Source organism: Oreochromis niloticus, linkage group LG7 (assembly GCF_001858045.2).
Source record: "Oreochromis niloticus isolate F11D_XX linkage group LG7, O_niloticus_UMD_NMBU, whole genome shotgun sequence".
Lineage (NCBI taxonomy): Eukaryota > Metazoa > Chordata > Actinopteri > Cichliformes > Cichlidae > Oreochromis > Oreochromis niloticus.
In genome coordinates, this window is record NC_031972.2 from 64,621,828 (window position 1) to 64,693,671 (window position 71,844).

Genomic DNA, 71,844 nt, shown 5'->3' on the forward strand with positions numbered 1-71,844 from the left:
ACGGTCTCTGTAAAAGATCAAGGAGAGACTTAGTGACTTATACGCAAACACTCAATAAACGGTGAGACGCGCTAACCAATTCTACCATTTGGTGTTGAAATGCTGAGCTCCACATGAGCCTTCTGGGTCTCTGTAGCAGCTTTCACTGACAGTGCAGTCTGGAGCTGAGTGTTGGCTGGTATGACTCCCATCCCACTGTGTGTCTCTGACACACCCTGAAATAAGACCAGAGTTTATGAATCCTCGGACAGGCTGAGCAGCACCCAGAAATTCTTCATGAACACACAGTTGTGATTCAATCGGAAATGTTGCTTCCAAAGATCAGATTTTTTATTAACATGGATAAATCATTAACAAAAACTGTTTAACACAATTACAAACAGCTGCCTCAACGGTACATGTTAAACTGTAATGGCGCCTGTCTGTAAAGCAGTGTGCTCCATGCTGTTTGGGACAGCAAACATTGGACATGTGATGGCCGTGAACACTTTGAGCATGAGTTCAAGGGGTTTGATAAAGATCTTTCATTAACGTTTAAGAAGAGCTTTTTAAATTATTGGGATAAAGTACCATGAATGTAAAGCCACCGTGTGCCTGCTGAAATGTAGAACACACAAACATCACCAGACGCCTGCCTCTTAAATCCCCGTCAGTTTATTGTGACCGAATAAATCACCTTGGCATTCTCCTCGTAGTTGCGTAGCTCAAGCAGTAGATTCTGTCTGCGCTGGCTGAGTTCTCGAACGAGGTCCTGCTCGGCACTCGTGTCCATGAGATTCCCTTTTAGGTCTTTACTGGCTGGCAGATAACCACGAACTATAACCACATTGAGAAATATAGAAACATCCTCTTATGAGCTCACAGTGTCAGTCTTTGAAATTATATCTGGCTTGTCCGTGAACAGAAAAAACAAAAGGAAATGCACAAATGTCCATTTTCAACCAGTTCTCACACACACAGACTTACCTTCTCCTTCTGTAGAGGTGCAGATGAGTTGTTTCTGTCCATCCAGCCTGTAGTCTCCCTCCACTACTCCAGCCACAGAAGAAGAGAAGTTGTCTTTGAAAATGACCTCACCGGTGCGATCGCTGCGAGCATCAATCTGACATAAAAAGCACACAGAAATCCTTGCCAGTTGTTGTCCCACAAAATCGATTTGAAAAAATCCCACGTTAAAACAGTAAGAAGTAGTTTGTGGATAACAGTTGTGTACTCACCTTTCCATTGGACCAACCAGTGATGAGCTCCACAACCCCATCGGCATTCAAGTCAAATGCAAAGATGCTCATTGCATGATTCTTGGACTAAGTGAGGAGAAAAGGGCACATTACACAGTAGAAAACTGAATTATTTACATTTAATCCCAGCCGAAGAAGAGACAGAAAAACTGTGTTTACTCATCAGGTTCAAATGCACAAACTGCAGGTGAGCAACGCACTACTGTCCCTAAATCTTCATACTGTGAAAGGTAACACTGTGTGGGTTCCATCGTTCATGAACGTCCTACAAATGAGTATTAGTCATGTTACAAGTAGTATTTGTTTCTAACTGGCACTACACTAATCCCCGTCAGAGACATTTATACTGGCAGACTTGAGCGGAGAGTCAGTATCATCATGGCACCCTGGACACCCCCCCCCCCCCCCCCCCCCCCCCCCAGTAAACACTACAGGTCGGTCAGGTCAAAGACAAACAAACTCAATAAAGGTTTTTACCCACAGGCTGTCAAACATGCCCCACCTCCACCCCGATTGAAGGTTAACTGTGCTGCTAACATTTATTTACATTTTCACTGTAGTTATAAATAACATTCCTACCTGTATTTATAAAGCCGATTTATTATAGTGTCATGCAACCAACATTCCTACCTCTTACTCAATGTGCACTACCACTGATTCCACCTTACAGCATATATAACTTGGATACAACTGTATATATCTTGTTAGGTAATAAATGTATCATCTTAAATGTTTATTTTGCTGATTATATTGTTTTAGGTATAAAAGAAGGCCAGCTTTGAGACAAGGTCACAGGCTGACAGGAAACTGCAGGTTTTTGCAGAAGTATGGGCAACAGACAGAGTGAAACTAAGTTCAGACAGGTTGCCCTGGCAACAGACCTTAAAAAGGGGAAGGTATTGCAAGCTGCACAGGAAGTTTTAGTGCACAGGCATATTAATAAACCAGACACAGAAAAGAGGAACTGAGTAGAAGGAGTTTGTTTGTAATGAGACTGTGTGTGACGTGTGTAACGTCAAGATGGAGTATATAAATATAACTAGGCTTCCTCTTTGTTTTTTAGACCTGGGGTTTTGTGTGTGTGTTCAGGTCTCCATATCCGGATATGTAAAATAAAGATCATTTTTTAGAGTTAAAAGACCACTTTGAGCCCTGTGTCTTTCTTGGCCCTAAGAATCCAAAGAACCGGAATTTAATAATCTGTGTATCTTTTATTCTAAAGTAACTTTAATGTAAAAAATCTACATACTGCTAATGGAGAGATGCCAAACTGCCGTTCATTGTTCTTGTAATAGTGACAATAAAGATCTATCTTATCTAAACCACAACCATTCACAGAACGGATACAGTTTGACATTATCTGGTTATAAATTAACTGAAAATAAATACATTTGGATTAATTAAATATGTTTATTGCAGAAAAATCTCAAAGTTGTGAACTTTTAGGAAACATAAAAAGTACAAAAACAAAGTGAAAAGAAGGAGAGACACCAAAGAAATGAAGAACATGTGAAGGATTACAGTACCTTGATTCTCCAGTAGCGGGCAGCGCGGTCATACACACCGACAGTGCCATTAGCCAGAGCATAACCAAACCTGCTGCCGTGCATATGGCACAAAGATGTTACTGTCTGTTGGAGGAAGACACACAGATAAGAAACTGTACAACACATTAGTGCTACAAGTGCAAAGTGTTTTATTATTGCTTCTTGTGCACAAAGCACATTTAAAAAAATGTAACACAACATAATCAAGCTAGCAGTTACAAGCTACATATTTCACCCTCATTTTACCTCATTCTCAGTCATCTCTGACACAAGTTCATCCTCTTTGAACACTCTGATGTCAAAATCCTCAGACCCCACCAGGAGCTGTGAGTACAACAGCAACAACAGCCAGTTTTATTTATATGGCACCAAATGACAACAACAGTCACCTCAAGGCTCTTTGTATTGTAAGTTAAAGACCCTCCGGTCATATTTGTATGAATTAATTTCATACCTATATTTATAACAGAACTGTAAGCTGCTCTGTTACAGAAATACTGTTAATGAAATTGTAGCCTGATAAGTGGAAGGCTCCCCGACTACTAGGCAGTCAAGACTTACCTCGTTTTTTCCATCTCCAGTGAAGTCACAGAGCACCAGAGACCTGACATTATCTCCAGTGACCTAAGAAAATGTAGTTTAAGATCAAGTGGAGCACAACTGTTTTATAAATATGTGAAAAATATGGAAACATTCATGTTTTTAGACCAAGAAAATGAGTTTGATGAGATCTGTTACTAGTTAACACATAAAAACTAAAAACACTAGATACTGGGGGAAAAAAATCTTGTTTTTTTCTTACCGTCCAAAAGTGGTCATTGCCCTCATAGTCAAAGCCTTGCAAGGCACAGTTCCCTCCAATGATAGCAAGAGGAGAGGGGATGTCCCCAAGTTTCCCCAACACGATGGCATTAGCTCCATCTGTCACCTGCACACAGAGAAGAAACACGTTTAAATACAACCCAGCTTCGCATCGTTTTGGGCAAAGCATTTATAATTGAGCCACTTTTCATTTTGTGATTTGAACTGTGAAGCAGAGATTTTTGCTTGTCTCAACTGCATAATTAGCTGAGTCAGTCAGGTTGTGACATCAGCTGGATTAATCAGTAATTCTGTCACTTTTTAAATCAAACTACATATAAAAAAAGCTCAAATCAACAGAACTAATTAAGAATTGTTTGAATCCTGATTTAAATATGGAATAACACAAGTCACAACACCCAGTTCCAATATTTGTCCTGGCTTTACTCACCTCTCTGTAAAATATGTCAGCATTGTCATGGACATCATAAGCCAACAGGTTTGTCTGGGATCCCACCAACAGTGTGTCCCCGGTAGTATTTGGTCCCAGTCTTCCTGCAGTCAAACAGGTGACTGCCTGATTGATGTTGAGCAGAGAAATGTCAGAGTCTTGGGCACTCTGGCTCAGTCGGTGGGCCACAGGTCTCTGGCCACGAGTGTGGGGGTTGTGGATGAAAACCTTTTAATGAGAAAGACAACGAGAGAGTTGGGAACTGCCAAATGCTCCAGAGAGTCAGTAGTTCTTTTCCACACAGAACCAGATAAGTTTGGGTAAAAAAAATCATCATTTGAAAACTGCATTTTGTATTTACTGAGGTTCTAATTGTCTAACATTAAAATTAGCTATTAATGTGAAACATGTAAGTGTGACAAGTATGATCAAAAAAGAAATCAGGAAGAGGGCAAATACTTGGTTGTTTTCACTCTCATCGTGTCACAAAAACATGATAGTAATTTTCCTACAGCATGGATGATATTTATCACATAACTGTGAGGATTTTGCAAACATTTATTTCCCTCACCTTTCCAGCCTGCGTGGCGGCAGTAAGGCATGGATGAACCCCATCAAACTGTCCAATAGTCACCATGCGAGGGTTAATCTTGTGGTTCAGCTTCAGAGTGAATATGGGGACCAGCATGATGCTTACTCTGGTCTTAATATAGAGATGAGAATTTACCGAGAATCAAATATCTCACACACAAGACGAGAAGGTTGCCTAAAAATAAGCAAAAGGTGATGAGTAACTTTGCCACACTAATGTAATTACAGGCTTTGGCTCAGCCAGCCACAGGCGAGTTCCGTTGCCTAGCAACAAGGAGTCGCAAGCTAAAGCTTTTCATCTGGCTAATCTCCCCGTCGTTTGCTCCAGAAGAATGCCATTTAAACAACCAAAAGACACCACACCCGACACCTTCACACATCGTAAGCCCTGCATAAACACCAAGTCCGGCATGGAGCTTTCTGCTGAAAGAAATATTGGACTTAAATGTATGGAAAGCTAGCACGACTAGCTGACATTAACGTCGATGTCTTGAAACTCGCAGGAAACAAGTCCAAACTACTGACGGCCCAACAACAAAAGACATCACTAATTTGTGACAAACGTACCAGGCCCCACGTTAGCAGCAAAACTTCGATTTTTGTTCCAAAGAATCCAGTCGCTAATGAGCTACCTGGATAAAATGATAACACGGCCACAGGAAGTCGATTAGCTGCCAACATCCGGTCTGCTGTTTTCAAAATAAATTACACAACTCTGAGAGGCAGTGGACTAATGTTGCTATACATGAAAGAAAAATGCATTTCTTCTTCTTCTTTCAACAGATCACCTTCCTTCATCTTAACCTATTCCTAATATTGTGTCACCCCAACCCACTGCATGTCCTCCTTCAATATATCCACGAACCCGCTTTGCTATCTCTTCCTGTTCCTTCAGCTTGGGAGCTCCATCTTCAACATCCTTGTACAGAGGCGGGACTGTGGATGTATTGGACCTCTAATATACTCATTTTTAATCTTGTCTTGTCACTCCCAGTCAAAATCTTATTATCTCAACTCTGCCACCTCCAGCTCTTCTGCCTCTTTTTTCATATTTCTACTGCCACATCTATCACAACAAGTCTCACTACCATCTTGCAAACCGTCTATTTCACTACTGTTACCAATTACTCCTGGTGCTCATCTTAACACACTCTACCCGCCTTACACACGTGTGTGTTCTGTTTTGTTTCCACTGACTTTGATTCCACAGCACATCTCTACCCCCCCAGGCTCTCACTACAGATAACAATGTTGTCTGTGAACATCATAGTCCACAGAGACTGACAGGCTGGTTGAAGAGGTCAGGCAGAAACCTGACCTCTTCAACCAGCCTGTCAGTCACCGCTATCTCTCACCTTCTTTTACCTGTCCGAATGGGGATCAGATCAGAATTCTGTGCTCCTAAGGACTGCCACATGATCGGCCCACGGTGTCTACATTTATTTTATTAGTAGTTTTCAAAAACAACAACAACAACAACAACAGGAGTTTTAGTAAATAAATAAATAAATTCTGACAACTAAGGATTCAATTCAGTGGGAAAATCTCAGATTTTTCATTGAAAAGGTGTAGGCGGAAACTTATGTTTGTTAGATCTACACTTTTTACTTGCATGATATCATAAATGAATTACACTAACACACACACACACACACAAAACAAAACACAACCATAAAAAATGTCAATAATAACTTTTTTGAACTTTAAAAATTGAAGAAAAACTTAATAACTTAACTCCTCATCAAAATTTCCCCTCAAAATTTGTAAGCAATATACATATTTTTTAACCCCTTACTTCTAAATTTCTAATTTCTAAATTTCTAATTTAGAAGCACTGATAAGTTCTGTGTGGTTAGAGAGTAATTAAATATAAGATAAGATAACCTTTATTAGTCCCACACGTGGGAAATTTGTTTTGTTACAGCAGAAAGTGCAAAGTTATATAGCAAAAATTAGAGAACAGTGGAATACAGAACAAGAATAAGATACTGGACACAACTGTACAGAATAGAATAGAATAGAATAGAATAAAATAAAATACTATATACAATAGGATAAAAATAGAATACAGATGCTATATACAACTGAGTAAAAATACAACTTTGTCAGAAAAAGAGTATTGCACTTGGTCTTATTGCACATGTGTGGATGTGTGTGTTTGATCAGTTAAAGTCTTTATTGTGGAGTCTGACAGCAGTGGGGAGGAAAGACCTGCGGAATCTCTCCGTCCCACACCGTGGGTGCCGCAGCCACTGAAGGAGCTGCTCAGTGCTGTCAGAGTCTCCTGCATGGGGTGGGAGATGTTGTCCATCAGGGATGACAGCTTAGCCACCATTCTCCTGTCACTCATCACCTCCACTGGGTCCAGAGGGCATCCTAGAACAGAGCTGGCCCTTCGGATCAGCCTGTTCAGTCTCTTCCTGTCCCCGGCAGAGATGCTGCCGCCCCAGCAGACCACATGTATTTAACAAATATGTTAAATAACTGTCTTCACAGTCACAAAAGTCAAGTCCAACTGCATGAGAAAAGTAATGATTTCTGTTGTTGTGTTTTCTAAAGTGATTATCAACAGTCTATCTTTGTAAAAAAAAAAAAAAAAAAAAAAAGAAAGAAAGAAAGAAAAAAGAAAAGACAAACACAAAAGAAAGGAAGGGCTCGTCCGGGATTTGAACCCGGGACCTCTCGCACCCAAAGCGAGAATCATACCCCTAGACCAACGAGCCAACTGAGAACCACACCTGCATCTGCGATTGTTAACTATAAACTCTTCAAAACTTGTGATGTGGCACTTTGGCCTCGTCATTTCAATCTGGCCAAACACCACCCTCTGGTGGTGGACAACAGTATAGCTTCAACTTGTTCAAGTCCCGTCCAACCATCCAGTTCGGGGAGGGGGGGGGCACGTGAAACAGTGTCAGAGTAACAGGTAACAATTTAGAAACACCAGCTGACCTAACACTACAAATTTAAATTTAATAGCATTTTAATATATTTGCAAAAGATGCTCACCGCAACTGTATTCTAGTTAAACTGTTGCACCAACACAAATGGTCTATTATATCAGTAATCATATCAATAGTCCAACGAATCACAACAGAAAAGCTTTGACCTCTGAACTTTGGCTTCATAGAGACCCACTGTTGGACTTCTAAATTTGTGATATATGGTACTCTGGCCTCAGCACTTCATCCAGTGCCCTACCACCCTCTGGTGGTGGACAGCATTATAGCTTCAACTTCTCCAAAGGTTCTATACCACAGAATTATAAACATTCTTAATAAATCAATCAATAAATAAATAGAAACAAAACTTAGTTTTTTGTAGATTTGTCACAAATTTTTCCAGTTTTGAACAGTTGCTATTTGAAATAGCCTGTTCTCCCCCTGCACTGTGCACAATAATATACAGGGCTCCAAAATACAGTAAAGACTTCATAAAGGAATTTGCTGCATTTCTGACTGAAGTCACGATTAAATATGACTCCTTTATTATTGTCGGGGATTTTAATATTCACGTGTGCTGTCCAGAAAAGCCCATGGTTAAAGACTTTTTGAAACTTACTGATTCTTTTCATTTAGTTCAATGTGTGTCTGGACCCACACAACAGTGTGGCCACACTCTCGATCTGGTTTTAGCGCACGCATTGCCTGTTTTTAATCTGAAAGTCTCTGACCCTGTTTTCTCTGATCATATGCCAGTTCTGTTTGACATCTCTTTATCTAGAAATGAATTCAGGGGGCATGTCCCTGCTCAGCCATCTCGCTTGTTAAATTCTTTCACTGCAGCTCGGTTCTCCACCTACTATAATCAGTTCTCCATTCCCGAGACACTCCAATACGTAGAGGAACTCAGTTTTTGGTTTCATACCACTTGTCAGACTGCCTTGGATAGTGTTGCCACTCTAAAAATCAGGCACCCTAAGACTAAGTTTGAACCCTGGTTGAACTATGAAACCCGTGCTGTGAGGTGTGAATTTCGTAGGGCTGAGCGGAGATGGAAAAAAGATAACTTACAGGTCTCTTTACAAAATTTAAGAGAGCGCTGGGCCTTATATCAGCTTACAGTAAAAGAAGCAAAGTGGTTATGGACAAATCAAGTGTGTGATCATGTATAAGTTGTATAGTTTTAATGTTTTACTTGGGAATAGAATGGTATGTATGTGTGAGTTTGGTGATGGAGTTCAATTCAATTCAATTCAATTCAATTCAATTCAATTTTATTTATATAGCGCCAAATCACAACAAAAGTTGCTTCAAGGCGCTTTATATTGTACAGTAGATAGCACAATAATAAATACAGAGAAAAACCCAACAATCATATGACCCCCTATGAGCAAGCACTTTGGTGACAGTGGGAAGGAAAAACTCCCTTTTAACAGGAAGAAACCTCCGGCAGAACCAGGCTCAGGGAGGGGCGGGGCCATCTGCTGTGATTGGTTGGGGTGAGAGAAGGAAAACAGGATGAAAGACGTGCTGTGGAAGAGAGACAGAAGCTGTGTCCCAAAACGTCGGCTGCATCCTTCGGAGGACCCGGCCTTCGCGGTCTACGTGGGCCGGGTCCTTCGAAGACTGAGAAGGCCGGAAGTGCGAGGCTGTGAAATGGGACGGTCTAGCCTTCAGATTTGCGTCACCGCTGTGTCGGTGGAGTTTAATAAACTCGGCCGTCTGCTCCTTGCTATGTAAAATATAACAGGACACTGGCGTAAATTCTCGACCGTCTCACACTTCTGTTTAATCAGTTTTTTGTTTAACGTTTATTCAGCTGTGTGAAAATCCTGGAGGAACCCACCTGATGGATTAATAAAGTTATATTTAATCTAACAATCTAATAACTTTGATCTCAGCTAAACCGATTTACTCCGGAACAAATAAAACACCGAAAAAAGGCAAACAATTACATTTTTAAGTTATCCGAGTGACTTATATATCATGTTTAACCTGAGTAGCGAAAGAGTGGGGGTCTAAAAACGATGAAGCCGGGAGTCTGCTGCTCTCGCCGGCTGGAGTGACCATTGAACCCCCCGGCTTGCTATCGAGCGGGTGGGTAACAAACGTCTCCGAAAACCTCGGCACAATTTTGCAAATATACGATGTCTTGATAAACCAAGCAGATATTTGTAATTTACACAGCTACTTTCTCGCCTGAAAATATGTTAAAAGTTTATTTTGTGACCCAGAAAGATTAATAAGACTAATTTTAAAACTTAGTAGCGGCCGCCATTGTTGGCAGCTGAAATTTGGCTGGGCCGCGCTATGAATTCTGGGATATGGTGGGCCACGAAGGACACACCCGACCCATCCTTCAAATTCGGGGAAATGAAGGACGCATTTGTCAGCCGCATTTGAAGGAGTCGACGAATTGGGACAGGCTTCGTCGCCTGGCTGTGACGTAATCGGCCTTCAAATGCGGCCTCCAGAGGATGCAGCCGACGTTTTGGGACACAGCTAGAGATTAATAACAGATATGATTCGATGCAGAGAGGTCTATTAACACATAGTGAGTGAGAAAGGTGACTGGAAAGGAAAAACTCAATGCATCATGGGAATCCCCGGCAGCCTACGTCTATTGCGAGAGCGAAGTGCTCTAATAGGGTGATATGGTACTACAAGGTCATTAAGATAAGATGGGGCCTGATTATTTAAGACCTTGTATGTGAGGAGCAGGATTTTGAATTCAATTCTGGATTTAACAGGAAGCCAATGAAGGGAAGCCAAACCAGGAGAAATCTGCTCTCTCTTTCTAGTCCCTGTCAGGACTCTTGCTGCAGCATTTTGGATCAGCTGAAGGCTTTTCAGGGAGTTTTTAGGACATCCTGATAATAAAGAATTACAGTAGTCCAGCCTGGAAGTAATAAATGCATGAACTAGTTTTTCAGCGTCACTCTGAGACAGGATATTTCTAATTTTAGAGATGTTGCACAAATGGAAGAAAGCAGTCTTACATATTTGTTTAATATGTGCATTGAAGGACATGTCCTGGTCAAAAATGACTCCAAGGTTCCTCACAGCATTACTGGAGGCCAAGGTAATGCCATCCAGAGTAAGAATCTGGTTAGATACCATATTTCTAAGATTTTCAGGGCCGAGCACAATAACCTCAGTTTGATCTGAATTAAGAAGCAGAAAGTTAGCGGTCATCCAGGTCTTTATGTCTTTAAGGCATTCCTGCAGTTTAACTAATTGGTGTGTGTTACCTGGCTTCATGGATAGATAGAGCTGCGTGTCATCTGCATAGCAGTGAAAATTTATGCTATGTCTTCTAATGATGCTGCCTAAGGGAAGTATGTATAATGTAAATAGCACTGAACCCTGTGGAACACCATAACTGACCTTAGTGTTCAATTCTGTTCAGTTCTGTTCAGTTCAGTTCTTATTATGTATGAATTATGAACTTTTTTATGAATTATTTGTCCATTTTTAACATGTTTTTTTTGACAACAGATGGAAATTAGCCTTTGGCTATAATCTGGTGTGTTTACATTCATGTAATTTCTTTTTGTACATGTATCTTTATTAACATGCACTGTCCTAAATATTAAAAAAAAAAATACTTTGCAAACATTATTATGGTGAATTATCAGAAACCACATATATTGTTTAAGTCAGTTGAGACTATTTTAAGCCCTCGTTCTGCTCTCAGTTTTGAGCCTTCACATGAAATGTGTGAAAAGTTTCTGCACTTCTTTATAAACAAGGTAGCCTCGACTAGGGCGCGGATTATTTTGCCCACATCTGACCCCTCCGATCCTGCAATTTGCTCGGCTGTCCTTCAACAGTTTGAGTCGGTTACTCTTGCTCAGCTACAGGAGGTGGTGGATCATTTCAAGCCTGTAGGCTAACCCTACGATGCTATCCCTCCCCGTTTTCTGAAAGAAGTTTTTTCTACCATAGGTTCAACTATTTTAACCATAGCAGCCTTACCTCAGGTGTGGTTCCAAAGAATTTCAAAGATGCAATTGTGCAACCACTTCTTAAGAAACCTAGGCTAGATACAAACGCTGTTGAAAACTTTAGACCAATATCTAAGCTGCCATTTTTATCTAAAGTCTTGGAAAAAGTAGTATATAACCAATTGATCCCGTACTTGAATGCACAAAATGTTCAGGAGATTTTCCAATCTGGTTTTAAAGCAATGCATAGCACTGAATCAGCACTTTTAAGAATTTTTGATGATATATTTTTATCATGTGATTCTGGTGAAAGTGTCATTCTTATTTTACTCGATTTAACTGCTGCATTTGACACGGTAGACCATGAAATTTTAATCTCACGTTTGGAGCAGTGTGTCGGTATTACAGGTGTGGCTCTGAAATGGCTCAGGTCCTACTTAACAAATCGAACCTTTTCAGTTTGCTTAGGAAACTGTGAGTCCTCCCGTGCTCCGTTGTCTCATGGAGTACCACAGGGTTCCATTCTGGGCCCTATCCTGTTTTCACTTTATTTACTTCCCCTGGGCTCAATTTTTAGGAGACACGGACTCTCTTTCTTATTAATTATATTATTTTTCAATTTTGAGTTATTCTATGTGTAATTTAAACTGTTTTCTCTTTGTTTTATATTTGTAGTACGTTGGCCAAAATTGTTGGATGTAAAGTTTATTATAAATAAAGATGCTACGCTATGCTAAGGAATAAATATGATCATGAAAATGTAATGTGATAAATAAAAATGAATAAAAATAAGACCGCAAGTTTTTTTTAAGTTAATAGGCAGCAGCCTTTTATGTGTCTCCGTGTGTGTGTTTTCAAACCCAGTGTTACGTCCCCACAATGAAGGTCTAGGGGTGTGAGTGTGGGGACTGGTAACACATGGGTCCAGAACAGAATGAAAGGAAAACAGACAGAGGTGTTTAGTGAATAAAATAGTTTTTGTTATAGATAATCTTAACATAAAGAGCCGGCAATGCCGTTTTTCCAATAACACTAGAAAAAAAAAAAGTTGCAACAACAAAGAACACAACAACCAAACAAAAAACTCCACACCACGAGGAGGCACTTCCAGGGGCCCACAGGCCCACCCTGTCACTAGCAGCAGCTAGCTTTATTGCTGCTGAGGCCCACAAGCTCACACTACTCACATGAAGCAGCTATACTCCCCACTGCTTCTACAGCTCCACACCACAGGATCTCTTCCGACACCTAGGACACAATCTGGAGACACCAGAGAAAACCACCCTCCCACATCCAGTTCATCCCCAGCTTATATGACCTCAGAGAGGTGATTGCTGACTGGGCCCAGGTGGTAAATGAGGCCAATGAACAGCAGCTGTGTCCTGGGGAGAGAGAAGAGCGAGAGAGAGACAGAGGGGTGGAGCAAGAGAGGAGGAGGCGGAGAGAGAACACCACACCCACACAAGAGTAGTTTCAGGAGGCCCTGCTAGGGCCGTAACAGAAATTTATTACACATATTTTATAATATTGTGTTCATTGTCTTAATGTAACCATTTCATGGTAACATTTTTTTCCCATTGTCTGTCACTAGAAAACAGACTTTTAATCACATAGCCTCTGTTCTGTAGCGTGTGCTTTTGCATTAGCTTGTTTTCGTGTTCAGCTGGATGAAGATTTCAAGAGGAAGTTTTTCTCTTAACTTCTTCTCTCTCTCTTTTTGTTTGTTTGTTTGTTTTTTACAAGCTCTTCTTGTCACACATGTAAAGAAATTCATTTTGGATTGACCATTAGAGGTTAAATGACGGAAAAATATTCCTGCAGTTGTAACAGTGGGATATGCTTGCTGTCTACAGCCAAGAAAAATCATTTAAATTGTTGTGTTAATAAGCTGTAGCCAAAGGTAGCAAAGGTACAGACACTCTATAGTAGAAGTACAGATACTAGTGTTGAAAAATACACTAGTAAAGGTTGAAGTACTGATTTAACTTCTTTACTCACGTAATAGTAAAAACATACAGACTCTGAAATGTACTCTCAGTAAGAAAGTAAATATAAACTCTTTGGAGGAGGTTTCTGCCAGCTACTTTTGTGCAAAGTTAACTGACCGTTGTGCTATACTATTACTAATAAATGAGAATACAAACTTTAGTTTAAATTTGAATCCTAATAAATATACACAACTTAAGTAGAAGATGGGCAGAGAAAAAGAAGGAAAATAAAAAACAAATAGCTCGATTTTCTGTTGCCTACATTGTTGAGGGTGATTTTGCCTTTAAACAGAAAATGAGTAGAGTCAGGAGTTTGAGTGGGATTCAGCAGCTGGTGGAAAGATAAAAACAGGTTGTAGTGGCTCAGCGCGGGGAAAGAATCACTATTTATATCGTGGGCTCCACGAGATTTTCTTTGTGTACACGCTGTGATCAGCTGATGGCTACTGCTGCTCTGAGGTTTACTTCTCTTGGTGAATTTACACAATGACTCAACAAGATGTCAGCAGATGTTTCATGAGTCGTTCTGTTAAATCCTCTACACAGACAGTACGCTCTTTGTGCTGTTTTTATAGTAAACTGCATGAAGGTGGGATTCAGTCAATGAATGTAAGCATCATCAGCTTAACTTCAAATCCATGTCTGCCTCCTGCTTTGAGATCCTGCTTGTGTTGAAAAATGTAATCTCATTTTACAATAAATAAATGTGATAAATGAAAAATGAATAAAAACATGAGTGGAAGTTTTTCACAGGAGTTTAGTTCGCAGGCAGCAGCCTCCTTTGTGTCTTTTGCCACATGAGAAATGTAAGAAAGTCACATTTCCAATCTACCATGTCCCATTCCAAATGAACTGAGTAAAAGCAAGGGCTCGTCCGGGATTTGAACCCGGGACCTCTCGCACCCTAAGCGAGAATCATACCCCTAGACCAACGAGCCACAGAAAGCAGCTGCTCACAGCTGCAATTCTGACATATACTTGTGTGTGAACCCTGCAAAGTTGTGATGTGGCATTTGGTCCTCACTGCTTCATCCCGTACAACACCACCCTCTGCTGGTGGAAAACGTTATAAGTCTTCATCTCGTAAACAGACGCCCCCACTATATGCTATAGCATTTTTTTTATATCTCTAATATGGCATCTAGGTACCTTTTTCACTGGAGATGTGGAAAAACAATATGAAACTATGACCACTGTGATGCAGGAGAATCGTATTATTATATCTCCAAACAGCAGTAGTGAAAAAAAACACACCATGTTATTCAAGTGAAACCTTTTAATCCATTTCGCATGCATGTAACTTATTTACCAAGTAAAGAGAAATTTATAAATGAAAATGATGAAAAATGAAAAAATGCATTTGAAAAATCTGAATACAGCAAAGGGAACTTGTCATTTGGAATGTAATTACAAATAAAATCATTTACTCCAAAAAATTATGTTGCAAACATAATTTCAGTCTTTGCTTAGCACCATATAGAAAGCATAAAGACAAAGTTAAAGCTACTTGTGGGCGGGTCTTAAGGGTGGATGTAGAAGTGAGATCATAATTCGGTCCTCCTTTTCTCTGCCCTGTCGCTAAGCTGCTTACCTCATGCCGTGCCATGTGATTTCGTATCGTCTATGTTGTTGATTAATGCACTGTCACAAGACAAGCTGTCAGTCTGATAGTAATTTAGAATTTATACAACTAATATTCTTGACTTGACAGTTCATGCGCAAAAGTCACTTACTATACTTGCTTTGACAGGGTCTGTCTTCAGACACCTCATTTTGAGTACAGTTTTTTACAGGAGTTCAGTTCACAGGCAGCAGCCTCTTTTGTGTCTTTTGCCATTTGAAAAGTTGCAAGAAAGTCATGTTTCCAATCTCACATAATCCATCTTAACTGAATTGATTAAAATTGCGGGCTCGTCCGGGATTTGAACCCGGGACCTCTCGCACCCTAAGCGAGAATCATACCCCTAGACCAACGAGCCACAGAAAGCAGATCTGACATATACCGTGTGCAAAGTTGTGGCATTTGGTCTTCACTGCTTCATCCAGTGCAGCACCACCCTCTGGTGGTGAAAAATGTGATATCTTGAGAAGGCTGTCCAATTTCACAGCCCCTCACTAAGTTCCTACCTGGCCGTCGAAGGATTCTACCTACCTGACACAGGTAGGAAGGATCCTTCGAAGCATCCGCTGAATTTGGACACAGCCATAGATGGTACATAAGCTGGTGTCACAGATCACATTGAAGGGTTTGGCAAACAACATATGTACAATGACCCAAAAGGAATTAAACTTGCCAAAAGTTTCCATGTTTCCACGTCTGGAACTCTGAAATTATAGACTTAAATCGGCCTTCAAATTCAAGCAGGAATGTTTTTGAGCCCTCTTCAGTATCCATTATTGTATTTTCAGGCCTTAGCTACTAACAAGCTCCAACAGGTATGACTCCAGAGGGAGTGCACACAATGGATGAGAAAAAAAGGGTTCTCAGTCATCCAGGTCATGGTAGTCTGATGAGCTTTGAAAGAAAGCAGCTGGAATTCTCTAAGTTTCTTGAAGACCTTTCACCTCTCATCTGAGAACCTTTGTTAGTTCTAAAACTAAATGGTGGAGAGTCCCAGGTATTTAAACCCCAGAGGGGGTTGTCCTTACCAGGGTCGTTGACCAACTATGAAACATCACATGAGCCAAGGTATGAAAAAAGGCCTGGGTAATTATCAGCAGAGGTTTCAGGTGAAACCATTATGAGACCTTGACATATGTAGTTTAGACAGCCAAGACCAAGGAGATGGTAATCGACTTCAGAAGAACAAAGCGATCTGAGCACTCTACCCTCTACATCGATGGGGAGGAGGTAGAAAGGGTAGAAAGCTTTAAGTTCCTCGGAGTCCACATCTCGGCCGACCTTACCTGGTCCACAAACATCTCCCACCAGGTAGGGAAAGCACAACAAAGGCTGTACTTACTCAGGAAACTACGTCAGGCCCAATTACCCCAAAGACTGGGGTTTAAGATAACTGGTTTAAAGATGGCGCCGGTAAGGATGGCTGCCGTCGCTCGGTGTCCTCCTCAACTCTGCATTTTTCTTATGTTAGTTATGTTATTTCTTAGTTTCTTTGCAACCTGTGATGCTTTTATCACCTATGACAGACAAACTCTCCTGGACATTCGACAAAACGCACAATCCGGACCTTCACAAACCAACTTTTTTGTGAATGGTGGTGACTCACCTTGGCTACCTGGGCAGAAGAAATGCTGGAGAAAAAGGGGGAAAAGAACCAGGATTCTGGTCAGGCTGAGGAAAAGACAACATCGCACCCCACTTCCCAGCATTCTTCTAGCGAACGTCCAGTCCAGTTGGAAAACAAGGTGGAAGAACTAAGGGCCAGGATAACTTTCCAAAGGGACATTAAGAACTGCAACGTCTTTGTTTTCACAGAGACATGGCTAGACACTTCCATCCCTGACGCGGCCATTGTCCCTGAGGAGCTCTCCATTAACCGCCGGGACAGAACAAAGGACTCGGGTAAATGTAGGGGAGGTGGCGTGTGCGTAATGACCAGCAAACGGTGGTGTACTGATGTACAGACAGTTTCGTCAGGGTGCTCTCCTGATCTTGAACACCTTATGATCAGATGCAGACCCTTTTATCTGCCCAGGGAGTTTACAGCGGTATTCTGTACCACTGTTTACATTCCTCCCCACGCTGAAACCACACGGGCACTAGACGAACTGTTTTACATTATCGACTGGCAGGAAACATTACACCCGGAGGCTGCTTTTATCGTGGCTGGTGACTTTAATAAAGCCAACATGAAGAAAGTTCTGCCGAAGTTTTACCAGCACATAAACTTTCCAACGCGTGGTGATAACATCTTGGACCATGTTTACACTCCGTACGCACATGTCTACAAAGCCCGCCCCTGACCGGCCTTCTGCAAATCAGATCACTCCTTGGTTCTGCTGCTGCCAGCCTATAGGCAGAAGCTGAAAAGCGACCAGCCCATGACGCGTTCAGTTCAACGCTGGACCGACCAATCAGACAGTGCCCTGCGTCACTGCTTCAGCACCACAGACTGGGAAGTCTTCCGGACTTCTGACAGCAACATCGACAGTTACGCTGAGTACGAAACAGCGGCAGAGTGAGGGAGGTAACTGCTTCTCTACCTGATGAGCTTAACACCTTCTACGCATTCGATAAACATATATCTCAGGAGCTTTTGCTGGAAGAGGACAGCTGCCCTCTTCAGATATCTCAGGCAGTCGTGTGTAAATACTTCAGAAAAGTAAACACTCGGAAAGCTCCTGGACCAGACAACATTCCAGGTCGTGTTTTCAAAGCGTGTACCCACGAGCTGGCAGATGTCTTCACAGACATTTTTAACCTTTCCCTGCTCCAGTCTGTTGTCCCAAAATGTTTTAAGAGGACCACCATCATCCCTGTCCCTAAGAAAACTAATGTGAGCTGCCTAAATGACTATCGCCCAGTAGCACTCACCTCCATTGCCATGAAGTGCTTTGAGCGCATAGTCAAAGCTCACATCACATCCTTATTCCCTGCTTCACTTGATCCGCTCCAGTTTGTCTACAGGCCCAACAGATCTACAGACGATGCAATAGCAGTTGCACTTCACACTGCCCTCTCTCACCTGGACCAGAAAAACCTGAACATCAACTCCTCCCTGTGCAGCTGGATCCTGGACTTCCTGACAGACAGACCTCAGGTGGTTCGGATTGGCAGCAACACCTCATCCACACTCACACTCAGCACAGGTGTCCCCCAGGGATGTGTGCTCAGCCCCCTGCTGTACACCCTGTTCACCCACGACTGTACAGCAACACACAGCTCCAACACCATCATCAAATTTGCAAATGACACCACCATCATCGGGTGCATTTCTGATGGAGATGAGACGGCATACAGGGCAGAGGTGAGAGCCCTGACATCATGGTGGCGCGACAACAACCTGCTGCTTAACGTCAGCAAAACCAAGGAGCTCATCGTGGATTACAGGAGACTGCAGAGAGGAGGCCACACCCCCATCTACATCGAAGGAGCAGAGGTGGAGCGAGTCAGCTGCTTCAGATTCCTGGGAATCAACATCAGCGAGGATCTGAGCTGGTCACACCATGTTGTTGTTATCACAAAAGCAGCAAGACAGTGGCTCTTCTTCCTGCGGTGCCTGAGAAGATTCGGCATGAACCCCAGAATACTTACAAACTTCTATCGATGCACCATTGAGAGTATTCTGACAGGCTGCATCACCACTTGGTACAGCAGCTGTAATGCTCTGGACCGCAAAGTTCTGCAGAGGGTGGTGAGATCAGCACAGCACATCACCAGGACTGAACTGCCAGCCATGCAGGATCTCTACAGACAGCGCTGCATGAGGAAGACACAGAGGATCCTCTCTGATCCCAGCCACCCCAGCCACAGGGGGATGGCTTTTCACACTCCTGCCGTCCGGCAGGCTGTTCAGAAGCATCCAGACCCGCACTACCAGACACAGGGACAGCTTTTACCCACAAGCCATCAGACTTTTGAACTGCTGACATTCCATACACACCACTACACACTCTGCACACTGTCACTTCAACAAATGCTACTTAAATGCTCACTGCACAACTCTGTACAACCTGCAAATACTCTTGCACAAACTTGTAAATACCAACTTGTCTTAAATGTAAATACTAAAATTCTCTAATATTTAATACTTTTTTCCTCTCCTTTTTTATTGTTATTATTATTATTATTTATTATTATTATTATTACTACCACTGCTAATTTCTGTTATTTTCTGTTATTTTCGTCTGTATATAACTGCACAGTCTCTATATGCTCATGTAAAGCTGAGGAGCACGAGCCAAAGAATTTCATTATGGATAAATGTCGCAACACTGTTTATCTGTACATGACAATAAAACTTGAAACTTGAAACTTGAGACTGCTAGTAAACTTCTACTGCTCCACCATCGAGAGCCTTCTGACCTACTGCTGCACACTCTGGTTCAACTGCTGCACCGCAGAGGACAAGAGGAAACTGCAGCAGGTGGTGAGGGCAGCAGAGCGGGCAATCGGCACCTCACTAACCCCCCTCAGAGACATCTATACTGGCAGACTTCAGCAGAAAGCCAGCATCACCATCAAAGACCCCTCGCACCCTGGACACTCACTTTTTCCCCCCTTCCCTCTGGTAAACGCTACAGGTCCATCAGGTCGAAGACAAACAGACTCAACAGAAGTTTTTACCCACAGGCTGTCAAACATGCCCTACCTCCACCCTGATTGGAGGATAACTGCACTGCCAACACTCATGGACATTACACCTTATTTATAAACTGTATTTGTATTTATACTTAAATGTAGCCAACATCCCTACCTCTTTAAACTGTATTTATTATAACCTTATTTAGTATAGTTGCAACAGCACCCCCCCCCCCCCCCCCCACACACACACACACACACACACAAACACACACACTCAATCTGCAATATCACTGATCACACTGCACCTGCTCCTCAGATGGCATGTGTGTTTACGTGTATATATATGTAAGCGTGTATGTGGAACTATGTGTGTGTATGTATGTACGCATGCATATATGTATATATACATATATGTGCGTGTATGTTTGTATGGGTGTATCCAGATGTTTGCAGGTGTATCTATAACTTGTACATATCTTTCTTGTGTAAATGTAAATTTGTCTGTTATTGTGTAAATACTTACGCTATTGTGTACTTCACACACATGGAGAGATGCCAAACTGTCTTTCACTGTTCTTATAACAGTGACAATTAAAAGCTATTCTATTCTATTCTATTAACTTGTTTACACTGAAATTGAATGGCCCCAATTTCAATCAGACCTTGAGAGCTCTAATAGCCCTTTTCCACTAGCACCTACCTGGCTTGGCTTAACTTGACTCAGCTCGGTCTTCAGGGTTTTCCATTAGGTGGTAGTACCTGGTACAAGCTATTTTTAGTACCTGCTCAGTAAGGTTTCCAAGTCAATCTCAAAATGTGACATATACAGATAGCATGCCAGGGACTGTGCAATCAATGGCATCACTCAATGAGTCAAGAGAGTGACTCCTTCACAAAATTAAAACCACCATTTTTGAAAGTGAAATGTGGATTATTAAATATTAGGTCTCTCTCCTCCAAGTCTCTGTTAGTACATGACTTAATAATTGATCAACAAATCGATTTACTCTGCCTTACAGAAACCTGGTTGCAGCAGGATGAGTATGTTAGTTTAAATGAATCAACACCCCCGAGTCATTCTAACTACCAGAAACCTCGAAGCACAGGCCGAGGGGGCGGTGTGGCAGCAATTTTTCACACCAGCCTATTAATTAACGAAAGACCAAGACAGACTTTTAATTCATTTGAAAGCCTGATGCTTAGCCTCGTCCACCCCAGCTGTAAAACTCAGAAACCAGTCTTACTTGTTATCATCTATCGTCCACCTGGGCCTTACACAGAGTTTCTCTCTGATTTCTCAGACTTTTTATCTGATTTAGTGCTCAGCTCAGATAAAATAATTATTGTGGGTGATTTTAACATCCATGTAGATGCTAAAAATGACAGCCTCAACATCGCATTTAATCTGTTATTAGACTCAATTGGCTTCTCTCAAAATGTAAAAGAACCCACCCACCACTTTAATCACACTCTAGATCTTGTTTTAACATATGGCATAGAAACTGAACATTTAACAGTGTTTCCTGAAAACCCTCTGCTGTCTGATCATTTCCTGATAACATTTACATTTACAATAATTGATTACACAGCAGTGGAGAGTAGACTTTATCACAGTAGATGTCTTTCTGAAAGTGCTGTAACTAAGTTTAAGAATATAATCCACCCACTGTTATCATCTTCAATGCCCTGTACCAACATAGAGCAGAGCAGCTATCTGAACACTACTCCAACAGAGGTCGATTATCTTGTTAATAATTTTACCTCCTCACTACGTACGACTCTGGATACTGTAGCTCCTGTGAAAACTAAGGCCTCAAATCAGAAGTCCCTGACTCCGTGGTATAATTCTCAAACACGTAGCCTAAAGCAGATAACTCGTAAGCTGGAGAGGAAATGGCGTGTCACAAATTTAGAGGATCATCATTTAGTCTGGAGAAATAGTTTGCTGCTTTATAAGAAAGCCCTCCGCAAAGCCAGAACATCTTACTATTCGTCACTGATTGAAGAAAATAAGAACAACCCCAGGTTTCTCTTCAGCACTGTAGCCAGGCTGACAAAAAGTCAGAGCTCTACTGAGCCAACAATCCCTTTAACGTTAACTAGTAATGACTTCATGAACTTCTTCACAAATAAAATTTTAATCATTAGAGAAAAAATTACCAATAATCATCCCACAGATGTAATATTATCTACAGCTACTTTTAGTACCATCGATGTTAAGTTAGACTCTTTTTCTCCAATTGATCTTTCTGAGTTAACTTCAATAATTACTTCCTCCAAACCATCAACGTGTCTTTTAGACCCCATTCCTACAAAACTGCTCAAAGAAGTCCTGCCATTAATTAATTCTTCGATCTTAAGTATGATCAACCTATCTCTAATAATCGGCTATGTACCACAGGCCTTCAAGGTGGCTGTAGTTAAACCTTTACTCAAAAAGCCATCTCTAGACCCAGCAGTCTTAGCTAATTATAGGCCAATCTCCAACCTTCCTTTCATATCAAACATCCTTGAAAGAGTAGTTGTCAAACAGCTAACAGATCATCTGCAGAGGAATGGCTTATTTGAAGAGTTTCAGTCAGGTTTCAGAGCTCATCACAGCACAGAAACAGCTTTAGTGAAGGTTACAAATGATCTTCTTATGGCCTCTGACAGTGGACTCATCTCTGTGCTTGTCCTGCTAGACCTAGTCCTTATAGTGCGGCTCCGCCTGGTTTGGGCAAATAAATTAGAAGTATTTAGCTGAAGTGTATTTTATTTATGTTAGTTCTTTTTAACTCGTAGTTCTAAATTGGAAGATTATTGTGATATTGAAATATAAAAATAAAATTATATTCTATTATTTTTTCATCGCTCAAAATAAGCGTCACACTCGCGGAAGCCGGTGTACCCGCCGAAACGCCGTGCATTTATCGAGACTTTCAACCCCAGGTAGGCCAATTATGGATCTTCGGATCCACATTATGTCAGCAGCTGTTCTCCACCGTGAACTATGTTAAAGACAAACACCGCTCACGCCTGACAGATGACAGCTTACAGTCCTGCGTAAACTGACTTCGTATAGCCCCGATTTGCGGACTCTGTGCGCAGAGGTTCAGGAGCAGAAGTCCCATTGTAAACAAATCACGGCAGACCCGACGATGTTTCCATGAGCATGCTTTTGAGCATCTCTTTATTGAGCACTTTTCACACACGGTTGCTGTACGCATACAGCCGGCTGTAGCTTTTCAGCTCACAGCCCGACATACACCACCAACAACACAACAGCACAGATAGCGCAGACGTAAAGGCAGCGAGGCGTGATTGCGGGTGTCGCTCAGGTGCGTCCGCCTCCCCTGCAGCGGCGCTGCAAACCACGCCCCGCCGGAAGCATTAATCAGGTAAAATACATATTTAGGCAGAATTTTGCAAATACCTATTTTTCATCTTTTAGCAGCATAGTGCTTTTTTCCAATTATTTTTTAAGAGTCAGGTCAAGGCTCCAAAAGCCCAAAGGCGATATAAGGGTGGCGGCTGACAACAGTTTTTGTTTGCTACACGCAGTGGCGTGTCTAGAAAATTTTTGTTGGGGGGGCCAGGTAGGGGCACAGATTTGGAGAAGGGTGGCAGATGTAATTGGCAGATAATGTTAAAAAAAAAAAATCTACCAACCGTTAACCATCATTCAATAACCCTGTAAACCTAATAACTGAATTTGCTTTTGACTCTTATTAGAATGAGGTTTTAACCACTACGGTGCAAAGTTTTTAGATACTGCGTTGATGAAGTACAAGAGATACAATCAGTGCTTTGTCAGTGTTTAGTCAGCATTCAAGGACAGCAATATTTGCATAGTATTTTTACTGACATATAGTGCACATATGTTTTGGGCAAAAACATTTTTGAATATTAAAATACAAACATTTTTAACATATAATTGCCAAATTAGCCAATGCAAAACTTTATCTGCCTATTAAAAAAAGAAGATAATCTTCTCACAAACTGGTGTTTGATTTTGAAACAGGAAAAAAGTGGGGAAACAAATGAAAAGACTAACATTTGAATGAAACCTGAAAGCAAGTAAATACTTTCTATGCTGCCTTATGGTAAACTTTGGTAATACTGATGTATAAAGACAACACTGGCTGATGATGAAATACAGTCAGCTGGCATGGTGACACTGCCAGTATTAACCTGTAGGGTTGGACTGGGACAAAAAATCGGGCATTTTGACTACAGACCGGCCCACCAGGTATTAAAGCCATAAAGCCTTTGAATGAAAACAAACACTGTTGTGACAGTGATGTACAGTCTTGTTGGTATATGTATGATTTCTATACATTTTACGTCAGATAAAAACTTTGTTCGCAAGATTCAGATAATTGTTTAATAAAAGCCAGATATTTTAAATGAGAATAAGAAAGAAAAGTATTTCTTTGTGCCCCCCTTTCCCTGTTAATGCCCTACCTGGCCCCCTGGCATAACTTTGCTAGACCCGCCCCTGCACAGTTACCAGCTGTCAGCTACGTAGAAAAGGATCCTGGTGTTATTTGTCTCTCAGAAACAGTTCATAACTTCCCTTCAACTCATCCATGTCACCTAAAAGGTAAACCTGTTTCTCCATCACCTGTTCAGCTCTGATGATTCAGTAAGGACATCTCCTGGTTTCATCTTCATGTTTCCCTCTCACCACATATCCAAACCGATATCATGACCAGCAGCTTTTACACCTGTGGCTCCAGCAAACATCAGCTGATACTAGAAAGTAATATTAAATAAATTCTAACAACAGCTGATCAAGCTTAAAGGTGCTGCTGTTGTTTAGCGCGACATCCGCTGGTTTCCTCTTTCTGGCGCAAAGTGGGAGATAAACAAACAAGAGAGAAAAGCCGATCAGCTGATCATTGATCAGTTTTATGATTGAAGTAGCAACAGGAGAGGGAGGGGGAGAGAATGAGAGAAAAGGAGGCAGCTGTGCAGCAAAGACACAGAATAACTCCAGCTTTGTGTCTTTTTCATTCTAGCTGAAGTCCGGGACAAACTGCGTCTCTTCTCAGCTCAATACGAAACGTGTAATATTGTCTCTGAATGAGGGACCATTCCATTTTTAAGGAGCCGTTGGCAACTCTACTAACTAACCTTATGAATAAAATAAAGTTCACCATCAGTAACATCACAGCACCCACCCAGCTGTATAGAAACTCCATCATGCTAGCTAGTACGCAGTAAGAGTTATTGTAACTGACTGTAAAAAGTCAGCACAACGAAAATAAACTCCACCTAAACTTGGTTTATATCTGACCCAGATAGACTGCAGGTCATAACTTCTTACCTGAAGTTCAGTTCACCTGATACTCGGACTGGCGGCTGCCTCGGATCTCTCCTCCTCCTGCCTACCCTTCCCTCATCCACCTGCTGGCCTCTGTGGAAGCTCCGCCATGCTCGATGGCCAGTCCAGCTATGTTAAACTGTTAATCTTTCGCCGAAAAACTGTTTTCTGTGGTGCTGTCGTTCGTGCTTGGCTCTCCTACCTTTGCTAACATGATGCTCATAGCGCAGAAGCCGATGCTGCATTCACTTACACTCGGATATCTGAGCTTCACTGTGAAAACAAAATCGTACATTTGATATTTCATTGGATTTTATTGTTTTGGCTTCGGGCCACCCCGCTGGACACGCCACAGGCTACATGGATCATTTTAGTTCAGCTGGGTGTCTTTGCTTTTGTTATATTTCTTTAAGAGTTCAAAATGTGTTGATTACATAAATATAATTTAATTTTCTCTGTAGCACTTCATGGATTTCATAAGCAGCACACCTTAGTTGTTCACACAAAGCATAAAGATAAAAAACAATATATACAGTGTTATCTTCATTTTAGATGTCAAAAAGTATTTGCGGCTTCCAGTGTTTTCTTTTGCGTGGAAACCGGGTCCAAATGGCTCTTTGGGTGTAAAAGGTTGCTGACCCCTGTGCTAGACCTTAGTGCAGCGTTCGATACTGTTGATCATAATATCCTATTAGAGCGATTAGAACATGCTGTAGGTATTACAGGTACTGCATTGCAGTGGTTTGTATCATATCTATCTAATAGACTCCAATTTGTACATGTAAGTGGAGAGTCCTCTTCACACACTAAGGTCAATTATGGAGTTCCACAGGGTTCGGTGCTAGGACCAATTCTGTTTACATTATACATGCTTCCCTTAGGCAGCATCATTAGAAGACATAGCATAAATTTTCACTGCTATGCAGATGACACGCAGCTCTATCTATCCATGAAGCCAGGTAACACAGACCAGTTAGTTAAACTGCAGGAATGTCTTAAAGACATAAAGACCTGGATGGCTGCTAACTTTCTGCTTCTTAATTCAGATCAAACTGAGGTTATTGTACTCGGCCCTGAAAATCTTAGAAATATGGTATCTAAGCAGATTCTTACTCTGGATGGCATTACCTTGGCCTCCAGTAATGCTGTGAGGAACCTTGGAGTCATTTTTGACCAGGACATGTCCTTCAACGCACATATTAAACAAATATGTAAGACTGCTTTCTTCCATTTGTGCAACATCTCTAAAGTTAGAAATATCCTGTCTCAGAGTGACGCTGAAAAACTAGTTCATGCATTTATTACTTCCAGGCTGGACTACTGTAATTCATTATTATCAGGATGTCCTAAAAAAAAAACCTGAAAAGCCTTCAGCTGATCCAAAATGCTGTAGCAAGAGTCCTGACAGGGACTAGAAAGAGAGAGCAGATTTCTCCTGTTTTGGCTTCCCTTCATTGGCTTCCTGTTAAATCCAGAATTGAATTCAAAATCCTGCTCCTCACATACAAGGTCTTAAATAATCAGGCCCCATCTTATCTTAATGGCCTTGTAGTACCATATCACCCTATTAGAGCACTTCGCTCTCACACTGCAGGCCTACTTGTCGTTCCTAGAGTATTTAAAAGTAGAATGGGAGGCAGAGCCTTCAGTTTTCAGGCCCCTCTTCTGTGGAACCAGCTTCCAGTTTGGATTCAGGAGACAGACACTATCTCTACTTTCAAGATTAGGCTTCAAACTTTCCTTTTTGCTAAAGCATATAGTTAGGGCTGGACCAGGTGACCCTGAATCCTCCCTTAGTTATGCTGCAATAGACGTAGGCTGCCGGGGATTCCCATGATGCATTGAGTTTTTCCTTTCCAGTCACCTTTCTCACTCACTATGTGTTAATAGACCTCTCTGCATCGAATCATATCTGTTATTAATCTCTGTCTCTCTTCCACAGCATGTCTTTATCCTGTCTTCCTTCTCTCTCCCCAACCGGTCGCAGCAGATGGCCCCGCCCCTCCCTGAGCCTGGTTCTGCCGGAGGTTTCTTCCTGTTAAAAGGGAGTTTTTCCTTCCCACTGTCGCCAAAGTGCTTGCTCATAGGGGGTCATATGATTGTTGGGTTTTTCTCTTTAAGACTATGTCTTTAAGGCATTCCTGCAGTTTAACTAATTGGTGTGTGTTACCTGGCTTCATGGATAGATAGAGCTGCGTGTCATCTGCATAGCAGTGAAAATTTATGCTATGTCTTCTAATGATGCTGCCTAAGGGAAGCATGTATAATGTAAACAGAATTGGTCCTAGCACTGAACCCTGTGGAACACCATAATTGACCTTAGTGTCTGAAGAGGACTCTCCATTTACATGTACAAACTGGAGTCTATTAGATAGATATGATACAAACCACTGCAGTGCAGTACCTGTAATACCTACAGCATGTTCTAATCGCTCTAATAGGATATTATGGTCGACAGTATCGAACGCAGCACTGAGGTCTAGCAGGACAAGCACAGAGATGAGTCCACTGTCAGAGGCCATAAGAAGATCATTTGTAACCTTCACTAAAGCTGTTTCTGTGCTGTGATGAGCTCTGAAACCTGACTGAAACTCTTCAAATAAGCCATTCCTCTGCAGATGATCTGTTAGCTGTTTGACAACTACTCTTTCAAGGATGTTTGATATGAAAGGAAGGTTGGAGATTGGCCTATAATTAGCTAAGACAGCTGGGTCTAGAGATGGCTTTTTGAGTAAAGGTTTAACTACAGCCAGCTTGAAGGCCTGTGGTACATAGCCGATTATTAGAGATAGGTTGATCATATTTAAGATTGAAGCATTAATTAATGGCAGGACTTTGAGCAGTTTTGTAGGAATGGGGTCTAAAAGACACGTTGATGGTTTGGAGGAAGTAATTATTGAAGTTAACTCAGAAAGATCAATTGGAGAAAAAGAGTCTAACTTAACATTGATGGTACTAAAAGTAGCTGTAGATAATATTACATCTGTGGGATGATTATTGGTAATTTTTTCTCTAATGATAAAAACTTTATTTGTGAAGAAGTTCATGAAGTCATTACTAGTTAACGTTAAAGGGATTGTTGGCTCAGTAGAGCTCTGACTGTTTGTCAGCCTGGCTACAGTGCTGAAGAGAAACCTGGGGTTGTTCTTATTTTCTTCAATCAGTGACGAATAGTAAGATGTTCTGGCTTGGCGGAGGGCTTTCTTATAAAGCAGCAAACTATTTCTCCAGGCTAAATGATGATCCTCTAAATTTGTGACACGCCATTTCCTCTCCAGCTGTTCAGCCAAGCCTGTCCAGCATCCTCCCACATCTGCTCTGGCGAGTCCGTTCAGCCACCACCTGCTCCACCGCCTGCAGCTGCCATGCTGCCACCGGGTCTCGTCTCGACCCAGCCACAGGTCGTCACCACACCGGGTCTCATCTCTTTTTTTTGTCTTTTTTTTCACCGGGTCTCATCTCGCCTGCCAAGCCACATCCAGCGCACACTGCGTCTGCCAAGCCACGCCCACGTCCAGCACAGCCAGCTCGGCCGGCACATCCTGCATGGCCGTGCCCAGCACAGTTTCGTCCGGCGCCTGCCAAGACAGCCCATCCACAGAAACCCACCAAACCGTTGCCACCGTTGGACCCGTGGCGAGCCTCCTGAACTGTGCCGCTGCCACTTTCCATGTGGCCGGCTCTCTGATCTGCTCCGTGTCATGATCTGGGTGGGTACCTGCAGGTCTCCAACAGCGGCTCCTCCTCCTTTAGGCGGAGATAGGTTGCTCCTCCCTGGCTGACCACCTGTGGGCAATTATTCCGGCAGCATATTAGACCTGCGCTCTCAACCGTTCATCGCCTGAGTATCTGCTATCCCATGTTAGTCTAGTGGAGAGTGATTGCTCTGACCTGAACCCGTGTGACGACTTACCTGTTTTTCTTGTTCTCAGAGGTAGCTCCTGGAGTGGAGGTCTCGCCTCCCTCATTCCCGCTTTCCTGGACCTGGGCCACCTGCTGCTGATACGATGTTGCCAACTGGTCCACCACTCGCTTGCCTGCCTCCCCACGTCACGACCGCATCCGGGCCTTCCGCCCTATCCGTCCCCTCCACCTGAAACCAAGTAAGGCAACTCAGTTTAACTGTGGAGGATTGCTGATTGTCTGCTGGATCCCGTTGACTGTGCTCTCCTCTCATTACAGTGCCCCGGCCACTTCCTAGTCCAGTTTCCACCTCCCCACAGCCTCTGTTGTTCAGCTGCATCCTAGAGTTGTCTAGGTCACTCTTAGTTACCTTAGGTTTTACTGCGCGCCACTAGTGTGGTGGCGTCGTTTTGTTTTCGCTTATGTTTACTTGTGGGTGGAAATAAATCCTTTGTTCACTTACCGTCTCGCTTCCGGTTTGGTTTCTGCACTTGTGTCCATCTCAGTTACCTAGTGCCGCTGGGCCGTGACACTCCGTCTCCCCCTGATCCTTTGAACTATGAATTGTTATGCTGTGGATCTCCGGGTCGGCCCCTGAACTTTTGAACTGTGGACTTTTGTGCTATCCACCTCCGAGTCAACCCCCTGAACTATGTATGGGACTCTTGTGCCTTTGTTTCTGGCTTTGGTGCTCCAGTTTTGTTTTGGCCAGTCCCAGGTCAGGTCATCTGTTGTGCTCGTCATGTTTCGATACTTCCATGTTTCCACGGTTTTCCGTGTTCAGGTTTTTACCTGAGCATTTAGCATTTAGTTTCTCCCAGTTCAGTTCTAGTTAGTTTCTTCCCTGTGTGTATTTGCTTTTTCTTTTTCTACCTTTTTATCAGCCTAATTAAATGGCTCGCCTTTTGTTATATTCAAGTTTTCTTCCTCGTTCCTTCGTGTCTGCATTTTGGGTCCTCTTTGTCACTCCATACAGTCTGCCTCTGCCAGACTGTGACAATAACATGAATATATTTTGCTAAATTTAATGAATCAAAGGACCTTCGGATACTGTCAAATGTTTGTAATTCAATTCATTTGCAATTTCTCAACATTGATTTTTTTTCTTAAAAGTGGGACAAACTGCGATGTTGCTGTTCACAGTCCCCAATCCTCCCAAAATCAAAGACGAAGGAAACAAGAAAATCCAAATGATTTTTGGTGGTTTAGAATTTGGGTACCGCGATTGGGTACCAAGCCCCAAGTGGGATAGGAGAAGAATCGTTGAGTGTGAGAGGAACTGACCTGAAAGATAGGATCATGGCGAAGCTTGAAACCTGGATCCCTCATAGCCGGTTACCAAGACTACGTGAAGTACCCTTAGAAGGAAGAAGGTCTGCTAGATGATGTTAATGCAGCACTACGGACGATACTTACAGCCACCATTACCGAGATTAACAAGCTGATCTGCACTGCGGCAGCAGTGATCCGTGAGATGCTTGGCTATAAGTTGAACAGCCATAAGGAGCAGTACCCTCCATGGAGAAGGAGGCTAGAGGCCAAGATCAAACAAGCACAGTGGGAGGTTAGCCAACTATCGGAGCTGCAGAAAGGTGCGACAAAGAAGGTGCCTTAGAAGTATAGCAAGCTGTCCATACCTGAGGCCTTGGAAACTGCCAGGCAACGACTCACAGCCTTGGCCAGCCGCTTGAAGAGGTACACCAGAGAGATTGAAGGCAGGAGAATAAACCAGCTGTTCTCCACAGAACCAGCCAAGGTGTAACCTCAGTGGCAGGGGAACAATATGAGAACAGCACCACCAAGGCTGGAGACAGAGCAATACTGGAAGACCATATGGGAGAAGGATGCAGCCATAGCGGTAATGCTCAGTGGCTAGTGGATCTGAGGGCAGACCACAGCAACGTCCCTGAACAGGGTCCAGTAACCATCACAGTAGTAGAAATCCAAGAAAGGGTCTCCAGTATGAACAGTTGGACAGCACCAGGCCCCGACATGGTTCACGCCTACTGGCTGAAGAAGCTGACTGCACTCCACAAGCGCCTGGCAGCACAAATGAACCAGCTGCTAGTTGACGAGAGACACCCAGAATGGCTAACTGAAGGCCGGACAGTCCTGACCCTCAAGGACCCCGAGAAGGGACCGGTCCCATCCAAATATCGACCAATAACCTGCCTCAGCACCACATGGAAGCTCCTGTCAGGCATCATAGCGGCTAAGATGAACAGGCACATGGCTCAATACATGAGCGGGGCACAGAAAGGGATGTGCAAGAATACCAGAGGCGCAAAGCACCAGCTACCGGTAGACCAAGCAGTCAGCCGAGACTGCAAGACTAGGCTGACCAACCTGTGCACTGCCTGGATTGATTACAAGAAGGCCTATGACTCAATGCCCCACACCTGGATCCTGGAATCCCTAGAACTGTACAAGATCAACAGGACCCTAAGAGCCTTCATCGGGAACTCAATGGGGATGTGGCGTACAACACTAGAGGCCAACTTCAAGGCCATAGCACAAGTCACCATCAAGTGCGGGATCTACCAAGGAGATGCTCTGTCCCCACTGCTGTTCTGCATAGGCCTGAACCCCCTCAGTGAGATATGACAGAATGGAGCAGTTGTCAGCCACCTCCTGTACATGGATGACATCAAGCTGTATGCCAAGAGTGAACGAGACATCGATTAACTGATTCACACCACCAGGATATACAGGAATGACATCAGAATGTCGTTCGGACTGGAGAAGTGTAGTCAAATGATGACAAAGAGAGGGAAGGTAGTCAGAACTGAGGGGATCAAACTACCAGAAGGGAACACTGCAGACATAGAGGACAGCTACAAGTACCTGGGGATCCCGCAGGCGAATGGGAACTACGAAGAGGTCGCTAGGAAAGCTGCAACCACCAAATACCTGCAGAGGGTCAGGCAGGTCCTGAGGAGTCAGCTGAACAGTAAGAACAAGATCCGGGCTATCAACACCTACGCCCTCCCCGTGATCAGGTACCCCGCTGGGATAATAAGCTGGCCAAAGGAGGAGATAGAAGCCACTGACATCAAGACAAGGAAGCTCCTGACCATGCATGGAGGGTTTCACCCCAAGTCCAGCACCCTGAGGCTGTACGCTAAGCAGAAGGAAGGAGGCTGGGGACTGGTGAGTGTCAGCACCACAGTCCAGGATGAGACAACAAACATCCACGAATACATCAGTAAGATGGTCCCAACCAGCCGCGTGCTCAGTGAATACCTCACGCAGCAGAAACCCAAGAATGAGGAGGAAGAGGAGCCACCATCATGGAAGCACAGGCCCCTGCGCAGTATGTTCAACCGGCAGATAGAGGAGGTGGCTGATATCCAGAAATCCTACCAGTGGCTGGACAAAGCTGGACTGAAAGACTTCACAGAGGCACTAATCATGGCAGCACAGGAACAAGCTCTGAGCACAAGATCCATAGAGGCTGGGGTCTATGACACCAGGCAAGACCCAATCCAGCACATAACAGCAGGGTGCAAGATGCCAGCAGGCAGGGCATAAATGGAACGCCATAACCAAGTGGCCGGCATAGTGTACAGCAGGGGTCGGCAACCCTGGGCACGCGTGCCATAGCTGGACTGGCCATCTGGCATACTGGGCATTTGCCCGGTGGGCTGATGGTGATTTTTCGTTTTTATGGGCCGATGTTTTTTTTTCTTTTTTTTTTCTTCTTGTTTTTGTAGCGGTATAAACAATGAGAGGTGGTGGATTGGCCAGATGCTGGCTGATGTGTAAAAATAACTCAGTTGTTTGGTGGTGACTATGGGGGAGCTTCCACAGAGGCCAGCAGGTGGATGAGGGAAAGGGGAGGCAGGAGGAGCAGAGACCCGAGGCGGCCGCCGGTCCGAGTGTCAGGTGAACTGAACTTCAGGTAAGAAGTTATGACCTGCAGTCTATCTGGGTCAGATATAAACCAAGTTTAGGTGGAGTTTATTTTCGTTGTGCTGACTTTTTACAGTCAGTTACAATAACTCTTACTGCGTACTAGCTAGCATGATGGAGTTTCTATACTGCTGGGTGGGTGCTGTGATGTTACTGATAGTGAACTTTATTTTATTCATAAAGTTAGTAGAGTTGCCAACCGTCCCGTAAAAAACGGAATCGTCCTGTATTAAGAGACAATATTACGCATTTCGTATTGAGCTGAGAAGGAACACAGTTTGTCCCGTACTTCAGCTAGAATGAAAGAAAGACACAAAGCTGGAGTTATTCTTTACGCTGCACAGCTGTTTCTTCTTCTCTCATTCTCTCCCCTCCCTCTCCTGTTGCTACTTCAATCATGAAACTGATCAATGATCAGCTGATCGGCTTTTCTGTCGCAAGTCACTTTGCACCAGTAAGAGGAAACCAGCGGATGTCGCGCTAAACAACAGCAGCACGTTTAAGCTTGATCAGCTGTTGTTAGAATTTATTTAATATTAATTTCTAGTATCAGCTGATGTTTGTTGGAGCCACAGCTGTAAAGCTGCTGATCATGATGTCGGTTTGGTTATCTGGTGAGAGGGAAACATGAAGATGAAACCAGGAGATGTCCTTACTGAATCATCAGAGCTGAACAGGTGATGGAGAAACAGGTTTACCTTTTAGGTGACATGAATGAGTTGAAGGGAAGTTATGAACTGTTTCTGAGAGACAAATAACACCAGGATCCTTTGTAGCTGACAGCTGGTAACTGTGCAGGGGCGGGTCTAGGAAAGTTTTACCAGGGGGCCAGGTAGGGCATTAACAGGGAAAGGGGGGCACAGAGAAATACTTTCTTATTCTCATTTAAAATGTCTCGCTAACTAATTATCTGAATCTTACAACCAAAGTTTTTATCTGATGTAAAATGTATAGAAATCATACATATATACCATCACTGTCACAACAGCGTTTGTTTTCTTTCAAAGGCTTTATGGCTTTTCCTATAATACCTGGTGGGCCGGTCTGTAGTCAAAATGCCAAGGGCATTTTTTGTCCCAGTCCAGCCCTGGGCACGACACGCAGTGAATGAATCTGAGAAGGTGCTTTAAAAAATAAATGGCCGGGCCAGCGGTGCACATCGCAAATTAGCTCGCATAGACACATTAGCTGTGCATGACGGTATCTTAGCTAACAACCCCAACTACCAGATTCAACTTGTATTTGGCTAAAAATAACTTAGCCTACCGGTGAGAGGGATGTTGCTAGCTGGCAGTTTTTTTTAAGCGATGTTGAAATTTTCACATTCCGACAGTTCAAATGCTTCAGGAGCTGCCCGCTCAGCGCAGCATCAGCACCATGGAAATACACGGATACATCCAAAGACTCAAGACTGATCAAACCAGAAAGCTTTAATGAGCAGCTGGGTTTGTCCCGCACTAACTGGCTGAGTTAATGCCAGTTAATGCGACATCGAAATGCAGCTGATTGAACTGAAAAGCTCGACTCTGTGGGGTCAAAGTTTGCAGAACTACAGACGCAGCTGGAATCCACAGCTGTGCGTGTTCATGGAGCTGCATTTTCACCTGCTGGACATCACTACCTGACAAGTTTAACTGTCTTCAGAACATTGCAGAGGCCTTATTGACAGTATTTGGCTCTACATGTCTGTGTGAGCAGATTTTCTCTCACATGAGTGTCCTCAGCCGTCTGAATGCTGGACACTCGGAGACCTGTGTCTCTGAGTGGGAGACCAGAGATCCCATTAACATGTGTATCCCTGTATTAACAAACATGCCATATTGGCCCAGTTTATTCTTCTTATCATTGTTGTGAGGAGACCATAAATAGCATTTGTATTTTCTGTTGTACAGTTCATTTGCTGTTATGGATAAAAAGTGTCTTTTTTTTGCTTTAAAATAGCTGATAACTATTCGCTGATAGCTGCCAACATCTGCGAACAAATATAATTCTATAAAGTTGTTCTATATAGTGTGTAACTCTTAATATAGAGTGTTATTAAATTTATTGCTAATGCAATCAAATGGCACATTGACTTCTGAGGAAATTTTAGATGCACTCATCATCAGAAAGGTTGCCGACCCCTGGTATACAGAAACATCTGTGCTGAATACAGCCTGGAAGTCCCAAGATCAAAATGGGAGACGCCCCCCCTAGGGTGGTGGAGAATGACCAAGCTAAGATCCTGTGGGACGTCCAGATACACATGGACAAAATGGTGGTGGCTAACCAACCGGACATAGTGGTGGTAGACAAACGGAAGAAGACGGCCGTAGTGATCGATGTAGCGGTTCCCAACAGCAACATCAGGAAGAAGGAACACGTGAAGCTCGAGAAATACCAAGGGCTCAGAGAAGAGCTGGAGAAAATGTGCACTGTAAAATCTAATTAGTTCACAGAACTCAAAAAAACTATGCAAACTCGTTGCCTCAAAAAAAATGAAGTAAAGCTTATTTAAGACGACTGTTAGGACAACTTATTCATTGCAAGTCTGCAGTATTAACAATAACTTGATATTTCTGACTGTACAATACTAATTGTTTACCTACTGACAAACATTTCAAGTTCAAGTAAATGAAAAAACAATTTGTGGTAACCTGAATATGATTAAAAATAATTAACAACACTTTTTGTAATGATGTTAAAATCAGCCCAACTTTTATTTTCAAATGCAAAAAAGTATAACAGCCAACATACTGGACACTGTTCTGCTGAACAACAAACAATTATAATCTTACAATGAAACAAAGTCTCAGATGTAATTATTCTGAAAATAAGTTTAGGCCTACCTCAAGTTTGTTTTGTACTTACATTACTTATATAATCAAAATAAAATATTTGTTGTTCTGTCACAAGTGCAGTCTCTAATTTAAACAACACATTTGTTTTCCATTCCAACACAGGAGCTGGAATGTTGTATTATTTTAAGGATGCTTGTTTCCAGTCCAGGCATTACTGCCTGAATGACTGTCATGGATCGAGGTGATCCAAATGTAGGTGCAGAAGAAAGTCTTTAACTTTCCTTAAGTACAGCGGCAGTGGATGTGGGTTGGAGATGCAATGAGCTTGAACCTGCAGGCGACCATCTTCACTGACCACATCATCTCAAATCAAATCACTTTTATTGTCACGTCACATGTGCAGGTACACTGGTACAGTACATGCGAGTGAAATTCTTGTGTGCGAGCTTCTCAAGCAACAGAGTTGTGCAAAATTACAATAACGTAAAACAAGCAAAATATAAGAATGGCTAAATCTGAAAGTAGTAAATATATGTACAATATATAAGAGTATATGCATTACTGGATGTGTATACTAAATATGTTTTTCTACGTGTGCGTGTGTGTGCGTGTGAGTGTGTATATACATATTTTACAAATGAAATAGAGTAAACAATAAAATAAATATATAAAATATACAGAGGTTGGTAGTCAGACATGTGCAAAACAGTGGCATTAATGTACAGTATGGAGTGCATAATGTTGAAGTTCCAGTAGTGAGGGTGAGGTGTCTATGACGTGTTCAGCAGTCTGATGGCCTGGTGGAAAAAGCTGTCTCTCAGTCTGCTGGTACGGGACCGGATGCTGCAGAACCTCCTTCCTGATGGAAGTAGTCTGAACAGTTTATGGCTGGGGTGACTGGAGTCCTTGATGATCCTCCCCGCTTTCCTCAGGCACCGCTTCCTGTAGATGTCTTGGAGGGAGGGAAGCTCACCTCCAATTATCCGTTCCGCACACCGCACTACTCTCTGGAGAGTTTTGCGGTTGTAAGCGGTGCTGTTGCCATACCAGGTGGTGATGCAGCCAGTGAGGATGCTCTCAATGGCACAGCGATAGAAGGTCCTGAGGATGCGGGGGCTCATGCCGAATCTTTTCAGTCTCCTGAGAAAGAAGAGGCGCTGCTGCGCCTTCTTCACTGTTTTGTTTATGTGTACTGACCATGTGAGATCCTCAGCCAGATGTACACCAAGGAAGCGGTAGCTGCTCACTCTCTCCACAGCGGCGCCGTTGATGGTGATGGGGGTGTGTACTTCCCTGCACCTCCGGAAGTCCACTATCAACTCCTTTGTCTTTGCGACGTTGAGGGTGAGATGGTTGTCTTGACACCAGTGGGTCAGGGCGCTGACCTCCTCCCTGTAGGCCGTCTCATCACCTTTGGTAATAAGACCCACCACTGTAGTGTCGTCCGCAAACTTCACAATGATGTTGGAGTTTCTAGTGGCCGTGCAGTCGTAGGTGTAGAGTGAGTACAGGGGAGGGCTCAGTACACACCCCTGTGGAGCACCAGTGTTCAGTGTGATGGGGGATGAGGTGATGCTGCCCAGTCTGACCACTTGGCGTCTGTCAGACGGGAAGTTAAGGATCCAGCTGCAGCGGGAGCTGCTCAGTCCTAGATCCTGCAGTTTCCTGTCCAGCTTCGAGGGAACGATGGTGTTGAATGCTGAGCTGTAATCTACAAACAGCATTCTCACTGACGGAGGACTCATCTCTCCTGGTGTCCTGCAAGCAAACAATCATATTTTTTGGAACATGAACTTAATTGCTTTCTTAAAACATTTTTTTCTGCATTTGGTATAAAACAGACTCCAATTTAGACAATCTCAGGCTCCCTCCCCACCAGAGAGGTGACATTCAATGTCCCACTTGTCAGTCTGGATAGCCCTGACCACCACCCAACACACAATAATGTCATGAAAGCATCATTTTAAAAAGGGCTATGCAAACATGGCCAATAACTTTCATTCTAATGATCTTCAAAATGATTTGGGCACAACACCAATTTTGCTGTTAGAAAACTTGCAGACTTCACTATATACAGTGTAGACCCTCTAAACTAAGTTTGGGGGATGTGATCTTTCAAGAAATGCAGACCAAACTGTTGTTTGTTTACTTACACAGCATGTCTTGTAGAATTAACTGTGGTCACCAGCAACAGCATAGTGCAGTCATATCTCAAGTCTAATAACAGAAGACAGGAAAAGATCAGTAAAGAAACAACTTCCCCAAACCAAAGCACAAATAAAACAATAAGTATAACAGGCGGATCTAAAGTATGATTAAAGTTCAGCCTGATTAATAGAAATGTCACTGACAGTTGCTAATATATTGGAAAACACTTACCACTGAGTTGATGTCTTTCTGTCCAACAGCAGGAGTGCTGGTCCCGAGCCTCAAAGACAGTAAGAAGCAAGCAGAGGGAGAAAAAACAGAACATTTTTTAGAAGCTGATTTGATCCTTAATGGCTGTGCAATCATTGTAACTTACAACATAGAGGGTCAATGTAGACCCATACAACCAAATTAGACTAACACATACAGTATTAAAAACACAATCTACCGGTATTGGCACTGTCAGTTTAGGCCTAAAGAGATGTGTTTAAAAAAAACACCTCCTAATTTAAATATAATCATTACATGCTTGTTAAAAGTTAACTTCCAATATATAAAGTTTCTAATAAGCATGATCAGATCTAACATATGGCAGGGTTTATATGTAACATAATGTTTCTTATGATTCAACTGTGGAATTAAACTTAATTCTTTAGAAGGACAAGCTATATTACTTTATTCTCAAGTATAAAGCCAACCTAGACTTTAACCATTTCACAGGCCACTAATCTTGATTATAGCTTTCACAACGAAACTTGTTTTTAAACACATTTTTTAACAAAACAAATACTATTGTTATTATTATTATTATTTAAAATGTAATTAAACAGAAAAGTTGATTAAATATAAAAGCAGTTTGCTTATGTTGTTAAAGAAAGTCTAGATTTGACATTAATAGATGCCACAGATGTTCAAAAGCTGCCACAAAGCATTAAAAAAAAAAAAATAGACGTCTCCGAAAACGAGCATTTTTGCAAATGTGATGTCTTGATAAATCGAGCAGATATTTGAACTTTACACAGCAACATTCTCACCTGAAAATATCTTAAAAGTTTATTTTGTGACCCAGAAAAAGTAATATTTAAAAGTTTTTTAGTTGCGCTTCTCCGCCATTGCCGCGTTTGAGTTTTGGACGGAATGCATTCTGGGATATTTAGCTGTACCAAGTCGCTCCAAGTCCACACAAGTCACCACCGATACATGCTCGATAAAACAGGAGGAGCAAAAACCCATCCCAGAATTTTTCGTGTTCTCGGCTTCATGTGTACTTTGAATTGGAACAGTACTTGGTCTCTGACGTATCACAAGTCCACACAAGTATGCATACACAGGCTCTGACAACTGTTGCCGACAAATGCGATCCTCCTTTTCCCCAGACTACCCTTTCTGGGTCATAAAATAAACTTTTAAGATGTTTTCAGGCGAGAATGTAGCTGTGTAATGCTCAAATATCTACTTAATTTATCAAAATATCACATATTTGCAAAAGTGCTTCCACGTTTTCGGAGAGCTCCTTTATCCACCAGCACCAGCTGACCAGGAGGTCAAGGCTCGATGGAGCCGGCGAGCACAGCTAACTCCTGGCGTATCGTTTTCAACCCCCTGCGGTCTTTTGCTACTCAGGTTAAACATGATTGAGATATATCTATATCTATCTATCTATCTATCTATCTAGATATCTCTCTCTCTCTCTCTCTCTCTCTCTCTATATATAGGGTAGTTAGTTATGGCTATGGATTGAAATACCCCCCACACCCCACCCCTAACGGCTGCACCTCCCAAAAAATTTTGTCTGGGCTCTTATCTCACTTTTTTATTTCAAACAATCAACAGAAAATTTCACAGACATATTTTTATATAAGGTTTTTAAGGCTGTGGTGTTAATTTTTAAGTAACATGATCCCAGCGGCTGCAGCAACGCTAGGCTAACACTAACTAGCTGGCAAGATTATAAACCTGGTGCTAAACTAAGAGAAGACACAAAATCAGTTTGAATAAGAGTAAACATTTACTCACCAAGTCAGTGTATCAGGTAAAGATCCACAGCAATGACAACAATAATATCTTGAGCTGAAGCTTCTCCAGGTTTGCTCATAAAAAATGCGCCATGAACATCCGGACTGTTCCGGACCAGAGGGAGGAGGACGGTAGTGACGCGGCATTTTCAAACCACATTGTTTCATCCTTCCGCACTGAGAAGCAAAACTTCCAGCTTACTTAGTTTTTCTAAGTTAAGACAACTCAAATAAATTGAGTTGATCAGCGTTGTTGCATAAAAAGTACTGGTAACTTACTTAAATTGAGTTCTAATAACAAATTGATAAAAATTGAGTTCAGCCTACTTAATATTTTTAATTAAACACAATATTAGATTTTACAGTGTGGCTCCAGACTAGGCGAGTGGCTCCAGCAGATCCCAGGAACAACATCAGAGATCTCTGTCCAGAGCGCAGTCCTATGAACAGCTAAGATACTGCGCAGGACCCTCAAGCCTCTGGTGGAGGACCCGAGCTTGAAGGATAGACTCTTCTTCTTCTTCCTAGCGGTTTATATCCCGTGACGCAGGGTCCGCTATCTTGCATGCCTTCCTCCACTTGTTCCTATCAAGGCCGCATTCAAGGTACTCACTCTTCTTGATGTTCAGGCGCATGCCGTTTTCAGAGAGCCGGTCTTTTCATGCTTGTGTTTGGGTTTGCAGGGCTAGGCAGTTTTCTGTTTCTGATAGGCACACATCATCTGCATACAGGAGGCTCCATGGATGTGGTGATTGCAGATCAGCCGTCGCGGTGTCCATACAGAGAGTGAACAGCAGGGGCGAGAGGGCTGAGCTCTGGTGGACACCAACGGTAATTGGGAAGGCTGGTGATGTTCCCGCTGAACATCGGACCTCGCTTGTGACATTACGGTAGAGCAGCTGAGTCCATTTCACATAAGCTTCCGGGGCACCATGAGTTCGTAATGATCGCCAAATAAGCTTGTGGGGGACCCTGTCGAATGCCTTTTCCAGATCCAGGAAGACCATGTGCACCGTCTTGTTCTTTTCCCGGTGCTTTTCCATCAGCAAACGGGCCGCGTGTATGGCATCGATAGTTCCACAGCCCTTAACAAAGCTGCATTGATTCGGGGTGATTGTGACCAGTTGACAGATCCGATTTTCCAGGATACGTTCGAAGATCTTCATTGCATGGCAGAGTAGACAAATTGGTCGATAGTTGGTGCACTCTGTGATGTCTCCCTTGCCTTTCCAGATGGGCACTGTCATGCTCGATGTCCAAGCTCGGGGGGCTTTGTCGCTTGAAGGATTACATACATACCAACCATAAATAACCAATCTAAATCTTATATACATAAAATACAGGATAACAGAATTGAAACGAATACCACAGAATGAACATAAGGTGCAGTTGCAGTCTAGCAGTGTGAGCAGTGTGACAGTTCAACTGTTTAGGAGGGAGATGGCGAGGGGAAAGAAATTTTTCCTGTGTCGGGTGCTGCCAGTCTGCAGGCTTCTATATCGTCTGCCAGAGGGCAGCAGGTCAAAAAGCCTGTGTCCAGGGTGTGAGGGGGTCTGTGATGAGGATGTAATGGAGCCCCATGTTAACTGCATCATCCACCGACCTGTTTGCCCGGTAGGCAAACTGCAGGCGGTCCAACTGGTGGCCTGTAATGTCCTTCAGATGGGCTAACACCAGGCGCTCAAAGGATTTCATGACCACAGACGTCAAGGCGACAGGCATTAGTCCACTTCTTCACAGTTTTGACTACAGGCTTGGCACGTTTGAGTTGTTGCCTATAAACTGGAATAAGATGGACCAGGCAGTGATCAGAATGTCCCAAAGCTGCCCGGGGGACAGATGCTGTCTGTATTTAGGAAGTTTGTGGTTTAGCTTTGCTCTGTTAAAATGCCCAATTTTATTTCCAGGGTGGTAATCTTGGACATTATACAGTGAAAGAGCTCACGCGAGACCTTAAAACAGTTCCCATGTGCACCATTTACTTCCTGCTGTCTTCACATGGTTTCTTTACTGTCATCAAAACATTTGAACAGTCTGATTTCAGTAAAATGTATTTTTGAATATGAAAAACATATTTCAAGCACTAAAGTAATGGTTTAATTCTTCCTCCAACACAATACAGAAAGCATAAAGTATGTATGATACTATTAGGGAATGGAATAGCATGTATAATGTTTTTTTTATTCATGATAGCCTAGTTTATTTTTATAATGCTTTATTGATTTTAAACATTTTTGTTTTTACAATTAATACTTAAGTCTGTGAAGGTTCTCAGTCATCCAGGTCATCGTAGACTAAGGAGCTTGGAGAGAAAAGCGTCTGGACTTCTTTGAGTTGCTTGAAGACGTTTCACCTCTCATCCGAGAAGCTTCTTCAGTTCTAAGGTCAAATGGCCGAGAGTCCCAGATTTAAACCCAGTGGGAGTATCCCCCCCAAAGAGGAACAAAGGACCCCCTGATGATCCTCTACCTAATCACATGAGCCAAGGTGTGAAAGCAGGTGTGGGTCCTGATCAGCCAGGGTTTCGGGTGAGCTCATTGTGAAACCTGGCCCCACCCTATCATGTGATTTCCTGAGGTCAGATGGCCCAGGATGTGAGTGGGCGTTAAGGCGTCTGGGAAGGATCTCAAAACTGGATTATAGATGGCAGACAGTTGGTGTCGTAAACCACCACCTCTGTTCAAAGATGGTCGCTCACAGTGGACGTAAATGGCTTCTTTCACTCCTCTTTCAAACCATCTGTCCTCTCTGGGACTCCCCACCAATTGACCCTTAGAACTGAAGAAGCTTCTCGGATGAGAGGTGAGACATCTTCAAGTAACTCAAAGAAGTCCAGACGCTTTTCTTTCCAAGCTTCTTAGAATTAATACTTAAGTTTGTCAGCCCTCTAGCACCCCCCACTGCCTGAGACATCTTAACTTCCCTACCTGGTGCATGACTGTTGATCAAGTTGAAATGTACTTTTTGGATACAAATCTTTTATTTCCACTTTGTATTTGTTTGTCCAGAATTAAACTAAGATTCTTAACTGGCTTATCATCAGCAGCTGTCACAGTTCCTACCACAGAGTATTACAGAAAATTTCATATTCATCAGTGTCAAATGCAGAAGTGAAGGAGTATAATACAGTATATTATACTTCTCCTATATCAAAATGGTACTTATGACTAAATCTAGAATCTGGAAATCTGAACAGTGAAGAATACATTTTTTTTTTTCCAAACCCAGTGTTACGTCCCCACAATGAAGGTCTAGGGGTGTGAGTGTGGGGACTGGTAACACATGGGTCCAGAACAGAATGAAAGGAAAACAGACAGAGGTGTTTAGTGAATAAAATAGTTTTTGTTATAGATAATCTTAACATAAAGAGCCGGCAATGCCGTTTTTCCAATAACACTAGAAAAAAAAAAAGTTGCAACAACAAAGAACACAACAACCAAACAAAAAACTCCACACCACGAGGAGGCACTTCCAGGGGCCCACAGGCCCACCCTGTCACTAGCAGCAGCTAGCTTTATTGCTGCTGAGGCCCACAAGCTCACACTACTCACATGAAGCAGCTATACTCCCCACTGCTTCTACAGCTCCACACCACAGGATCTCTTCCGACACCTAGGACACAATCTGGAGACACCAGAGAAAACCACCCTCCCACATCCAGTTCATCCCCAGCTTATATGACCTCAGAGAGGTGATTGCTGACTGGGCCCAGGTGGTAAATGAGGCCAATGAACAGCAGCTGTGTCCTGGGGAGAGAGAAGAGCGAGAGAGAGACAGAGGGGTGGAGCAAGAGAGGAGGAGGCGGAGAGAGAACACCACACCCACACAAGAGTAGTTTCAGGAGGCCCTGCTAGGGCCGTAACAGAAATTTATTACACATATTTTATAATATTGTGTTCATTGTCTTAATGTAACCATTTCATGGTAACATTTTTTTCCCATTGTCTGTCACTAGAAAACAGACTTTTAATCACATAGCCTCTGTTCTGTAGCGTGTGCTTTTGCATTAGCTTGTTTTCGTGTTCAGCTGGATGAAGATTTCAAGAGGAAGTTTTTCTCTTAACTTCTTCTCTCTCTCTTTTTGTTTGTTTGTTTGTTTTTTACAAGCTCTTCTTGTCACACATGTAAAGAAATTCATTTTGGATTGACCATTAGAGGTTAAATGACGGAAAAATATTCCTGCAGTTGTAACAGTGGGATATGCTTGCTGTCTACAGCCAAGAAAAATCATTTAAATTGTTGTGTTAATAAGCTGTAGCCAAAGGTAGCAAAGGTACAGACACTCTATAGTAGAAGTACAGATACTAGTGTTGAAAAATACACTAGTAAAGGTTGAAGTACTGATTTAACTTCTTTACTCACGTAATAGTAAAAACATACAGACTCTGAAATGTACTCTCAGTAAGAAAGTAAATATAAACTCTTTGGAGGAGGTTTCTGCCAGCTACTTTTGTGCAAAGTTAACTGACCGTTGTGCTATACTATTACTAATAAATGAGAATACAAACTTTAGTTTAAATTTGAATCCTAATAAATATACACAACTTAAGTAGAAGATGGGCAGAGAAAAAGAAGGAAAATAAAAAACAAATAGCTCGATTTTCTGTTGCCTACATTGTTGAGGGTGATTTTGCCTTTAAACAGAAAATGAGTAGAGTCAGGAGTTTGAGTGGGATTCAGCAGCTGGTGGAAAGATAAAAACAGGTTGTAGTGGCTCAGCGCGGGGAAAGAATCACTATTTATATCGTGGGTTCCACGAGATTTTCTTTGTGTACACGCTGTGATCAGCTGATGGCTACTGCTGCTCTGAGGTTTACTTCTCTTGGTGAATTTACACAATGACTCAACAAGATGTCAGCAGATGTTTCATGAGTCGTTCTGTTAAATCCTCTACACAGACAGTACGCTCTTTGTGCTGTTTTTATAGTAAACTGCATGAAGGTGGGATTCAGTCAATGAATGTAAGCATCATCAGCTTAACTTCAAATCCATGTCTGCCTCCTGCTTTGAGATCCTGCTTGTGTTGAAAAATGTAATCTCATTTTACAATAAATAAATGTGATAAATGAAAAATGAATAAAAACATGAGTGGAAGTTTTTCACAGGAGTTTAGTTCGCAGGCAGCAGCCTCCTTTGTGTCTTTTGCCACATGAGAAATGTAAGAAAGTCACATTTCCAATCTACCATGTCCCATTCCAAATGAACTGAGTAAAAGCAAGGGCTCGTCCGGGATTTGAACCCGGGACCTCTCGCACCCTAAGCGAGAATCATACCCCTAGACCAACGAGCCACAGAAAGCAGCTGCTCACAGCTGCAATTCTGACATATACTTGTGTGTGAACCCTGCAAAGTTGTGATGTGGCATTTGGTCCTCACTGCTTCATCCCGTACAACACCACCCTCTGCTGGTGGAAAACGTTATAAGTCTTCATCTCGTAAACAGACGCCCCCACTATATGCTATAGCATTTTTTTTATATCTCTAATATGGCATCTAGGTACCTTTTTCACTGGAGATGTGGAAAAACAATATGAAACTATGACCACTGTGATGCAGGAGAATCGTATTATTATATCTCCAAACAGCAGTAGTGAAAAAAACACACCATGTTATTCAAGTGAAACCTTTTAATCCATTTCGCATGCATGTAACTTATTTACCAAGTAAAGAGAAATTTATAAATGAAAATGATGAAAAATGAAAAAATGCATCTGAAAAATCTGAATACAGCAAAGGGAACTTGTCATTTGGAATGTAATTACAAATAAAATCATTTACTCCAAAAAATTATGTTGCAAACATAATTTCAGTCTTTGCTTAGCACCATATAGAAAGCATAAAGACAAAGTTAAAGCTACTTGTAGTCGTTGTCAATTGTTGATTTGTCCTGTTCTCATTGTATGACGAATTATGATGTCTGTTTGGCAGCAGTTTGCATACTATGCATACCCTCTCTCTCTTCATATATATGTGTGTGTGTGTGTGTGTGTGTGTGTGTGTGTGTGTATGTTTCTCCGGTGAAATTCAGTATGGTTCCGACAACAGTTATATGTTAATGTACAATCCTTAATATGTTTTCTGTGTGTGTGTGTGTGCCAGAGGGAGTGTTCGCCCAGGGCGCCAAAACAGGCTAGGATCGCCACTGCTGTAGTGTTTGTTTTTTACAATAGGACACGTGGAAGTATTAGTAAAACTGACTATGATGTTAACAAAAGGTAGAAAGAATAAACAGGAAGTGGTCAACGTTCCTACAAGACCATGCTGCTTCATATGACATATAACAGACAATCAAAACAGGACCACATAAAGTGCAATGTGCAAAAAATGCAAAAATTGCAAAAACAAAAACGGTGCAACACCAGACAGAATAGAATAATACAGACACAAGACAGTGCAGGCACAACAGTGCAATAGAAATTTGCAAAAGACTGAGTATTGTGCAAAAAGTCACTTGGTGTATGAAGGTGTGTGTGTGTGAGAGAGAGAGAGAAGAGTGAAGAGGTGATGTCATGTTCTCGGCCTTTTAGGAAATAAACATTTGTTCCACATGACTTTTCAGGTAACTTGCTCCCCACCAGTGGGGCACGCCACACACTTTGAGAATTACTGCCCTAGTACAACAAGCAAAATGAAACCTTTGTGGTGCTGTGACATGAGAATCTATTCCAACAGAATCTTCTGCTGGTAAAGATTTTGTACGTACACATGAAATAACTTGAAAATGCAAGTATTCAAAGGAATTAAGGGGTCAGCATTCATGGACAACAGCCGTCCTGTCATGATTTGGAGGGACATTTCAGTGAGTGGTGTTGGAGATCTTGTGGAGACCAACAGAAATATGAATGCACAAAAGTACCATCAGATTTTGATCCACCATAAAAAAAAAAAAAAAAACATCTGGAAGAAATTCAGTTTCATTTCCCAGTATTGAAATCGCCCCAAACACAGCGGCAATGCAGTAAAAGCATGCTATTAGCCTAATACTGAGTCACTGAACTTCAGGCTGGCAGTTATTACACTAACTGGTGTTAGTTAACTTTTAATTCTTTGTAAAGTTTTGCTTTATTGTTTTTTATTTTCTTAAGACATTGGAGACCTACATAAAGTATTGAAATGGTTGAACGATTCAATAAGTCGCTGAGCCTATTTCCCATTATATTAGCAAAATACTACATTTGATACATCCGCTTTCTACGAGTCACCGCGTGGGCCAAACTTAACCTGCACGTTTCACAGTGCGCATGCTCGAGTTAGCTTCGAGTTTATTTCTGCGGGATGGCAGCAAGAGCGAAACGAGCCAAGGTAACAGTTTGATCCGGTTTGTTTTTAAGCAGCAAACACGACACCGCGTGTTTCTGTGTACTGTAACATGCTGTGGTGTACACGCTGGGTTTCTGTGTACTGTAACATGCTGTGGTGTACACGCTGGGTTTCTGTGTACTGTAACATGCTGTGGTGTACACGCTGGGTTTCTGTGTACTGTAACATGCTGTGGTGTACACGCTGGGTTTACGCTGTCGATCATGAACTTTGTGATCTGCTACTAAAAACGTGCCGCCATTCAGCTCACTTTATCACTTAGCATTAATGCAAGGAGCACAGTTGCCTTCTAATAACTGTAATCACGTGGCTTCATTTTAGAAGCGAGTGAAACCACGTGCACGATAGCATTAGATAACACGTTCCCGTGCTGATGTTTCTGCGCTGACAGGTGGAGGATGGCTCAGAGCTGAGCCCTCTGCAGAGCTTTTTACAGTGGTGTGACGGAGTCGGCCTGGAGCTCAGCAGTAAGGTTTGTTACGGCGTCTTGCACCTGTATTTACACCTTATTAATCAGCACTAAGATCCGGTTTACAACTGACGTTTGTATCTGTAGGTGTGCGTGAGTAAAGAGGGGATCGTGGCCGAGTACGGGATGCTGGCCAAGGATGACATTGAGGAGGGGGAAGTTTTGTTCACCATCCCCAGATCAGCTCTCCTCCATCAGGGAACAACCAAAGTTTCTACCTTGCTGGAAAAAGGTGACGTGTAACGTTGCAAAGATGCTGCCTGCCTGCATCTCTCAGTTTGTAACTTTTTCCCTTTTCCTTCACAGAGCAGTCGTCTCTGCAGAGCTCGTCGGGTTGGGTTCCCCTGCTGCTGGCTCTGCTGTATGAATACACATCCTCACAGTCCCACTGGAAAGCCTACCTCTCTTTGTGGACAGACTTCAAAACACTGGATCATCCCATGTTCTGGTGAGGAAGACGCTTTGGCTCTCATCCCATCCTATCCAGAGGTGTGGTGTTATTTCTCTGGTACGATGGCACGTACGTCAGCTGTCCGTCCTTTCAGGTCTAAAGAGGAGAGAGGCAGGCTCCTGAAGGGAACAGGTGTGCCGGAGGCAGTGGACAGGGACCTGGCTAACATCCAGCGGGAGTACACAGATGTGGTCCTGCCATTCATGACCAGACATCCTGACCTCTGGAACCCCGGCACACACACACTGGACTTGTACACACAGCTTGTGGCCTTTGTCATGGCCTACAGGTTAGCATGCATAAATACACGAGACAGTTACAGCAGTGCACGAGTATGAGCATGTGTGTTTGTTTCTTCTTTCCCATCCCGTCTCTCCATTCATTTCCAGTTTCCAAGAGCCACAAGACGAGGAGGATGAGGAGGAGGAGGAAGAGGAGAAGCCTCCCAACCCACCAATGATGGTTCCCATGGCTGACATGCTTAACCATGTGTCTAATCACAATGCTAATCTGGAGTTCACACAAGTGAGGAGACACATCTGTTTAGGCAGTTTTTCACCTTTGAAAATCATATACTGTAGATAAAAGATGGGAGCAGCCAGCGTGATGCCCCCTATTAGTTTTTGATGTTCAAGACAAGAGGTGGAGAAACGTTTATACAGCACCAGTGTGTATGCTGAGTAATCATGGCCATGATGTATAAAATGAGCTTGAAACGAGGGATTGTGGTCATAAACTCATCAGGAAAGTGTAGAACAGAGTCGGTGTGTTTCCACATTTTAGTTTTGAACTCTGAATTTGCTCAACATTTTTTCAGGATAGCTTGAAGATGGTCTGCGTGCGCCCTATTCATAAAGGCCAGGAGGTGTTTAACACGTACGGGCAGATAGCCAACTGGCAGCTGCTTCACATGTACGGCTTCACCGAGCCGTGTTCCAGCAACAGCAACGACACTGCCGACATCCCCGTCGCTAACCTCTACGAAGCTGCCGCACGAGGTGAACGATAACAGCCGCATTTGTTTCAAAGCGTTGTGACGTGACGGTGTGAACGACATCCTCATTTTCCCTCCCAGGTGCTCAGTCTGATCTGGACCGGCAGCTGGTTGAGGAGCAGTGGGAGGTGTTGTGTCAGATAATGGAAGAGAAAGCAGCCTTCGTCTTCGGTAAACAAGGCTGCCTTACAGACACAGAGCTCCATACTGCGCTCAAGGTGAGGGAGCATGTAAAAACAGCGCTAGTTATCGTCTGTTTTTACTTATGACAACAGTCGGGACAAACACTTGCAGCAGCGCCCTGTTTGAGATACGAGTGTTTGCTGATTGACTTTTTGTTTTCAGGTGCTGTGCATGTCAAAGGAAGAGCTTTCAGAGTTTAAAGACAACGAAGGATGGGAAGAAGATGACGAGGATGATGAGAAGATATCCCTGGCGCTCTCCAACGAGGGTCTTCCCAAGTTAAAGGCTTCATGGAAAAGGCTGATTTATGAGGCGGCCTGTCTGACATTGAGGTCCTATGGAGACGGAGAGGATGAGGAAAAAGTCATGGATGTCGACCGGGCGTTAATGGAGGATAAAGCGGCACTCATGGGACTGAGCTGCAGGCAGTGGAAGGCGCTGCAAGTACGCTATGGACAGAAGAGCATCCTGCATGGACTCATGGAGCTAACCAAGTCATGAGTTTGGCTCTGGCGGGGACCGCAGCCGAGGTTTTTAATCTTATGTGTGCGCCATCGTTTTTAGATGACACGGTTAATAAAACAAGATGTCTTACAAGATGGTTTTGGGGTTTTTTGGACTGTTTTCTTCACTATTAATATTGAAATTTCACCAGAACAACTTGCCACAACTTTGCACAGCTACATGTAGGGCTGCTCAATTAATCGAATTTTAATCTCGATTACGATCTGGGTTTTCAACGATCATTAAAAATGACTGAGCCGATTATGAGCACCTCCCTCGTGCTTTACTCTCGCGCTGCTCCGTGTGGCAAATCGAGCGCACCTCTCTGCATTTCGAACACGCGTCACAACAATCCGGTTGTTCAGTGATGACCAGTGTTGGGACTAACGCGTTATTAAGTAACGCGTTACAGTAACTACGTTATTATTGTGGTAACGAGCACGGTAACTAGTTATTATGCCAAAACCAGGAACGCGTTACTCGTTACTGGGATTTAGATAGGCTCGTTATTCGTTACTTCGTGTGGTGGATATCACGGAGCTTCCACAGAGTCAATAACATTAGCAAGTGGTGGAGGCCAGCAGGTGGATGAAGGAAAAGGGAGGCAAGAGGAGAGACCCGAAATGGCCGCCGGTCCGCGTGTCAGGTGAACTGAACTTCAGGTAAGAAGTTATGACCTGCAGTCTATCTGGGTCAGATATAAACCAAGTTTAGGTGGAGTTTATTTTCGGTATGCTGACATTTTCGTACTGCGTGCTAGCTAGCATGACGGAGTTTATATACAGCTGTGTGGGTGCTATGTTACTGATGTTGAACTTTATTTTGTTCATAAGGTTAATTATTAGAGTTGCCAACCGTCCCGTAAAAAACAGAATCGTCTGGTATTCAGAGAAAATATTACGCGTTTCGTACTGAGGTGAAAAGGAACACAGTTTGTCCCGATGTTGTGCCAAAAAGTGATTGCCTGCCAAAAAGTGATTTCCAATGTTTCTGTGTATTTTTTTTATGGGTAATATCTTTACGTATCTTCGTAAATAGACTTCGGTGAACAGGGTTTAACAAGGGGTTATATATAGAATTAAAAAATGATCTGTTTTTCAAGTATCTTTACAACTCTGTGTTATTGTACTTACATTATAACCAATCCGCTCCTTTATCCCCACTTAAAATATTTTTACTGAACTATTGTAATATTTGCTGCCATTTCTGCTGTCCTCTTGGCCAGCTTACTCTTACAAAAGACATTTTTAATGTTAATGAGATTTTTTTAACTGCATAAATAAAGGTTATATAAAAGTAACTGCCAAAAACTGATTGCGGCTTCTACCTTGTTACACGAATGTTGTTTGTGGCTCAAGATGACTTTATGTCATCCATAAGGGATGCATTTGACATATATTTCACATATTATAGCCCAACAAGTTACTTATAGCAGTTTAAATACGAGCAATCAGTTTTTGGCAAATACCGGAAATCAGTTTTTGGCACAACACCGGACTTCAGCTACAATGAAAAAGACACAAAGCTGAAGCTGCACAGCTGCCTCTTCTTCTCTCATTCTCTCCCGTTTCTACTTCAATCACGAAACTGATCAATGATCAGCTGATCGGCTTTTCTCTCTTGTTTATTTATCGCCCACTTTGCGCCAGAAAGAGGAAACCAGCGGATGTCGCGTTAAACAACAGCAGCACGTTTAAGCTTGATCAGCTGGTGTTAGAATTTATTTAATATTAATTTCTAGTATCAGCTGATGTTTGCTGGAGCCACAGCTGTAAAGCTGCTGGTCATGATATCGGTTTGGTTATCTGGTGAGAGGGAAACATGCAGATGAAACCAGGAAATGTCCTTACTGAATCATCAGAGCTAAACAGGTGATGGAGAAACAGGTTTACCTTTTAGGTGACATGAATGAGTTGAAGGGAAGTTATGAACTGTTTCTGAGAGACAAATAACACCAGGATGCTTTTCTATGTAGCTGACAGCTGGTAACTGTGCAGGGGCGGATCTAGCAAAGTGTTGCCAATTATTCTCATTTAAAATGTCTCGCTTTTAAAAAAATAATTATCTGAGTCTTACAACAAACAATTGATAGATTGATACATATATACCATCAGAACAGTGTACATCACTGTCACAACAGTGTTTATTTTCATTCAAAGGCTTTATGATTTTTCCTATAATGGTGGGCCGGTCTCTAGTCAAAATGCCAAAATGACAATTTTTTTGTCCCAGTCCAGCTCTGTATGCAGCTCATCTGCAGTCTGGTGTTACCTACATCTTCCTATTCAGAAGGCAGAATTTCCGAGTTCTGAGTACAATCAAAAGCACCACGACTGCAGTTTTTGTGTTGGATGTAAAAAGCAGGCTAGAATCATGGCGGCGGTCAACGACGGTCCAGGCGTGGGATTTCTCTCGTGGAAATGTGCACATTATTTTTTCCTTTCTATTGGTAGGTGGCACAGTGCACTTGTGGCAAGTAAGCAAGATAGAAGACTGGCAATCTTGCTGGGTATCCAGTTACGGAAGCAACACATTAACAAGAGAATTCTGAGTAAAACCAAAGTTACTTTCCCTAGTAACTAGTTACTTTGAAAGTAACGAGTAACTTGAAGTAACTGAGTTACTTTTTTAGAGAAGTAACTAGTAATGTAACTAAGTTACTAATTTAAAGTAACTTATCCAACACTGGTGATGACGTGACGAATCCTACTTCCGGGCCTAAAGTAGTCTGCGTTTAATATGGCTTTTGTGTTGTTAACATGTTTAATGTTTTGTATTTTCTTCTATTTAATCTCAAAAAGCTCCTAAAACAGTCAGTGATCACTGTTGACCTCCCTCGGCTTTTATTACTGCTAATCATTTATTTAAGCTCAGTTTTTAAAACCTTACGATGTAACTACAGCACAGCCCATGCAGCAGTATATGAATGACTAACCTCGTATTGTGGATGGATTATCTCACTTGTTCTCCTGGCTGAAGTTTAGTCCTTTTACAGCATCCTGCCATGCGATTACATTTGTTCCCGACCACCGAGAACACTCACGTTAACTTTTATCGAGTGGAAAAAAAGTTAGCTTGTTTATGTTATGCTAACATAGCTGTGTCGCTAGCGGTCACGTAGCACATCATTATATACCAGCTAGCCAAACTTCAGTAACCCTACAAACGTCACTGCTGTTTAGTTTTCTGTCTTCATTTATGTTGGAAGTTATAGCAGAGCTGTACGTTTGAATTTTTTTCCAAAACCCCGCAGTCAGGACATGTTATATTGTATTTAGATAGAAGCTAGCGAGCTAACTTCCTGCTAACTTCTAACGCCGTTAAATGTCATAAATTCCATTTTCATGGATGCCTGGATGTTAAACTCAATTGTTACACCTGGTAGAGCAGAACACTGATCATTTTATTAAAGATGAAAGACTTTAGACAGTTTTTCAACTCTCAGTAATGCCACAGTGATCGTTTGATATATGGACCTGCAGCGGAGTTTAGGCCCAGACACGGCCAGTGACGTCAGACTGAACAACCGGATTAAGAGGACCCGAGGGAAGCTCGGAAAGCTCGGAAAGCTAAGCAGAAGTTATTTGGAGAGGAGAGGATAATGGCTGCTGAAGAAAGAATGCCGTTGGTTGAAAAGAGAGGTAAAACGACTTCAGTGGTGTGGAAACCAATGTTCCCTCTAAACTGCGCACGTGCGCAATTGCGCACTGCTGGCACGGTCTCTGCGCACAGAAAATCTGCGTTGCGCACAAAAAAAATCTAACCTGAATTGAAATTAAAATTAAAACTTTAACAATTCTGTTTTGCAGTGTTAGTAAGTGACTGGCTGCTCCTGTATGGGATTAGAACGATGCCACCTTATCCTATAGTCCAGCCAATAATGCGATTCACATTCGTATATACGCAGCCAATCAACGTCGCTGACAGGCTATGACAGCGTCCTTATGTGCCGACACCGGTGTTTTAGCTAGCAAAGCGGCGTGGCTGATGTGCAGTGAAGCCACATTAATGACAACGGCTGTGTCCCAATTCAGGGTATGCACGCTTGAAGCACGCACACTACGCGTACTACGTACGGTGCGTACTACAAGTACGGGAAGTGCGGAAGTGAGAGGCTTGTGAAATGGGACGGTCTAGCCTTCGTCGCGCTGTTCAGGTTGCCTAGCAACCATGATACTAACCGCGAGAAATGTTTCATACAGCTTTGTGTGACAGAAATGAAGGAGAAAAAATGTTTTGTTGGTCATTCATTTTTGTCATGACATCACTTTGATTAGTTGAGTATCTGAGGCTGAGACCACAGGACTGTAAAACATGATAGTTGGGCTTCATTTCTGTACTGAACAGTCATTTCAAGATTAGTTAGTAAATAACAATTAGCTAATGTTGTTCATGAGACTAAAATCATCTCACTGTGGTAATGTTAATATAATATGGACAATATTATATGCATTATATATTATATTATATATTATAATATATAATATAATATATATATATTATATTATATATATTATAATATATAATATAATATATATATATATATATATATATATATATATATATATGAGCTTGAACTCTGGGTCAAAGATGCAAGTAGCAGTTATTTATATTTCCTATCACCTTAAATCTTCACTCAAAGACAAGTATCTCTGACAGTGTATATACAGATGTATTATATATAAGAGACAAACATTGTTCTTTTAATATGTTGGCATTACTAAATTTGGCTCAATGCTTACATATATGTGTGTAAAAAGGAAAATGTACGAGCTGTGATAACTGTTTCTGATAGAATGAAGATCAGACTGATATATGAAATATTCCTTTATTGGGTGAGAAAATCAGACCATGTCATAACTGCTTTAAGTCATACAGAATAGATATCAGAGCCTTAAACAGGCTGACTTCTGCTAAATGGGTCAAACTGGGCAGAAACTATACAAACACATAACATCCTTATAGAATATGATGTAACACTATAGATCAACTTAGCTCAGAATATATAAAGCATATAAACAACTAGAAAGTGCATTTTCTGAAGAAACTGCAGTGTGAATGCTTGAATCTGAATGTATGCACTGAAATGAATTAATTGCTGAATTTTAAGTTAAAAATGTTGAATGAGCTGGAAAATACAGAGATTTTAACCTGAAAACAAAAGTGCAGAACTTTTGAAAGCTGATGTTCACACAGAAGAAGTTGGAAAATAGCTGAAAAGTTTTTAAATTAAAATTAGAAAAACCTAAGAAATGAGAAAAGAACATTTAGAGTCAGAAAACATCTGAATGAATATTAAAAGTTCATATTCTTTGAATCACTGAATGACTAAAATGTGATCCCTCCACTTGGATCCACACAGTTTTAGAGGTTTACATCTCTGAGCTTTGAAAGACACGCTGTTGGAAAGAGAAGAACGATGGCGATGTTTTGAGGGTAAAATGATGGCTGTAGAGCAAACACTGTGGACACAGCAGCAGTTGAAAGAGAAGTGTTTAAGATGAATCTTGGCACAGTGAGAGACAGAGCTCATTAGGCAGGCAGGTGTGAGCCTAGTTGCTATAGTGACTGCACCCAATGGCTCCATACACACGCACACAGACATGCACCTCACTTTTGCTGCTTAAAATGAACAGAAAAGTCAGCCCGAAACAAATCGTTCCCAAATGAAAAGTACAAGTCGTATTGACGAAATTCTTTCACCGTGAGCGACAGCAATGTCTAGTCTACTGAATTCTCAGTTTTCATGCCTGTGGAGTTTATTATATGGACGTGGTGACAGTGGAAAGACACCATGCTCTTCTGATTTTCAAACGAACCTTCTGAGCCATTTTAACATTAGAGTCTATGGAAGAGTTGGAGGGAGGAGGCTGTGCATTGGTGACATTTATGAAAGAACCATAACACCTAGTACAATAGTAAACACATTGGATGAAAGAGGACAGCGATGGCTACGTTTTGAGGGTAAAATCATACCTGTAGAGCAAACGCTGTGGACACAGCAGCAGTTTTAAAAAAGATTTTAAGATTAATTTTTTCGCTCCTCTCACTCTAGCAGTTGAGCTGTCTCACTCTAGCGGCAACATTCCGTCCCATACACACCCATTATAAACTCTGAAACGGGTGAAAAATCATCATGAAACTTAAACTGGAACTGAAGAAAAAGTATAATAGATAATGAAAAGATAAATACAAGTTGAATAGTTGAATGTCTTGTCTTCGTTTTAAAGTTTGAATGGTGGCTCTATGTCAATGTATGTGGAAGTAGATACAGTTTAAAGAGGAGTGAGTTGAATGAGAATTTGAAGGGTCTCTCCATTGAAATACATGGGAAATTTTTGTTGAAAAAAGTTGAATAAAATTAAAAATATAAATGTTATAAATGAGAAAAATACAAGCAGTCATGTCCAAAAGAAGAGGAATCTAACGGTGTTTGAATGGTTTTTCTAAGTTGAACGGTTTTGAAGGAGATAGATGCACAAAAACGTACGGAATATGATATAGTAACTAGAAAGTGCATTTTCTGAAGAAACTGCAGTGTGAATGCTTGAATCTCAATGTATGCACTGAAATGTATTAATTGCTGAATTTTTAGTTAAAAATTTTGAATAAGATGAAAAATACAGAAATTTGCACCTGAAAACAAAAGTGCTGAACTGCTAAAAGCTGACAAGCACAGAGAAGAAGTTGGAAAATAGCTGAAAATGTTTTAAATGTAAATTAGAAAAACCTAAGTAATGAGAAAAGAAAATTTAGAGTCAGAAAACATCTGAATGAATATTAAAAGTTCATATTCTTTGAATCACTGAATGACTGAAATGTGTGATCCCTCCACTTGGATCCACACAGTTTAAAAAGTTTATATTTCTGAGCTTTGAAAGACATGCTGTTGGAAAGAGAACATCGATGGCGACGTTTTGAGGGTAAAATGATGGCTGTAGGGCAAACACTGTGGACCCAGCAGCAGTTGAAAGAGAAGTGTTTAAAATGAATCTTGGCACAGTGAGAGAGAGAGCTTGTTAAGCAGGCAGGTGTGAGCCTGGTTGCTATAGTGACTGCACCCAATGGCCCCATACACACACAGACATGCACCTCACTTTTGCTGCTTAAAATGAACAGAAAAGTCAGGCCGAAACAAATCGCTCCCAAATGAAAAGTATAGGTCGTATTGACAAAATTCTTTCACTGTGAGCGGCAGCAATGTCTAGTCTACCTAATTCTCAGTTTTCATGCCTGTGGAGTTTATTATATGGACGTGGTGACAGTGTAAAGACAGCCTGCTCTTCTGATTTTCAAAGGAACTTTCTGAGCCATTTTAACATTGGAGTCTATGGAGGAGTTGGAGGGAGGAGGCTGTGCATTGGTGACATTTATGAAAGAACCATAACACCTAGCACAATAGTAAACACATTGGATGAAAGAGGACAGCGATGGCTACGTTTTGAGGGTAAAATCATACCTGTAGAGCAAACGCTGCGGACACAGCAGCAGTTTTAAAAAAGATTTTAAGATTAATTTTTTCGCTCCTCTCACTCTAGCAGTTGAGCTGTCTCACTCTAGCCCCAACATTCCGTCCCATACACACCCATTATAAACGCTGAAATGGCTGAAAAAACATCATGAAACTTAAACTGGAACTGAAGAAAAAGTATAACAGATATTGAAAAGATAAATACAAGTTGAATAGTTGAATGTCTTGTCTTCGTTTTAAAGTTTGAATGGTGGCTCTATGTCAACGTATGTTGAAGTAGATACAGTTTGAAAATGAGTAAGTTGAATGAGGATTTGAAGGGTCTCCCCATTGAAATACATGGGAAATTTTTGTTGAAAAAAGTTGAATAAAATTAAAAATATAAATGTTAAAAATGAGAAAAGTAGAAGCAGTCATGTCCAAAAGAAGAGGAATCTAACGGTGTTTGAATGGTTTTTCTAAGTTGAACGGTTTTGAAGTAGTAGGACTACAAAAAACGTACGGAAGAATAAAATATAATAACTAGAAAGTGCATTTTCTGAAGAAACTGCAGTGTGAATGCTTGAATCTGAATGTATGCACTGAAATGAATTAATTGCTGAATTTTGAGTTAAAAATAAAAATGTTGAATGAGCTGGAAAATGCAGATTTATTAAACTGAAAACAAAAGTGCAGAACTTTTGAAAGCTGATGTTCACACAGAAGAAGTTGGAAAATAGCTGAAAAGTTTTTAAATTAAAATTTGGAAAACCTAAGAAATGAGAACAGAAAATTTAGAGTCAGAAAACACCTGAATGAATATTAAACGTTCATATTCTTTGAATAACTGAATGACTAAAGTGTAATCCCTCCACTTGGATCCACACACTTTTAAAGGTTTACATCTCTGAGCTTTGAAAGACATGCTGTTGGAAAGAGAAGAACGATGGCTTCGTTTTGAGGGTAAAATGATGGCTGTAGAGCAAACACTGTGGACACAGCAGCAGTTGAAAGAGAAGTGTTTAAGATGAATCTTGGCACAGTGAGAGACAGAGCTCGTTAGGCAGGCAGGTGTGAGCCTGGTTGCTATAGTGACTGAGCCAGGGGCTCCATACACACGCACACAGACATGCACCTCACTTTTGCTGCTTAAAATGAACAGAAAAGTCAGGTCGAAACAAATTGCTCCCAAATGAAAAGTACAGGTCCTATTGACGAAATTCTTTCGCCGTGAGCAACAGCAATGTCCAGTCTACCTAATTCTCAGTTTTCATGCCTGTGGAGTTTATTATATGGACGTGGTGACAGTGTAAAAACACCATGCTCTTCCGATTTTCAAACGAACCTTCTGAGCCATTTTAACATTAGAGTCTATGGAGGAGTTGGAGGGAGGAGGCTGTGCTTTGGTGACATTTATGAAAGAACCATAACACCTAGTACAATAGTAAACACATTGGATGAAAGAGGACAGCGATGGCTACGTTTTGAGGGTAAAATCATACCTGTAGAGCAAACGCTGCTGACACAGCAGCAGTTTTAAAAAATATTTTAAGATTAATTTTTTTGCTCCTCTCACTCTAGCAGTTCAGCTGTCTCACTCTAGCCCCAACATTCCGTCCCATACACACCCATTATAAACTCTGAAACGGCTGAAAAAACATCATGAAACTTAAACTGGAACTGAAGAAAAAGTATAACAGATATTGAAAAGATAAATACAAGTTGAATAGTTGAATGTCTTGTCTTCGTTTTAAAGTTTGAATGGTAGCTCTATGTCAACGTATGTTGAAGTAGATACAGTTTGAAAATGAGTAAGTTGAAGGAGAATTTGAAGGGTCTCCCCATTGAAATACATGGGAAATTTTTGTTGAAAAAAGTTGAATAATTTTAAAAATATAAATGTTATAAATGAGAAAAGTAGAAGCAGTCATGTCCTAAAGAAGAGGAATCTAATGGTGTTTGAATGGTTTTTCTAAGTTGAACGGTTTTGAAGGAGATACAGTACAAAAAACGTACGGAATAGATAATAATAAAATAGAATAAAGATTACAACAACAATACTGTGAATGCTTTTACAAGCATTCACACTAATAATAAAGATTAGAAGAACAATACTGTGAATGCTTTTACAAGCATTCACACTAACTAGAAAGTGCATTTTCTGAAGAAACTGCAGTGTGAATGCTTGAATCTGAATATATGCACTGAAAAGAATTAATTGCTGAATTTTAAGTTAAAAATGTTGAATGAGATGAAAAATACAGAAATTTCACCTGAAAACAAAAGTGCTGAACTGCTAAAAGCTGACAAGCACAGAGAAGAAGTTGGAAAATAGCTGAAAATGTTTTAAATGTAAATTAGAAAAACCTGAGTAATGAGAAAAGACTATTTAGAGTCAGAAAACATCTGAATGAATATTAAAAGTTCATATTCTTTGAATCACTGAATGACTAAAATATGATCCCTCCACTTGGATCCACACAGTTTTAAAGGTTTACATCTCTGAGCTTTGAAAGACATGCTGTTGGAAAGAGAAGAACGATGGCTTCGTTTTGAGGGTAAAATGATGGCTGTAGAGCAAACACTGTGGACACAGCAGCTGTTGAAAGAGAAGTGTTCAAGATGAATCTTGGCACAGTGAGAGAGAGCTCGTTAGGCAGGCAGGTGTGAGCCTGGTTGCTATAGTGACTGAGCCAGGGGCTCCATACACACGCACACAGACATGCACCTCACTTTTGCTGCTTAAAATGAACAGAAAAGTCAGCCCCAAACAAATCCTTCCCAAATGAAAAGTACATGTCGTATTGACAAAATTCTTTCACCGTGAGCGGCAGCAATGTCTAGTCTACCTAATTCTCGGTTTTCATGCCTGTGGAGTTTATTATATGGACGTGGTGACAGTGTAAAGACAGCCTGCTCTTCTGATTTTCAAAGGAACTTTCTGAGCCATTTTAACATTGGAGTCTATGGAGGAGTTGGAGGGAGGAGTCTGTGCATTGGTGACATTTATGAAAGAACCATAACACCTAGTACAATAGTAAACACATTGGATGAAAGAGGACAGCGATGGCTACGTTTTGAGGGTAAAATCATACCTGTAGAGAAAACGCTGTGGACACAGCAGCAGTTTTAAAAAAGATTTTAAGATTAATTTTTTCGCTCCTCTCACTCTAGCAGTTGAGCTGTCTCACTCTAGCCCCAACATTCCGTCCCATACACACCCATTATAAACTCTGAAACGGCTGAAAAAACATCATGAAACTTAAACTGGAACTGAAGAAAAAGTATAACAGATATTGAAGAGATAAATACAAGTTGAATAGTTGAATGTCTTGTCTTCGTTTTAAAGTTTGAATGGTGGCTCTATGTCAATGTATGTTGAAGTAGATACAGTTTGAAAATGAGTAAGTTGAATGAGGATTTGAAGGGTCTCCCCATTGAAATACATGGGAAATTTTTGTTGAAAAAAGTTGAATAATTTTAAAATATAAATGTTATAAATGAGAAAAATAGAAGCAGTCATGTCCTAAAGAAGAGGAATCTAACGGTGTTTGAATGGTTTTTCTAAGTTGAACGGTTTTGAAGGAGTTAGATGCCAAAAAACGTACGGAATATGGAATAATAGATAATAAGAAAGATTACAACAATACTGTGAATGCTTTTACATGCATTCACACTAATAAAGATTAGAAGAACAATACTGTGAATGCTTTTACAAGCATTCACACTAACTAGAAAAATTTGCATTTCCTGCGAAAATGCTGTGTGGATGCTTTAAAGCTGAAGCTGTCTGCTGAAACTAGCAGAAAAAGCTGAAAAGTTGCAAAAATTGTAAAAACTTTGCAGAAGCAAAGGAACTTTGCTAAAATGTAGTAACTTAGCAGAGCTGCAATATCTTAGAGGAAACATAATACTTGGCAGAATTACAAAAAGCATAGCAGAACTTAGCAGAAATATTGTAACTTACCAGAAATACGATAACTTCTCAAAAATACAAGAATTTAGGAGAAATAGTATAAGATAACAGAAAGAACATATTTAGCCAAACATTCTTAAACATTACAGAAATACTATGAGTTAGAAAAACAGTACAACATAGCAGAAATGCTGTGATTTAACAGAGACACTGTAATATACTATGAATATTGTAATTTTAAATAAATACTATGTATTAGCAAAAATACTCCAGTTTAGCACAAATATTATAACATAGCAGAAATACTACTCTATAGCAGAAATGCTATATTTAGAAAGAAAAATATAATATAGTAGAAATACTATGATTTAGCAGAAATCCTACAATATAGCTTAATAACAATGATTTAGAACAGATACTATGATTGAGCAGAATAGTAATAACTTAAGTGAAAATATTGGAAAGGTAAAATGACAAGCTGAATAAAAAGGAACATGGTTAAGTTTGCTCAAAACTCATTTTTGTTCACCTGTGAAAAAATAAAATAAAAATACATTTAGAAAAAAAACAAATAAGAACAGCCAACAGATACACACAAAATCAAATATGGATACACAAATGTAGAGAGAGAGAAACACAGACAGGGTCTATGCCAGTCAACCAGTCTGAATATATTATATTTTTATCCAACAATGAGATGCTGCCCTAAAAAGGGCCTTTGTGTGTGTGTGTGTGTGTGTGTGTGTGTGTGTGTGTCTCTCTCTCTCTCTCTCTGTCACACACACACACACACACACACACACACACACACAGCAGCAGCAGCAGCAGCAGCAGTAGCAGCAAGTGAACAGGGGCTGTTAACAGCATGTTTCTAGGTCAGTCAAACAGCTGTGAGCTTCTCAATTTGAATCCACCAATCAGAGAGGCTGTGTGCTTTTTCCCGCCAAAACTGGTGCACCAAGTGCAGGCTTTTACACATGCAGCACAGAGAGAGAAAGGATTTTTGCAGTCTATTTCTCATAGTCAGGATTCCCCTCAAACAAACAGCCATAAATTCCTAACCGTAGGGGCTAAAACAGTCATTCTTAGACCGTTTTGTTCAGAAGACATGGGGGAATCTTGAAATGTTGACCATTTAAAATAAAAATATGAAATATTAAAGATATATAACATAGATGATTGGTTGGCTTAGAAGCCACGAAGGTCCCAATATGCAAATTTGAATGTGCCAGCCCTCAGATATGATTGGTTGTCTTAGAAGCCATGAATGCCCCAATATGCAAATTTGAATGTGCCAGCCCTCAGATATGATTGGCTGGCTGGGAAGCCATGAAGGCAACAATATGCAAATTTGAATGTGCAAGCCCTCAGATATGATTGGTTGTCTTAGAAGCCATATAAAAAGCAGTAAAACTGTACTATGATTTGGTAGAAAAACTATGATTAATCAAAAATACTATATTTGGCAGAAATACTATTTTTTAGCAGAAGCACTATATTTAGCACAAATCTCATAAAATAGCAGAAATAGTATGATTTAGCAGAAATGCTGTATTTACCACAAATACTGAAAAGCAGCAGAAATGCTATGACTTAGCACAATAGTAATAACTTAAATAGAAAATTGGAAAAGCAAATTGGACAGCTGAAAAAATCCTGAACATGCTAAGGGTCCCTCACATGTAATTTTTAAATGAAAAAAAATCAGCAAAAAAAAGTATAACAGTCACACAATCACAAATATGGACACATATGGAAATACACATGCACAGAGAGACACACAGGATCAAATTCAGTCAACCAGTCTAAATATATTGAATTTAAATCATACAATAAGATGCTCCCATAAAAAGGCTCTCTCTCTCTCTCTCACTCACACACACACACACACACACACAAACACTGAGGAGAGGAGATTTGCCAAAATTCTAATATACAGAAATACTGTAATCAGCACATATACTGTAACATGACAGAAATTCCTCCACTTAGTAGTAATACTATAACATAACACAAATATTATGATTTGGCACAAAAACCATAATTTGGCAAAATACTATGATTGAGCAGAAGTACTAAGATGTAGTAAAAGTACTTTGATTTAACAGAAATACAATTATGGAGGAGTAATACTTTAAAATGGGAGAAATATTGATACACACACATATACACAGAGCCTAAAGGGAACAGTATTTGTGCCATGGAGTGTTAACAAGAATCTGAGGTCCATATTAGAAAAGCTGCTAAAATCATAAAAGTTTGCAGAATTGCAATAAATGATCAATATGAATTAGTGGTCTGTGATAGTGTAGTAAATTGTAGGTAAAAAAACATGTTGGCCAAGGTGGACTTGAACTCACGACCTTTGGGTTGCAGACCTGTGTCATTACAAACTGTGCCACTGGGAAAGAGAACGAGTGCCTGGAAAACAGGGTGATGAGCAGTCAGAATTAGATCGCGGTGAGAGGCAAAGAGCGCCGTTTTTTGGAGTTACAAAACGTTGTGTAACTCAAAAACTAGGTGGACTAGAAGCATAATTCTTGTACTGGGTGAATCAGCGGACTTTGGTGTCCTTTGACTGTGATTTTCATTGCTCTTTGTACATCCGTCGCTGAGATATGACGAGAGAAGAAACGGCAGACCTCAGATATGATTGGCTGGCTGGGAAGCCGTGCAGGCCCTGATATGTAAATTTGAATGTCTCAGTCCTCACAGAGGACCTGGCAAAAATATATAGAAATAGTATGATTAAGCATAAATACTACATTTAGCAGAAATACTGTATTAAGCACAAATCCTATAAAAAGCAAAAATACTACATTAAGCACAAATCCTATAAAAAGCAGAAATACTATATTAAGCAATATAAATATCCTATAAAAATCCTAAAAAAAGCAAAAACACTGTACTATGATTTGGTAGAAAAACTATAATTAATCAGAAATACTATATTTGGCAGAAATACTATATTTACCACAAATCTTATAAAATAGCAGAAATAATATGATTTAGCACAATAGTAATAACTTAAACAGAAAACTTGGAAAAGCAAAATGGACAGCTGAAAAAATGCTGAACATGCTAAGGATCCTTCAAATGTAATTGTTAAATGAAAAAAAATCAGCAAAAAAAAGTATAACAGTCACACAATCACAAATATCTACACATATGGAAACACACATGCACAGAGAGACACACACAAGATCAAATTCAGTCAACCAGTCTACATATATTGAATTTAAATCATACAATAAGATGCTCCCATAAAAAGGCTTTCTCTCTCTCTCTCTCTCTCTCTCTCTCTCTGTCACACACACACACACACACACACACACACACAGGGAGAGAAGAGCAACTTTCTAGGTCAGTCAAGCAGCCTGGGAGCTGCTAAATTTGAATCCACCAATCAGAGAGGCTGTGTAGTTTTTCCCGCCAAAACAGGTGCAGCCGTTTTTACACACTCAGCACAGAGAGAGACAGGATTTCTGCAGTGTATTTCTCATAGTGAGGATTCCTCTCAAACAAATGGCCATAATTTCCTAACTGTAGGGGCTAGAACGGTCATTCTTACACCGTTTTGTTCAGAAGAGATGGGGGAATCTTCAAGTGTTTACAATTTATTATTAAAATATGAATTATTAAAGATATTTGACTTGTAATGCACCATAACTGAGTAGAGGCAAGCGAAAACTGCCTTGACTTCCCCTCAAACAACGCTTTCTAACTCTAAATCTATTTGGAGTATTGATATCATTCTTTCACCGTAAGAGACAGCAGGCTTTGGTGAACAGTCATGGAAATTTTCAGGTCTCTGTGGAAATCCATCAAAAAGATATGACGAGAGAAAAAAGTGGTTCATTTCCAGAGTTTGAAATCTGAAGAAATCTGAGCGAATGACGAATTTCCTACCCTCAAACAAGTGTAACTCATCTCAGAACGGTAATAGGTGAGAAAAAAATTCTTGAATTGTGAGCGTCAGGAGTGTCTGAAGATATACTGGGACAAGCCTCATGTTTTAACTTCGCTTCGTTAAGGAGATATGACGATTCGAATATGCCTCTCATTACAGAAATCAAGCGGTGATTTTGAACAAACTCTCCATTGACTTTCTATGGAGAGTTTTCAGACTTTGTGTTGGTCTGAGGAGATTTGCCAAAATTCTATAAATCCCACAACAATGATAGTGACATTTTCTGAAAGCCAGCAAAAATACCTACGTTTTGATGTATAATTTGTGGAAGTTAAGTGAAAATTGAGCAAGTAGCAAGAAGTTGTTCGAACATGAAGAGAAGACTGCAAAACTTACAGTGGCACACTGGAAGCCAAGTGCATAGCAACCATAACAACGCATGTATTTTGTGAAAAATCACAAAGATGAAACTCAAAACTTAAAGAGGAATAAGATGAAAACGGTAACAGATATGAAAAAGCTGAATCATTCATGAATAGCCCAATAATTTGTGAACATTTTAAAATTTGAATGGTTGTTCTAGGCGAAAGTATGACAAAGTAGTTAAGTTTCAAAATCAAGCAAGTTTTAGCACGATTGTGGAAGTTTCCCATTCATTTCAATGGGACAAATTAAAGGAAAAAAGCTTAATATTTTAAAAAGTATAATAGTTAAAAATACCAAAAGTCATTGCCATCATTAGCAGAAATAGCAGAATAGTTTAAAATTTGAACGGTGAAAATCGGCTGAAAATTGTGGAAGTAGTTAAGTGCCAAAAAAAGTGCAAAAGTGGCAACTAGAATAATAACTAGAAAAATTTGCATTTCCTGAGAAAATGCAGTGTGGATGCCTTGACGTTGAAGCTGTCTGCTGAAAAGCTGAAAAAGATGAAAAGTTGCAAAAAGTTGTTGTGGAGAGACGGACAATTCTGCTGAAATGAGCAGAAGCTGCTGAGAATTGTGCTGATAACAGGTGAAAAGGCTGAAAGTTTTGCAGAAAAGAGGTGGATCAGCAGAATTTCTGCAGAAAAGAGGCAAAGAAGCAGAAACTTGCGCTGAAAAGAGATGAATCTGCAGAGTTTCTGCTGAAAAGAGTTTTTTTTCTGAAAACAGCCAAAAAAGCTGGAATTTGTGCTGAAAAGGGGTGAAAAAAATGAAAATTTTGCTGAAAAGGGGTGAAGAAGCTAAAGTATACCAAATCAAAGTATTTGTGCCAAAACATAGTGTTTCTGCCATATTGTGGTACTACTACATTACAACATGAATACGGATTAAAGATGAAAGAAACTGGCAACAAATTCCTCCACTACAAACCAGTCTGATACCACTTCTTTGCAGTGTTCACGTTTACTAAGGCACTACCCAAAAGGTGCCACAAGAGGGCACTCCAACACAAGAGATGACCTATGTACACTGATGCACTTAGTAACAGTCAGCCTCCTTGAATTGGCAGAAATAATGTGATTTAGTAGTAATACTATAACATAACAGATATACTGTGATGTTGCAGAAATAGTATGTTTTTGCACTACTCATTTGTAGTGAAAAAAAATAGCAATATAAATTACAGGTCTGTGATAGTGTATAAATTTGTAGTGAAAAAAAAATGTTGACCAAGGTGGGATTGAACCCACGACCTTTGAGCTGCAGAGCCGTGTCATTACTAATTGCGCCACCTGGCAAGAGGGCAGGCGGCTGAAAACAAAGAGATCAGCAATCAGAAATAGATCGTGGTGAGAGGCGAAAAGCGCCGTTTTTTGGAGTTACAAAACGTCGTGTAACTCAAAAACTAGGAGGGCTATCAGCATCAGCAGTTGCTGAAAACAAGCGAAAAAGCAGAATTATCTGCTAAAAAAGAGGTGTAGACGCGTTTGATGGAGATGGCTTTATGTGTAAGGGTACACTGAAGAGTATCAAGAAAGCAGAGTGCATGCAAGTGGGGATGATGTGTAGCAACTGTCACAGGTAGGACTCGAACCTCTGCCACCGGGTCTCACAGTAGCTTCTCAACCCTCTGAGCCAAATGAGGTCTGCTCACAAAGGGGGCGGGTGCCTAAAACACAGAGACTTGAGCAGTCAGAATTAGATCGCGGTGAGAGGCGTAAAACGCCGATTTTTCGGAGTTACAAAACGTCGTGTAACTCAAAAACTAGGTGGGATAGAAGCACAATTCTTGTACTGGGTAAATCAGCAGACTTTGCTGAACTTTGACTGCGATTTTCATAGCTCTTTGTACCTCCGTCGCGGAGATATGACGAGAGAAGAACCGGCTTCATTTTAAGAGTTTGAAAACAAATGTAATTTATGGCTCAACAGCAAGATGACAGTAAAAACTGCTCCAACCGTGACTGGCAGCACTGTCTGAAGATGAATTGGAACAAGCTTCTCATCTTAACTTTGCTTTATTAAAATTATTATGGCACATACAAGTCTTGCAAATAAGCACACAGGGAAAGCTTGAGCTTGTAATTCCACCCCAAGCTGGTAGGAGAAGCTTTTTATTAAACACTTGCTTGTTTTACAATGTGCTTCAAGGGTCAATAACAGCATAACAGAACTCACTTATGTACTGCATTCTTCCTTCCTATAAACAATAACTGTCAGTGACTTTGTACCATAGTATAAACACAACATTCAAGACAACAGTTAAAAGTAACGTAACCATAAACAATGAAACAAGAACATCTAAACAGCAGCACATGTCCTAAGGCATGATGGGAGAGGACTAGCTGTTCCCCCAACACGCCACATTATTTATGATTTATGATTTGGCAGAAACACTGGGACTTGGTATGATTTACATGAAATACTTTGATTTAGCAGAAAAACTATAATCTAGCAGAAAGCACCTCAGCATAGCAGAAATTCTATGAGCAGAATTACTAGGATTTAGCACAAACGCTATGATTTGTCTCAAAAACCTTTATTTTGCAGTTATATTGTGATTTGGCAGAAATACTGTGCTTTGGAGCAAATACCAAAATTTGGCAGAAATACTATGAGCAGTAATAATATAACGTAGCAGAAATACAAATATTTTGTGGAAATACTATGATACTATGAAAAGCTAAAAACGATGAAAAGTTGCAAAAAGTTGTATGGTGGTGAAAAAAAAAATGCCCCACTGAGCAGGATTCGAACCTGGCCCTCCTGGTCTCAAGGTGGCTATTCATTTCCCTGAGCCAAAGTCATTCTTACAAAGAAGAGGTGGAGAGACGGACAATTCTGCTTAAATGAGCAGAAGCTGCTGAGAATTGTGCTGATAAGAGGTCAAAAGGCTGAAAGTTTTGGAGAAAAGAGGTGAATCAGCAGAATTTTTGCAGAAAAGAGGCAAAGAAGCAGAAACTTGCGCTGAAAAGAGATGAATCAGCAGAGTTTCTGCTGAAAAGAGTTTTTTTTTCTGAAAACAGCCAAAAAAGCTGGAATTTGTGCTGAAAAGGGGTGAAAAAAATGAAAATTTTGCGGAAAAGGGGTGAAAGTTACTACATTACAACATGAATATGGATTAAAGATGAAAGAAACTGGCAACAAATTCTCCACTACAAACCAGTCTGATACCACTTCTATGCAGTGTTCACGTTTACTAAGGCACTACCCAAAAGGCGCCACAAGAGGGCACTCCACACAAGAGATGACCTATGTACACTGATGCACTTAGTAACAGTCAGAGGTGAAAGGCTGAAAATTTGCAGAAAAGAGGTGAATCAGCAGAATTTCTGCAGAAAAGAGGCAAAGAAGCAGAAACTTGCGCTGAAAAGAGTTTTTGTTTTCTGAAAACAGCCAAAAAAACTGGAATTTGTGCTGAAAAGGGGTGAAAAAAATGAAAATTTTGCTGAAAGGGGTGAAGAAGCTAAAGTATACCAAATCAAAGTATTTGTGCCAAAACATATTTTTTCTGCCATATTGTGGTACTACTACATTACAACATGAATACGGATTAAAGATGAAAGAAACTGGCAACAAATTCCTCCACTACAACCAGTCTGATACCACTTCTTTGCAGTGTTCACGTTTACTAAGGCACTACCCAAAAGGTGCCACAAGAGGGCACTCCAACACAAGAGATGACCTATGTACACTGATGCACTTAGTAACAGTCAGCCTCCTTGAATTGGCAGAAATAATGTGATTTAGTAGTAATACTATAACATAACAGATATACTGTGATGTTGAAGAAATAGTATGTTTTGCACTACTCATTTGTAGTGAAAAAAAATAGCAATATAAATTACAGGTCTGTGATAGTGTATAAATTTGTAGTGAAAAAAAAATGTTGACCAAGGTGGGATTGAACCCACGACCTTTGAGCTGCAGAGCCGTGTCATTACTAATTGCGCCACCTGGCAAGAGGGCAGGCGGCTGAAAACAAAGAGATCAGCAATCAGAAATAGATCGTGGTGAGAGGCGAAAGCGCCGTTTTTTGGAGTTACAAACGTCGTGTAACTCAAAAACTAGGAGGGCTATCAGCATCAGCAGTTGCTGAAAACAAGCGAAAAAGCAGAATTATCTGCTAAAAAGAGGTGTAGACGCGTTTGATGGAGATGGCTTTATGTGTAAGGGTACACTGAAGAGTATCAAGAAAGCAGAGTGCATGCAAGTGGGGATGATGTGTAGCAACTGTCACAGGTAGGACTCGAACCTCTGCCACCGGTCTCACAGTAGCTTCTCACCTCTGAGCCAAATGAGGTCTGCTCACAAAGGGGCGGGTGCCTAAACACAGAGACTTGAGCAGTCAGAATTAGATCGCGGTGAGAGGCGTAAAACGCCGATTTTTCGGAGTTACAAAACGTCGTGTAACTCAAAAACTAGGTGGGATAGAAGCACAATTCTTGTACTGGGTAAATCAGCAGACTTTGCTGAACTTTGACTGCGATTTTCATAGCTCTTTGTACCTCCGTCGCGGAGATATGACGAGAGAAGAACCGGCTTCATTTTAAGAGTTTGAAAACAAATGTAATTTATGGCTCAACAGCAAGATGACAGTAAAAACTGCTCCAACCGTGACTGCAGCACTGTCTGAAGATGAATTGGAACAAGCTTCTCATCTTAACTTTGCTTTATTAAAATTATTATGGCACATACAAGTCTTGCAAATAAGCACACAGGGAAAGCTTGAGCTTGTAATTCCACCCCAAGCTGGTAGGAGAAGCTTTTTATTAAACACTTGCTTGTTTTACAATGTGCTTCAAGGGTCAATAACAGCATAACAGAACTCACTTATGGTACTGCATTCTTCCTTCCTATAAACAATAACTGTCAGTGACTTGTACCATAGTATAAACACAACATTCAAGACAACAGTTAAAGTAACGTAACCATAACAATGAAACAAGAACATCTAAACAGCAGCACATGTCCTAAGGCATGATGGGAGAGGACTAGCTGTTCCCCAACACGCCACATATTTATGATTTATGATTTGGCAGAAACACTGGGACTTGGTATGATTTACATGAAATACTTTGATTTAGCAGAAAAACTATAATCTAGCAGAAAGCACCTCAGCATAGCAGAAATTCTATGAGCAGAATTACTAGGATTAGCACAAACGTATGATTTGTCTCAAAAACCTTTATTTGCAGTTATATTGTGATTTGGCAGAAATACGTGCTTTGGAGCAAATCAAAATTTGGCAGAAATACTATGAGCAGTAATAATATAACGTAGCAGAAATACAAATATTTTGTGGAAATACTATGATACTATGAAAAGCTAAAAAGGTCGATGAAAGTTGCAAAAAGTTGTATGGTGGTGAAAAAAAAATGCCCCACTGAGCAGGATTCGAACCTGGCCCTCCTGGTCTCAAGGTGGCTATTCATTTCCCTGAGCCAAAGTCATTCTTACAAAGAAGAGGTGGAGAGACGGACAATTCTGCTTAAATGAGCAGAAGCTGCTGAGAATTGTGCTGATAAGAGGTCAAAGGCTGAAAGTTTTGGAGAAAAGAGGTGAATCAGCAGAATTTTGCAGAAAAGAGGCAAAGAAGCAGAAACTTGCGCTGAAAGAGATGAATCAGCAGAGTTTCTGCTGAAAAGAGTTTTTTTTTCTGAAAACAGCCAAAAAAGCTGGAATTTGTGCTGAAAAGGGGTGAAAAAATGAAAATTTTGCGGAAAAGGGGTGAAAGTTACTACATTACAACATGAATATGGATTAAAGATGAAAGAAACTGGCAACAAATTCCTCCACTACAAACCAGTCTGATACCACTTCTATGCAGTGTTCACGTTTACTAAGGCACTACCAAAGGCGCCACAAGAGGGCACTCCAACACAAGAGATGACCTATGTACACTGATGCACTTAGTAACAGTCAGAGGTAAAAAGGCTGAAAATTTTGCAGAAAAGAGTGATCAGCAGAATTTCTGCAGAAAAGAGGCAAAGAAGCAGAAACTTGCGCTGAAAAGAGTTTTTGTTTCTGAAAACAGCCAAAAAACTGGAATTTGTGCTGAAAAGGGGTGAAAAAAAATGAAAATTTTGCTGAAAAGGGGTGAAGAAGCTAAAGTATACCAAATCAAAGTATTTGTGCCAAAACATATTTTTCTGCCATATTGTGGTACTACTACATTACAACATGAATACGGATTAAAGATGAAAGAAACTGGCAACAAATTCCTCCACTACAAACCAGTCTGATACCACTTCTTTGCAGAGTTCACGTTTACTAGGCACTACCCAAAGGTGCCACAAGAGGGCACTCCAACACAAGAGATGACCTATGTACACTGATGCACTTAGTAACAGTCAGCCTCCTTGATTGGCAGAAATAATGTGATTTAGTAGTAATACTATAACATAACAGATATACTGTGATGTTGAAGAAATAGTATGTTTTTGCAC

At 41.2% G+C, this 71,844-nt stretch overlaps 2 protein-coding genes, 1 long non-coding RNA gene and 4 other non-coding genes across 11 annotated transcripts in view; 2 read left to right on the forward strand and 5 right to left on the reverse strand.

The window, feature by feature from the left end:
- bbs2 (Bardet-Biedl syndrome 2) overlaps positions 1-5,852 on the reverse strand; it is a 10,034-nt gene extending 4,182 nt beyond the window's left edge. Inside the window, exons 1-12 of one of the 4 annotated variants that reach the window (XM_005471186.4) lie at positions 5,494-5,852; positions 4,609-4,740; positions 4,038-4,265; positions 3,588-3,713; positions 3,347-3,409; positions 3,032-3,109; positions 2,765-2,869; positions 1,218-1,304; positions 967-1,102; positions 677-816; positions 86-215; positions 1-7 (exon numbers count right to left, since the gene is read on the reverse strand). The exon at positions 1-7 is cut by the window's left edge and continues 165 nt beyond it. In XM_005471186.4, coding sequence (XP_005471243.1) covers positions 1-7; positions 86-215; positions 677-816; positions 967-1,102; positions 1,218-1,304; positions 2,765-2,869; positions 3,032-3,109; positions 3,347-3,409; positions 3,588-3,713; positions 4,038-4,265; positions 4,609-4,725 — 1,217 coding nt within the window. In that variant the 5' untranslated portion in view covers positions 4,726-4,740; positions 5,494-5,852. Of the gene's footprint in view, positions 8-85; positions 216-676; positions 817-966; positions 1,103-1,217; positions 1,305-2,764; positions 2,870-3,031; positions 3,110-3,346; positions 3,410-3,587; positions 3,714-4,037; positions 4,266-4,608; positions 4,804-5,195; positions 5,458-5,493 lie in introns of those variants that run through there. The other 3 variants (XM_005471184.4, XM_013272537.3, XM_005471185.4) reach the window with 3 other exon arrangements.
- A 1,427-nt stretch (positions 5,853-7,279) lies between these two features.
- On the reverse strand, positions 7,280-7,351 carry trnap-ugg (transfer RNA proline (anticodon UGG)). Its single transcript has one exon. It is a non-coding gene; the product is annotated as a tRNA-Pro (tRNA).
- A 7,020-nt stretch (positions 7,352-14,371) lies between these two features.
- Positions 14,372-14,443, reverse strand: trnap-agg (transfer RNA proline (anticodon AGG)). Its single transcript has one exon. It is a non-coding gene; the product is annotated as a tRNA-Pro (tRNA).
- Positions 14,444-15,412: 969 nt separating this feature from the next.
- trnap-agg (transfer RNA proline (anticodon AGG)) lies at positions 15,413-15,484 on the reverse strand. Its single transcript has one exon. It is a non-coding gene; the product is annotated as a tRNA-Pro (tRNA).
- A 12,989-nt stretch (positions 15,485-28,473) lies between these two features.
- On the forward strand, positions 28,474-29,433 carry LOC112847306 (uncharacterized). Its single transcript, XR_003220782.1, has 3 exons — positions 28,474-28,879; positions 28,951-29,121; positions 29,201-29,433. It is a non-coding gene; the product is annotated as an uncharacterized LOC112847306 (long non-coding RNA).
- A 15,561-nt stretch (positions 29,434-44,994) lies between these two features.
- On the reverse strand, positions 44,995-45,066 carry trnap-agg (transfer RNA proline (anticodon AGG)). Its single transcript has one exon. It is a non-coding gene; the product is annotated as a tRNA-Pro (tRNA).
- Positions 45,067-46,965: 1,899 nt separating this feature from the next.
- On the forward strand, positions 46,966-49,794 carry setd6 (SET domain containing 6, protein lysine methyltransferase). 2 transcript variants are annotated; one of them, XM_003447031.5, is made up of 9 exons: positions 46,966-47,078; positions 47,488-47,568; positions 47,653-47,797; positions 47,872-48,013; positions 48,111-48,305; positions 48,406-48,541; positions 48,834-49,014; positions 49,092-49,228; positions 49,356-49,794. In XM_003447031.5, the coding sequence occupies exons 1-9, from the start codon at positions 47,052-47,054 to the stop codon at positions 49,692-49,694; spliced, it is 1,383 nt and encodes a 460-aa protein (XP_003447079.1). In that variant the 5' UTR covers positions 46,966-47,051; the 3' UTR covers positions 49,695-49,794. The 2 variants fall into 2 exon arrangements, with proteins under 2 accessions (XP_003447079.1, XP_005471244.1); XM_005471187.3 differs by having other exon boundaries at positions 47,073-47,135; positions 47,877-48,013.
- Positions 49,795-71,844: the final 22,050 nt, after the last annotated feature.

Coding starts and splice junctions, on each gene's coding strand:
- setd6 (XM_003447031.5), top strand. CDS start 47,052: ATGGCAGCAAGAGCGAAACGAGCCAAG. Junction 47,569..47,652: donor GCCTGGAGCTCAGCAGTAAG/GTTTGTTACGGC, acceptor TTGTATCTGTAG/GTGTGCGTGAGTAAAGAGGG. Junction 47,798..47,871: donor TTCTACCTTGCTGGAAAAAG/GTGACGTGTAAC, acceptor TTTCCTTCACAG/AGCAGTCGTCTCTGCAGAGC.